A 72,089-nucleotide genomic window follows, 5' to 3' on the forward strand; every position below is an offset into this window, starting at 1 on the left:
AAAACTTCATCTTCTTCGGACCCCCACATCATGTCAGCTTGATGAAATGATTGGTGGAAATGTGGTACTGGTTGTTCTAGAGGGTAATAAGGACCACACATGGTGGCGACCAATTCTGACACTCTTGCCAGGTGTATTCATACCCGAGCCCAAAAGTTGTGCCATGATGCTTTAGTTGTACCGGTTTGGTGATCCCCTGAAGATTCTTGCCGGGTTCATACCCTGTCCATGACAGTATGCTTTCTATCTTGCTGCTCCACCATTTGTCTTTCTCAATTGCGTTGACGCGCTCAACGCGATGGTATGTTTCTCCACCCAACTTTCTTCTATTCTCGACGACTGAAACAGTCTGATTGGTATAAATGGGATTACTTCCATCTCCATAGATGATCACCTCCTAATGGTTCCACTCAAACTTCACGGCCTGATGTAGAGTAGAAGCTACGACCCCAACAACATGTATCCAAGGTCATCCCAACAATAGGTTGTAGGTAGCAGATATGTCCAACACTTGAAACTCAACATCAAAACCAGGTTGGGTCCATCTGTAAGCTGAGGTTGGTCTCCCCAATTGTGGCCCTTTGAAACCCATCAAATGCTTTCACATTCATACTTCCTGCTCGTATCTCGTACATGACTTTACCCAATCTCTTCAGAGTAGTTAGTGGACATATGTTGAGACTCGAACCCCCATCTATCATGACTCTGCAATGAATTTGTCCTCAAACTGCACTATGATATGCAGTGCCCTGTTGTGACTTAGTCCTTTTGGTGGCAGCTTGTCTTCATGAAAAGTGATCTTATGGCTCTCCAACACTTTCCCTACCATGTTGGCCATTTCTCCACTGGTGATGCTATTGGGTACATAGGATTCATTCAACACCTTCATCAGGGCATTCCTATATGCCTCGGAGTTTTGCAGCAGTGATAAAATGGATATTTGAGCAGGGATTTTGTTCATATGATCAACCACAAAATATTCTCTTTCTTGCACCTTTCTGCAAAGGTCATCCGGGCCAGTCCCAATGACATGCGGTTTAGATGCAGCTTCTTTGCTCGTTCCTCCCAAATGCTCGGGTGTATAGACCCTACCGGTTCTGGTCATACCTTGCGCTGTACCTATTTCTTCTATTTTGCTTTTCCTTTCCTTCTCGCTTTCGCCACATAATCCCATGGTATAACATTAGACTTGTAAGACGGCGTAGGTGCTACTATCACGGTGAAGGGTGTTGTTACTTCAACCTCAAACGAAGTTGGTGCAGCTACCTCAACTTAAATTGGTGCCTGAGTTTGTACCACAATAGGTGTGAGAATGACTGGAGATGTTTTAGGATTATCCCCTTCTCGAATGAGTCCAATTGACCCTTCCGAGTCCTATTCTTCATCGGTCTCTATCACGTTTACTCCTTCACCCCTGTGATCCGGGAAAGGATTGTTATGGACATTGGGTGCAGCCTCCTTTGCCTGTATGACTTTGGTGTCAATTAATGTCTGAATCTTATCCTTCAAAGTACGACACTCATCAATAGTATGACCCTTCATGCCTGAGTGATAGGCACATGTCTTATTTGAGTTAATCCACTGGGAGGAGTTTTCCACATCAACAATGGGAATGGGAGTGACATAACTGACAGCCTTTAGCCTCTCATATAGTTGGTCCATGGGTTCAACAATTGGAGTGTATTGTCTGGGCGGTTTGCGGTCAAAATTTGGTCTTGGTTTTTGGTAATTTTGGCGGGCTGGTGGTGAGTGGTAGTATGCTGGTTGGGTGTTATAAGTGTGGTAGGTGGCAGCAGGTTGTTGGTATCTGGGAGGTGAAGGCTGATATGTGGGTGGAGGTGTTAGGTATGTGAGAGGAGACATTGGACCTTGGGCTACCATTATTGCACCCACTTCTTTCTTCTTGGAGATACCTCCTGACTGTAAAGCTTTATTTGTGGCTTGGAGTGCTTCAAAGTTTGTCACCATTCCGCTTTTGATCCCTTCTTCTATTCTTTCTCCTAACTTGATGATGCCAGAAAATTTATGGTTTTCAATAACCATCAACCTTTCATAGTATTATGGGTCTTAAGCTCTGACGAAGAACTTATTCATCTGTTCTTCTTCAAGTGCCGGCCTTACTTTTGCGGCTTCAGACCTCCACCGAGTAGCATACTCGTGGAAGGTTTTCGTTGGCTTCTTCTTGAGATTTTGAATGTAGAAAACGTCGAGTAGCATACTCGTGGAAGGTTTTCATTGGCTTCTTCTTGAGATTTTGAATGTAGAAAACGTCTGGTGCGTTTTCTGTGTTGAACTTAAATCGATCCATGAAATCTGACGCCATGCTCACCCAATTAACCCACTTCTTTGGGTTCTGACTGATGTACCAAGACAATGCATCTCCGCTGAGGCTCCTCATGAATAGCTTCATACAGATTCATTCATCCTTGCCAACCCCTACAAGTTTGTCACAATACGTTCTCAAATGCACCTTCGGATCACTAATTCTGTCGAACATTATGAACTTAGGAGGTTTGTAACCCTCTGGCAGTTCTACATCTGGCTGAATACACAAATTCTCATAATTCAAACTCTCAATGCCTTTTCCACCCTCGACACTTTGAACTCTACCAGTAAGTTTCTTGAGTTCTTCCGCCATATTCTTGATGAGCAGGTCTTTCTCGACAGATTCAAGTATATATAGGGTCTGTTGTGGGGTATGGGGTAAAGTTCTCACATATATGGGATTGCTTTAATAGACTCCGGGAATATGGGCATAATGGTGGTCGTTGGTTGAGTTTTGGGGATCAGGGGTAGGTTGTGGTGCGTTCTGAGGAGTGTGATAAGTGGTGGTTTGTGGATATTGAGTCGGATGGTGATGATGTTGTGGAGGGGTAGGTACTGGTGGAGGGTTGTGGTTCTGAGGAGGTGTGGCATATTCATGTGGTGCGGGAAGATTTGGTGGTGGGTTTTGTGTGTTTTGGGGAGGTACCGGGTTTTGGGCGTTTGTATTTTGTTGGTTGATATCGGGGACGTTTAGGGTGAGGGAAAGGTTTGCCAAGTTCTGGACCTGCTCAAGCTCCCCTTGTAGCTCCAATATTTTATGTTCCAGATGTAGGACCAAATCATTCTGTGCTGGCATACTCCGGCCGTCCGAAGTTTCAACGTTCTCTGCATTGTCCTTTCTGATACCGCTTAAATCGTCCATTTTTGCTTTTCCTCTATTCTTGCCTTTAGGATCACTTGGTGGAGGAGGAGGTGGAGGACCTCTGGATCTAGTATGATATGCGGATGATGCTAGTATGTACGAACTAACCTTGAGGAATGGGAATAATCAAAAGAAAGAAAAACAAAAGGTAACCAAGTTAGTAAGGAATATTAAAAGAGTGTTTGCGATATTAAAACATGTTTTCACAAAGTCAGGCAATAATTCGCGTCCTAATTTGGGGACCTCATTGTGCCCGAGGTAGGCCTAAGCGACACATAGACTTGAAGAAAATTGATGCCAATAATTGCTTCATTTCATTAATGCGAAAATGAGTCAAATTCTTACTACAACGACAATAATAAGAAAGTTACTAATGGCATTTGCCTTATTACATTCGAAATCTAAAACTAAGCTAAAAAGCAGTAAAGAACATCATTTCCTAATCTACTTGGTCCCAGAAGGACCTTCCCCGTGCTTGGCTTTCTTGACTCCATCAATCAGATTCCCATGTCGCGCATATCCAACAACAGGTAAGCCTTTGCTAGATGCCCCCTTCACTGCCATCCGTTTTCTGACAATCTGAAATCCTCTTTCTCATCTTTCCCTCAAGCTCCATCAACCCTTGCTCCAAACATTCTAATCGTTCTGTTGATTTAGTGGCGGTTTCCCTCCATTTGTTGATTGCTTCCATATCCACTTTGTGTTGTTCCAAATGCCTAGCTTCAAACTCGAAAACCCTCTTGCGTAGCATCCTATACTTGACTTGTGCTTCAGCAGCGTCATCTATAACCCTATTTTCAGATTAATTCCTGGCTTGACATCTCCCGCTATATCATCTACCAACCATGATGGGTAGAAGTACACATGGCCGGCATGATACCTGTCTGGCTTGATGGTATCTTTCTCCACAATGACCTTTTGATTCCACATATATTGTGCCTCGAACTTGAACGGAATGATGTTCCCTTTAAAATCTGCTTTGTATTGTACTATGTTGGAAACTCGAGGTATAACCTGTTTTCTTCCCGCTTGCCTCATACCCTTATAGGAGCATAAGGATAGATCCCTCTTAACCTGATCAGCACTAGATGAGCAGTCTCTCTTGATCTGATGATGAACTCACTGCTAGAGAACCATTCAAATATCCAATGAACCTTTTCGTCAGTCAGATTACTGAAGAAGCGCACCCATATCACAACACTTCCAGGTTGCGCAAACCTATCTGGGATAAATGTCATTCTCTTTGGATGATGGTAAGCTATGTAGTCATTCAATGGTCATCGCAGAAGCTCTACTCATCATTTTTCTTGAAACCCAGCATTTTCAGAAAACCGCGAGGGGTGCGATTCTCTGGCACTAATAACCCTGGACTATCCCATGGTAGCTTAGCGAAACCTTCTATTTCCTCTAAGAGGGGAGTCATTTCTATGTTACCGAAGCGGAAAATATCTCTTCTCTCATCCCAAAAGATAATGGCAGCCTCAATCAATGCCCTATTTGGCCGAATGTCCAATAAGGAAGGTAAATTACTAAGGACCCTTTTCACATGATTCTTGTCACTAGGTGAGAGGTTCTTCCACCAATTAAGCAGTAAAGGTGGGATGTTTTGAACCATGCCGAACCTGGGGACTTCGTACTTCATTTTCTGCAAACAAATAGAGTTAGCCCTTTCCCCCTCCGGATCTGACTATTTACACATTAATGATCAACATATTGGCCTATTTTCTCCAAGTAATGCACATAACGTGACAGTGTCCATTTGGATTGTGGAAATCCCGTCGGACTTTGGACAAGGCTTATCTTAGCGGGCTATCATGTTAGCAACGTTCTAACCCATACTAGGTTTAACATGATATATGTACATTCAATGTTGGAGTGAGGCTTCTAGAATGGCCTAGACTGGTACTCCCAAGTGGATAACTTGAAAGGGAAAGGAACGAGACCGTCGACTGCACCGCTAATCGACTAGTCTACCGCAAATAAGCCTTTTCGATTTAAAAGGGTAATTTTGGAAGAGTGCGGACACTCATCAAGCGCCACTATGTTGATAATTGGTGCGAGTGGAGTATGACGTGGAGCATGCTTTATGCAGAGATAATAACACATTGCCAAGTATTTGCATGATAAATATGTAAAAAGCGGTAAATACAATATTAAGGTAAAACATGAAAAACATAAAAGAAAGACAAAGGAAAAAGTTAGTCCGTGGAATATATACGAGAATGTAATAAAGCAAACAAGGGAGTAGGGACGGGAAAGACATGATGTAGCAATCTTTAAACAAATGAAGAGCAGTTTAGAGCAAATAAAGGTGAATAGGAAAGGGATATACATGTTATAAGCAATTTAAGCGAAGGAAGGTGGAGAAGGGAAGGGGCGTGCATATTACAACGAATTTAAACAAATAAAAAGAAAATGGGAGAGGGATGTGCGAATCTTATTACAAAGAGATTTTGAATATGGAGGTGCAACTATTTTTGCATTTTTAATAGAAAAGAAAGAAAAAGGGGGGGGGGGGGGTCCTAAGTTTTTTAGACTAAAGGATCACTCCGTGCAACATAAATAATATTTCGTAACTCCTTTGAGATAGAGTGTTACTCATATTATCCAACGGGAACATACTATCATCTCCTGCTACTCGATTACTATGTTAAAGTTATTTACTTAAAAGCGCTCTAATTCAATTCTAAATCGTACCCTGCGCGTGCAATACCCGTCCCATACCTATGGTCCAGGAGGCTTTGGACCTCTATTTGGATAGTTCTAGACCTTATCTAGGTTGCTCAGAAATGCAAAAGCTAGGCGACAATCAAAACATCCAAAGACTTTATATAGATACAATTAAAGGCTCACATTGACCTCCACACTTAAGCAGCAAGTGCATGCAAACACATATATAAATTAGGAATTGGCAGAGTCCAGAATCTTAAACCTATGGACATGCTTTCTAGGCGATCAAAGTATGCAGGTAAATTTCAGATGCAGGATATTGCTTATAGGCAGAATGATGTAGGATTATGAGCTAATTATTAACAGTTTCAAGTTACCAATCCCATATGTGATGCCTAGGTGATCTACGCAATTAGGTATAAAACAGAATATGCCAGGAAGAGTCCCAGAATTATCCAGATTTTTTAACAGTGACGCTCAGAAACAGTGTTTGAGTAGTCTAATGTTAGCCAATTAACAAGCAATTATTTACCTATAGGCAAGATCTCTAACAGTTGATAATTAGAACTCGCTTTATTTATAATTAGTCCTATAAAAAATTTTTCTAGTGATCAATGTGATACAATAGCGAATGAAGTGATCAAATCCTATAGGCATGATTTCTAGTGAATAACCGAAGTGAATTGAAAGAAAGTTCGTTGCCATTTGTTCCTATAGGAAAGTTTCTAATGCATTTGAAAGTACTCATACAGAGTGCTCACTTCCTATAGACATGTTGTCTATAAACACGTAGCAGTAGACATAGCATCTGAACTTATGATTAATGGTAAACAAGTAGTGTGTGTGTGTGTGTGTGCTTCTCTTAATGTCATGATTTCTATAGTGCTCATGTAATCGAACAAAACATATAGCAAGCACATTGTCAAGTCCTATAGGCATGTTATCTACCCATTGTGCATGTAGATATCAAATTCTACCCATTCCCCCTTTTTTACTAACACCCTAATTATTTATACAAAAGGTTATTACATGCCCAATAATGAGTAAAAATACAAATGTTACATAATAGTGAGAATAGACCTACAACATGCCTAAATAAAAATACCTAGCATTGCCTGGGCCTTCAATAACTTTTACACAGCATACCCAGGCCTTCAACAAAGAGTCACATTCAATACACGAGTCAGGGATCCGTAGAAGAGTACAGAACCAATTTACTCAACCATGGCACCAAGTGTTGCACCATTTAAATCAGCCAATTCAAGTACACACCACATAACAGGGGAGGTAGAGTGAATATGGACATTTTGAGATTGAAGGAGTGACTAAGGACCAAGCCCTAGTGTGTCAGAGTTCATAAGGGTCTCAATTGGACCCCGAGCAGTGCTTGCACTAGGGAGGCCAACAACAGAACCTAGGTAGCCTTGGCTTTCAGCCGGCTAAGAATGAAGAGTTCAAATTAGCATAAGTTGCAAGTAAGGAGAGTGTACAGAAGTTAGGGGTAGACATAGCCAAGTTGAGCATACAGAATAGCCAATCAAGAAGGTCCTAGGACTTGGTCAGGAGAACTTCAACATTTAGCAAAATAGCACATAACAAATACATATTGAGAGAGAGAGTTAGAGGAGGAACAAGTTTGCCAGGTTTGACAGAAGTTAACATTAACAGGTTGAGACCTAAGAAGTCCAATTTATTCTAAGTACATCTTAGTATCATAAGACAAACATGTTAACTCTCATCAGGAGACAAGACTATATTGAAACATGATAGGAACACACATTATGACATGCCAAGTAATTACTGAAGTAATAGGGGATTAAAACACACTGGGTGGCATATTAGCAGGGAAGCAAGATCACAGTTGAGGGAAAAGGTCTTATAACATTAAACACATTATGTATGCAAGATAAGCATCACAGAGATTCAGAACAGAGTGAGAGCAAGTTCATACCAAATAGCACATGTAGGGATTCTGGGATTGACACAATAGACTAATTAACTAATGAAGATCTAAGTTATGCCATAAAATAAAATGGTTCAAACAGGGCAAGGAAAACAAGGTGAGGTAACTGTTAAGATCTCAGTCAATTACTACTGGGGTATGGGGATCATGCTGAGTGATACAATAGCAGGGGAACATGTCCTAATTAACACAGGAAGTTCTAACACAAGTGTGAAGCATTCATTATAGCGATTAAGGGCAAAGCAAATAAGCACGTTTTAGGGAACATTCAGGTACCAATACACTGGCTAAACGAACTTAAGAGGTCAGATTATCCAAGTTAGACTTAGGCAATCTGAGAACTAGCAACATTAGGAGGAAGTTAAATGCTAAAGAGACTTAGAACAAAGTAGACTTAACAGAATCGTGCACAAAAGTAATCCAGAAAACATATTAAGCCATGGATTTCAGAGGTGAGAACACATGTAAATCAAATACACATAGGGATGAAATTGCAAAAGTCAAGTGGCTTACCAGTTAAACGGATAACAATAAAGAACAAAAGATCCACAAGAACCCAGAAACCTCGATGCGTCAAAGCTCCCAAGAGCTTCGAAAGAACCCCGGACAATGCTCGCACCAAGAAAGTTCGAACAATAGATTCTCAGTGGCCTTGGATTTTAGCCGGCCAACACAAACACATAACAAGATAATGAAGGAATTAACAGAGCAAAACTTCAAATTTTAATGAGATTGTATCGATTTCGTCCGTCCCCAAAAGGGAAAATGAGGGAGTATATATAGTAGTCAAGAATCGAGCAAACATATAAGGAAACAGAATAAATTAAGCACCAAACAAGGAAAAGAAACATGCAAATCAATTTGAAATCAATTTAAGAGAGAAAATCTGGTAAACCCTAGTTTTTTAGGGAAAGTGCAAATCAGCAAAGTCCAAACAAAATCAGACTCACACAGTGTATAATCAGACGCGTGTAGATAAAATACGGTCTAGATTCAAGAAATAGGACTCACTCGGACAGAATCGGAGAGGTAGTACTCGCCATGTTTAGGCAAGTACTAGGTGATACCATGAAGAATCAACCAGTAGCGAAAACACACAAATATGGTAAGTAAATAAGAAGAAAATTCCATTGTAGCCGGGATTAGGAGAAAATTTGGAGAAGGTGGCGATTAGGGTTTTTGGTGGGGGAGGAACGTTTGAGGGCGGCTGGACAGAGACAATGGTCTCTAGGGTTTAGGGATTGGGTTATAAGAGAAGAGGGGATGGGGGTTGTGAGCCGTTGATCATTTTTGATCAACGGTTGTGGTTTAAGGGGGTCTGGGTCAGTTTTGGACTGGGCAGGGTTGCCTGGGATTGGGCTTGAGGTTTTGGGCCAGGGATTTGGGTTTGTCTGGTCCGAAAATAACTCAAAATTGGGCCAGCTCTTTTAAATAGAAATTAAAAGGGAAATAATTAAATAAAATAGCTAAAAAAGTTCTACTTATGCAAATTAATACTTTAAACAATGATAGAATGTAAAATTTTATTTTGACTCTAACTGAAATATCAATTGCAATAAGAATGCAAAATATAGGCTACTATTGCAAATTTAAATAAATAGCTTAAAATGTAAACATAATTATATGAAATGAAATGAAAAATATTATGAAACATGTATGAGGATGCAAAAATAGTAATTTGGATGATTAAGTCATCATAAAATAATTTAAAGGGATAATTACTGAATATTTATATAATTTAAATGCAAGAAAATTAATTTAAGAGTTCTAAAAATATGGAAAATTATAGGAAATGCTTGTATAGATTTGTAAACTAAATAATGATGCATAAAATTCTATTTTGAAGGCATGTATATATTTTGAAAAAATTTGAAGGCAAAATTGAGTATCAACAGAAGCAATAAAATGTTCCATAGCTCCTATGGTTGGGGCTCCTCCAACAACATAGAGGATTAAGGCTTGCTTCCATTTCTGTGTCTCCTCTTCCACTTCTTCCTTGCATAATTCAACAATTACTTCACCATTTTTTATGGTTGGTGCAGTGAAACTTAGATCCATTCCTTTCACTGCCAATTTGTTCCCCACAAACAGAGTTGCCTACTTCTTTTGGTCTTGCTCTGTATTCTCAGCTAGCAATTTGTCTTAGCTTTTATCATCCTCTTTCTTGTCCCCAATTTCCCCCAAAATTACCGGTAATTACTTCTGAACTGCTCGCATGCACATTAGTTTTCCTTGAGCTAGGGTTAATGTCCTTTAACTGATTACCAGTAGTTATCTTTGCACTATCAATTATCGGTAAAGGACTCATAGCAGGGGGTGTTTTCATACCTTCCTTTGTGGTTGATAATGGTGGCCACTGTTCCATTGGAGTTTTCTTCGCATCGGCGATCTCAGCACTCTGCGCTCTAATGATTTGAGTGTTGTTGCCAGTCCCCGTATAATCCACAAGTTGAATCGTAGTTGCATTTCTCTTCGGCCTACCCCTCCCCATTGTTGATTAGCGTATGTTAGCAGTAGCACGCTATCATGCGCTGAGAGAGAATAACTTTTTTTTTTTACGGAGAGTTGAATCAATGTATAGTGAAGGATAAATTTTCTATACCTATTATAGATGATCTATTGGATGAATTGGCATGTGCAACTATTTTCTGTAAGGTTGACCTCAGATTAGGTTATCATCAAATTAGGATGGTGATTGAGGACATTCCCAAGACAGCTTTCCAATTCATTTAGGCCTTTATGAGTACTTGGTAATGCCTCTTGGCTTAACCAATGCTCCTTCTACATTGTAATGCCTTAAAAACCGTTTGTACCAATAGTTTCTAAGAAAAATTGTTTTGGTCTTTATTGATGACACTTGATATATAGTGTCACCTTTCAAGATTATTCTTATGCAAGCTAGTCATTCTATTGCTTTCATTAGTAAGGGATTGGCTCTTACATATGTTATTTTGTCTGTCTATGAAAGGGAGCTTTTAGCATTGGTTTTTATTGTGACTAAATGGTCCCACTATCTCTTAGGCCAAAACTCCATTGTGAAGACCGACAAAAAATCTTGAAGTACCTTTTGGAACAGAAGTTGCATATATATTTTCAAATTAGATGGTTGGCCAAGTTGTTACCCTTAAATTTTGAAATAAAGTATAAAAAGGGTAAGAAAAATATCGATGATGATTCTCTTTCTAGGGTCCAAGGTGCTGAATTTATGGCTTTAATAGTCTCTTATATCCATGCTAATCTATAGAATGAAATTCAAGCCAGTTGAAAGTCAGATTTTGAGTTGCAGACTCTTATCAACTCCTTACAGCAAGGTCCTCAAAAGTAGTATACTGGATGATGGTCAACTTAGAAGGAAGGGCAAGTTGGTGATATGTAATGATGCTGGTTTGAGGACTAAGATTTTAAATCTATGGTATTCTACTCGTACATGAGGTCACTCTAGTGCTGATATTACAACTAGAAAGTTGTTGGCCTATTTCTATTGGAAGGGCATCAGAACTGATATCATTGATTTCATTCATAAGTGTTCTATTTGTTAGAGAAATAAATATGATATTAGTGCCTCTTCGGGTCTCTTACAACCCTTGTCTATCCCTACACTACCTTGGACTGGCATCAACATGCATTCCTTTAAATGATTGCCAAAGTCTAAAAGTAAATATGGTATTTGAGTTATTATGGACAAACTAACCAAGTATGTTCATTTTGTTGCACTAACTCATCCTTACATTGCTCAGTCCCTTGTCCTTATGTTCTTGGATCATATCTTTAAACTTCATGGTTTTCTTGTGACAAAAATCCTATAAAGAATTCTTGTCTTTTCATGGTGTAACTATGCTAATTCTACAACATATCACCCTCAAATAGATAGCCAAACTGAGGTGCTCAATAGGTGTCTTGAAACTTTCTTAATTTGCTTTTGTATTGACTGGTGTTCCTTCCTTCCTTTGGCTGAATGGTGAAACAATTCTAACCATCATTCTGCTATTCAAACCTTACCCTTTGAACTCTTGGATAGCTATCCACCTGTTCAAAGCTCAGCAAAGGATGCAAGCTCAAGCCAATTCTCATTTATCTGATAAGCAGTTCCAAGAGGGAGATTGGACTTCTGTCAAACTCCAACTTTATAGACAGTCTACACTCTCTGTTTCTCCCTACTATAAGCTGAGTTTTCGATAGTTTGGTCCCTATCCTACTGTGGAAAGGATAGGTGTTGTGGCTTAATCGAATGGAAGGACTTAGACTCTTATGCTACATTGGAGTTAGCTTCAACACTAAGGTCCAGATTTCCTTCTTTCACCCTTTCGGACAACGATATTGCTCATTCGGAGGATATTGATACACATATTAGAGCTACAGAGGACGTGGAGACCAACACTGAAGTTGACTAGGATATTGTACACATATAAGATTTTTAATAAATGCAATCTTCTATATTGCTTTGCCCAGATCATTCACCAACTTCATGAGATAAAACACTAGGACCAATATACAGCAAGAGCAGTTTCAATTCTCAATACTTTACGTCGCGTATTCTTAGGGCGTTTCCGTGCTTTATCTTCTATTAAGAAGAAATTTTAGTCTGGGTAAGATCTATAAAAGATAAATGTTTAAAGTATGTGAAATAAGTATAAACCGGTTACATAGATCTCAAAAGAACATAATGTACTACTCTGTTCATCACAATTTTTGCCTAGATTTAAGAGGTCAAACTGGTTTTTGTAAAGGGTAATTGGAAGTTTATAATACAGGGGATCCTACTAAGAATTAAAAAATTATTTTTCAAAATTATGCAATTCCGCAACAATGAATAATCCGTTCAAGTTGAGTTGGACCAATAAAAAGCATACATTTGAACCACATGAGGGTGGCATGAATTAAAATAAAAAAACGAAAAACCTATATGAAGTTCTTCATTTGGTCAAATAAAATACAGTATATCCAATCCGTACCAAGGGTCTAGGGTCTTTTTGCAGACAGGTAAGCAAGAAGAATAGCCACTACGATGAAAAAGATAATAATCTGCACAAAGTATTCAAGGAATTAGAATTTTCCAATTACAGAAATATGTGTTAGCAGAAAACTTACCAAAGTTGGTATGTAATTAGGTTTGTTCCTGATAAGATAAAGTTTTTCTAGTGGTTAGATAGATGAAGCTGACCAAATTTCCAAGAAAAAAAAACCAATAATAATATAATTGGAAAACCTTTTAGACAAGGTTCCAGAGTAGTCTCTGCAAGTTTTCATGATTGATTCAATCCGCTTCAAAGTATTTGTCGCATTTGGATCGTTATTGTCAACCTGAAAAAAACAATCACCTCACATCTCAGAAAGACATTAGGCAAATATTTCCATGCAATACGGGGTCTGCTTTTACATGAGCGACCCTACCCCTATCCTGTGGGGATAGAGAGGCTGTTTCCAATAGACCCTCGGCTCGGAAAGCATAAACACCACATTAAGGGACAGTACCATACTTGCAGAAAGATGTATACATACACAGAATCTGAGGAACTGAATGCGAAAAGCTAAGGCATCCTTAACAATAGTTATTGATCTTTTAGAATGATCAAGTTAAATGTAGGAATCAAAGCTAGCTCAGAGAATAAATATAAGCATCATACCTTGGATTTCAGTATAGAAGAAAAATGGAAAAAAGCACCATATACATCTTCCATTGTCCTGGTTTGGTCAAAAACCTTGGCACTGAGACCTGCATTGAAGAAACCACATGATAACTTGATGGTGTTGAGAGAATTCTGAATATTTTATGGACAAAACTTTATAGGAAGATCGAACACGTCAGAAATTGGTCAAATTTTCTAGGGGCTAGATAAGTCATCAGAACAGTACATGTGAGCAATTTGGCATGAAAAATCTATCGGCAAGTTACATGTTGAGGGATCATATCTCGTACCTCGTCTCATTTTTACAGCACCTCTGAAGACTTCAGCGTTGTTGTAGCACATTGTCAATGTTCCGACAGCCATGATCTGTAAAGGATAAGAAACTAACACTAGCCAGAGCATATTTTAAGATGAAAATACCAGAAGTATTTCGTGTTCTATGGAAGGTAAGAAGTTACAAAAATACAACAACAAGAAGGAGAAATGCTAACAGATAGTAAGAAGGAGAGGATAAATATAAACAGTACAATGGAATATACAAGCATAAAAAGTCAGGAAAGACCTTCAGTACGTACCTGTGGAATAGCACAGGATCGAAGGATAGCTGGATCGCGTAATGTGGATAGGCAAACTAGACAATCTTCCACGTGTGATAAAGCATTAGTGATCATGTCATTGAGACATTGTACTGCCTTGACCGAGTTCTCTTCGAACTTCAAGTCCTGAGACACATTGAGAAAGATGCCAGTTGCAAAACAGTGAACCTCAAAATGACACAAATGTTTGTCTGCTTAACTGAATAGGTCATGAGACTACAGTGACAGGCAAAATGAAAGGATGAGAAATTGTAAGATGATCAAGCTAGCACAGGAAGAAGACAGAACCTCAAGTTTGTTAACATATTTACTCCAAATTTGACGAGGCCAAAACATACGACACTTGGGTACTTCATTTATGTCCTCCAAATAATCTCTAATGATATTTGTTTTCTGAAAAAAATACGTTACTGTTACTTCCCTAAAACAACAACATTGCGAGGATTGCCACGCTGGCTCCTAGTCCTGCTAAGGTTAAGGTCAATACCTGAAGAAATAAGCCCACAGCATTGGGGAGAGAATCTGGAGCTAAATCTTCTTTACCAGAGGCATGGAAAAGTTTTGACAAGCCTAATCCTGCAAGCCCAGCTACATAATGACAATACTCCTCGTAATCATCAATTGTTTCAATCTGCAGGACGAGATCAATTGTAATTAAAAAAAAAAAAATGAAGGAGACTGAGGGATCAACGAAACATCTAGAGAAGATGTACAACGTTGGAAAAGAGTATCTTGCATTTCACACATTCTAGATATCGATCACTAGAGGTTTGAAATCAGCAACGTCCGAAGCCTAATACTGGTTTTATGTGAGTTTTGCCAGCCTTGATACATAGAAGATGACTTGTATAAAATAACAATGTTAGCATCTGAGTAGGCCAACAGTTATTATTGACAATCAATTTCTTTCAGAAATGTTACTGCAAGTGAGTTCACTCAGTTCCGACAAAAGTTTTGATTATCTTGGTTGTAATATATATGACGTACCTCCTTGTTTATGAATTTAGCCATTCCTCCACCCATCCTCATAGTAATATCCTCAATCACCTCCTGATAGCTATAAAAATTACATGAATATAATGTTTGATTCACAAAGTATTCACATAGCTATAAGAACCTGATTCTCAAAGCATGTAAAATGAGAAAACTAGCATGATGAGGCTCTTCTAAAACTAGCACTACCACAAGAAAAGAACTCACTTTTTCCCAAGTTCCAGAAAAGCAGTCGAAACATGATGGAAATGGTCCATGAGATCCTTGTAGGCATTTGTACCACCTAACAAACAAAAACTGGGATTGAGCACATGAAATATAAATTAACAAATATGCAGCTTGGAGTAGAAAAACAGAAACAAAATAAAGAAATATAAATTTAGACTACTCACATGAAAAATGCCATTCATGATCATATATGTGTCGATGAAAAGCTATCAGAATAGGTACTTTAACCTCTGTGGCTATGCTGGTATCATCCTCTGTCCAAAAGAACAACAAATAACATATGAATAACAAAAGTGAGGTAATTCTAATTGAAATGTTCAAAAAACAAAAAAATAAAAATATTGCAAGCAGTGGTTTTACACACCAACAGTGTCAAGTGCGCGAAGAACCAAATAGAATACACATACCTGAAAAGTGAACATTACAAGGCAATTACAAGAAGTGAAATATTATTTAGAAGAAAACTTAGCTTATAAATATAAGGATGGGGATTCACAAACACAAGCTAAACTGGGAACGATCGAAGAATTGCTTTAGTAAATACCAGCAGAGCAATACTACGGGAAATTAAGCTATCTACACGTCCAATCCCAATTTAACTAACTCCCGCATAATGTCTAACTAGTCTAGCCAGGATCCCAAATTAATATAGTCATTGAGTCTTCTAGAAGGGTGTCTTCATCGTGTAATCCACCTTAGACTCTCAGCTGGATTGCCCACCTTCAGCGTGGCAGGTTTCATATCAAAGATAGAACCTTGTCATGAAGGTTCGGATCAAAGGAATCTGTCAACCGTAGTGGAGTAATTTGTTGGCTGTCCAGGGTTACCGAATCACTTGTTAAACATAGAAATGTGAAATACTGGATGAGTGCCCGCCCGCTTCAGGAAAATCTTATTTATTGGCAACCTGTTCAATTCATTTCAATACTCGAAAAGGCTCAATATATTGTAGCACCGGCATGCTTGTGATGAAATGAGACCTGCCTGTGTGGCTTAAGCTTTACGTAAGCCCAGTCACCTATGTCAAACTGCACATCCCAGAGTTTCTTATCTGTTGTTTCCTTCATATGTTTCTGGGGATAAGTATATTTTTTTCTCCAAGACAGCTTGAACCTCGTCACTTCGAAGTATGTGTTGTTCAACCATATCATTAGAGTTGCTACCAAGAAGATATCTCATCATGTTAGGAGGTTCACGATCATATAAGGCTTGAAAAGGTGTCATTCCTATAGCTGATTTGATAAGCTATCTAAACAAGGCAAGAGAACTGAAGATACTCATCGAAAATTGCTGAAGATTTGATAAGCAAGAACTGAAGATGAGCAATGGCTAGTAGAAGAACCAAGAATGAAGACCCAACTAATACAAGAAGAAGAAAGGAAGACAGAAGAATCAACTAAATTACTCTCAAACTGCTCAAACTCTAAAACATTATGCGCGAAGAAATGAAACTTCGGCCTAACTCAACCCAAAAACTAACTCATAATGGGAGGACCGCCAACACCATATAAAGAGATTATTATCCATTCTCTCAACCAATGTGGGACTTGGCACTCCCCAACACGCCCAATACTAGACAACTGGAGCGTGGATAACGTAAGGGGGCTCAACATTGAGAAACAAAACAACATGAACCATAGATATATCTCTGATACCATGTGAAGGAATTTCTAACTCGACCCTAAAACATAACTCATGAGGGAATGATTTGTGGGGCCCATATTGAAGAAAACAAAAGGAAAAGAAGAAATAATGGGATGGCAAGTGCCTAACTTTGTGGACATTATATGCAAATTGCATATGCAAAAAATGTTGATTGGTTGGATTTGCGGCTGGGCGGTGGAAGAATTTGCAAGATATGTAAATTGTCAAATTGGTTGAAATTGTCAGATACTAATCAATTTTGATTGGTTAAACTATCAACTCTTCCTGCTATAAATAGAGGCCCTCGTTCCTCATTTCAAATATACCAAAAATAAGAGAGAAGTATTAGAGTTGTGAGAGTAATCCACAAACTATTTTATAGTCTGTGAGAAAATAGAATGAGAGTAATATTGTGGTGAGATACTTAAAATAAAGAGTGTTATTTCTTTTGAGTAGTAGTAGTCTTTTGACACTACAAAGTTGTAATATTATAGTGGTATTATATTTCTCCTCTCGTGTATTGTATTTTACCATGTTAAAAGATTTGGTGTCATTGTTACTCTCTTGTGTCATTATTATTTATCGTGAATATTATTCCTGGGCGGGATATTATTTTTTCCAACAACGTGGTATCAGAGCCATGACGAATAATGGTCCGCTGTCTTTTCAGTACCCCCGTCTCACAAAAGATAATGATGAGAAATGGTGTCTACGTATGAAAGTCATTCTTGGCTCTCAGCCCCAGGATGTGTGGAAAATCGTAGATAGAGGGTATGCAAAACCCGATAATGAGGAAGCTCTGCCTCAAAATGAAAAAGATGTCTTGGCAAAGACAAGGAAGAAGGATCAACAAGACCTCACGCTCATCCACCAATGTTTGGATGATGCTATGTTTGAGAAGGTGGCAGATGACCACCTCAAAGGAAGCTTGGGAGATTTTACAAAATTCTCTTCAAGGAGTTGATAAGGTGAGGAAGGTAAAACTTCAAACTCTAAGGGCTGATTTTAAAGTTTTAAAAATAAAAGAATCTGAATGCATTTCGGATTATTGTTCAAAAGTGAAAGCTGTTGTAAATCAATTGAGAAGATACGGGGAGGACATAGAAGATGTCCGTGTGGTAAAAAAGATCCTTCGCACTTTAACACCTAAATTTAATTTTGTAGTGTGTGCTATTGAGGAGTCTAAAGATTTAGACTCTATGATGGTAGAGCAATTGGAGGGTTCTTTACAGGCCCGTGAAGAAAAAATCAAGAGGAGACAAGAAGTGTCATTGGAGCAACTTCTTAAAACCCAGGCATCCTTTAAGGATTATGGAGGTGAAAAGAGCTATCGAGGGAATGGACAAGGACGAGGCCGTGGAGGTCATGGAAGACAACTTCAACAATGAAGTTAAAATCCACCAAACATTCAGAGGTCGTGGCCGTGGACAAAGAGAAAGAAGAGGACGTAGCTACTACCAAGAAAATAATGGACAAATGTATGACAAATCAAAAATTGAGTGTTATAATTGCCATAAAATTGGACATTCTCTTGGGAATGTCGTAGCAATGTTGAAGAAAAAGCTAACCTTGTTGACGACAAGAAAGAAGAAGATGAGTCAACGTTGTTGTTGGCACTCAAGGAAGAAGACGTGAATGATTGTAGCTCGTGGTATTTGGATAATGGAACAAGTAATTATATGTGTGGATGCAAAGAGAAGTTTGTGGAGATCAATAAAACGGTGAGAGGTAATATGTCCTTTGGAGATACCTCAAAGATTCAAATCGAAGGGATAGGTACGATTCTAATCTCCTGTAAAAATGGTGACCACATGTTAATTCAAGTTGCTTATTATGTCTCAAAATTAAAAAGTAATATTTTGAGTTTGGGCCAATTTCTTGAAAAGAAATATGACATCCACATGAAAAATATGCATCTTTGGCTAAAGAGATTCTGGTGGAATTCTAATTGCTAAAGTGCATATGGTAAAGAATAGATTATTTTCTCTGAATCTTAAAACAATTGATGCAAAGTGTTTGAAGGCTAATGTGCAAGATGAATCATGGTGTTGGCACATGCAATTTGGGCACTTGAATTTTGAAGCATTCAAATCAATGGGAGAAAAGAATATGGTGCATGAGATACCATCAATCAACCATCCCAATCAATTATGTGAAGCTTGTCTTCTTGGAAAACATGCAAGGAGGAGTTTTCCAAAGGAGTCCATGTCAAGATCAACCAAACCGGTTCAGCTTGTTCACACTGATGTGTGTGGACCAATCAATCCACCTTCCTTTGGTAAAAGTAAATACTTTCTGCTTTTTATTGATGACTTTAGTAGAAAGACTTGTGTTTATTTCTTGAACAAAAAATCTGAAGCTTTTGCTGCTTTTAAAAATTTTAAAATACTTGTGGAGAAAGAAAGTAACTATAAAATAAAAGCTTTAAGGTCCGATAGAGGAGGCAAATTCACTTCAAAAAAATTTAATGATTTATGTCAGTCTCATGGAATTAGTCGCCCTCTAACGGTACCTTATTCACCCCAACAAAATGAAAATGCAGAGAGAAAGAATCGAACGATTCTTAATATGGCTAGATGTATGTTAAAAGCTAAAAGTATGCCCAAGGAATTTTGGGCCGAAGCTGTTTCTTGTGCAGTTTATTTGAACAACAGGTCTCCAACAAGGAATGTTAGAGATCAAACCCCTCAAGAAGCATGGAGTGGAAGAAAGTCAAGTGTCAAGCAATTGATAATCTTTGGAAGCATAGCCTATGCTCATGTGCCACATCAAGGGAGAGCGAAGCTTGGCGATCGAAGTGTCAAGCATGTGTTTGTTGGCTATGATACGAGTTCAAAAGGCTACAAGCTATACAACCCAAGCAGCGGCAAAGTAGTGGTAAGTCGCGATGTTGAATTTGACGAAGAATTGGCATGGAATTAGGAATCTCAGGAAGAAACTTGATATGATTTTCTTCCATACTTTGGTGATGAAGAAAAACCAAAGACCGTGAAATCTGTGCAAGATACAACTCCACCTCCTTCACCAACCAATGTTGCATCTCCATCTTCTCAAGAAAGTTCAAATAAATAACTGCAAAGGACAGGGAATATTCAAGAGCTCTATGAGGACACAGAAGAAGTTACTAATTTTGATTTTTTATATTGTCTTTTTACTGACAGTGAACCAATGAACTTTGATGAAACTGTTACAGACAAAAAGTAAAGACAAGCCATGGAGGAGGATATCAAGTCAATAGAGAAGAACAACACTTGGGAGTTAACAACTCTTCCCAAGGGTTATCGCGCAATTGGAGTTAAATGAGAATACAAGACAAAGAAGAATGTTGATGGAGATGTGGAGAGATACAAGGCACGACTTGTGGCTAAAGGTTATAAGCAAAGGCAAGGCATTGACTATGAAGAAGTCTATGCACCTGTTGCCCGCATGGAGACGATTCGTTTGTTGATCTCTTTGGTGGTGCAAATAAAGTGGAAGATCCATCAACTAGACGTCAAGTCAGCCTTCTTGAATGTCTATTGATAATCGGCTTAACGTATGCATATTTTGATATATACTGCCTCACATTTTGCTCATGTCTCGACGATTTGAGGTGTTTAATATGATTGTTTGTGCTAAATTTTGGTATTTCTATGTGTAGGAATCATTCGGATGCAATTTGGGACGAAAGGGCACGAATTGGAGCGAAATCAGAACAAAATTGCAGAAATGGAAGTTGAGCGCCACTGCCAGCGTGGGGCGCTCGCTGTGGTGCACTTTACAGAAGCAAACAAGTTTGAGCGCCAGGTCCAGCGCCCCACGCTGGCCTGGACGCTCACAACGGGAATTCTCCTTTTTGACTAGGACTCGGTTATTTCGACCCCTAGACGCCCCCAACTCATATAAAAGCCAACCAAAACCTATTTTTAAAGGAGGGAGACGGATTAAAAGGAGAGGGGAGGCACAAAACACTGAAAAGCGAGGATTTGATCAATTCTTTCATCCCTTTCCTAGTATTCATCGATTTTATGTTTGAAAATACAATTTTTGATGATTGTATGAACATGAGTGGCTAAGAACCCTATTGTTCTAGGGTCATGGGTATACATGAATGTTGATGTTTGAAGTTTAAATTGACGAAGTTGATTTTATCATATTGGGTTGTTTATTTAATTCTGTTTTAAATTATTTTGCTGAGTAACTAACAGTGAAATACTATCTTCGAATCTATATACCCTATTGATTTTTATTCAAAACTATTTAAGTGTTGTGTTTGATTCTTAGCAATTCATTACTTGATAGCCTTTAGATAGTAATTTAGAAAATTATATATTTTTCAGAAATATTTTGAATCGATAAGCTATTCAAGTTTAAATTAGTCAAAAGTTAATCATAAGTCTTCGTGGGAACGATACTTTATTCAATACTTTATTATTTGACAACCATGTATACTTGCGTGAGTGTGTTTGGACCCGACAAGTTTTTGGCGCCGTTGCCGGGGACTTAGAAATTAGCTACTTGACTACGTTAAGCTTTTATTAGTTATTTGTTCAAGTTTTAATTTTCAGTTTGCCTTGTTTGTGTTAACGCAGGATCTTCTCTTGAATGCGGAGGAGTAGAAGTGCAAACAACCTCATTCCTCTTGATCCAGAAATCGAACGAACACTACATAGAGTGAGAAGGGAATTCGAAGCTAGAACGAGAGAAGAAAGAGAGTTGGACATCGTAGTTCAACCACAGCCAATAGAGATGGCAGGTAATGAAGAGCGTCCGGTGATTGAAGCCGCAAGGCCCAATCTTGCGAATATGACTCAGGCTATTGTGAAGCCTGATATCACTGGGCATTTTGAACTCAAACAGTACATGGTACAGCTGATTCAGTCCACAGGACAATATGTGGGTCTATCTCATGAGGACCCGCAGAGGCACATTCAGAACTTCTTGGAAATTACGGACACTTACAATTATCCGAACGTTTCCAAGGACTATGTCAGGCTGACACTATTTCCCTTTTCACTGTTGGGGGAAGCTAAGGAATGGTTGCAAAAGGAGCCTGCGAACTCAATCCACACTTGGGATGATCTAGCAAGGAAATTCTTAATCAAGTTTTTCCCAACTAAGAAGACAAAGTCCCTGAGGAGCCAAGTTCTTGGGTTCCAACAACGGGATGGCGAGACACTTCGTCAAGCTTGGGAAAGATACAAGAAGCTACTCAGAGACTGCCCGCATCATTGTCAGACTGATGAGGTATTAGGTCACACTTTTGTTGATGGGTTAGATGAAGCATCAAAAATGAATCTTGACTCAGCTTGTGGGGGTAGTTGCATGGCGAGGCCGTATAGTGAAATACAACTCTTGCTAAATAACTTCACTGCCAATGACCATAATTGGCAAGGAGAGGGGGATTCAAGAAGGGCAATTAAACAGAAGGCAGCCGGGTTGATTGAGCTTGATGATTTCTCCGCCATGAGAGCCGATATAGCAAAATTGGCAAATCAGATGAATAGAATGACAACGCAACAAACACAACAAATGCAACATGTACAGCAGATGTCTATTTGTTGCGAACTATGTGGTGACAGTCATATGAGTGACATGTGCCCCACGAATCCTGAGTCTATATACTATGTGGGACAACAGAGCAGGGGTCCAATGAATCAGCATGTGCAATATGGGAATACCTACAATCCAAATTGAAAGAATCATCCTAACTTCTCATGGGGAGGAAATCAACAGAATCAGAACCAGTATAGGAACCAAGGAAATTTTAATCAAACTCAGAGACCACCCCTACAAACAGAAGAGAGTACGAATGACTTGCTGAAGAAGTTGTTGCTCGATAATCAACAACTCAGGACCGATTTCAGAAATCTTGAGAGGCAAATGGGACAGTTAGCAGCAAATCAAAATACTAGACCTGCAGGCACGCTGCCCAGTGATACAGAGAAAAACCCTCAAGTTAATGCAGTTACACTCAGAAACGGGAGGGAACTAGAAGAAGTGCCAAAGAAGAGAAAGAACAGTCCTATACCTGAGAGGGAACTAATCCCTAAGGCAATACACGAGTCAAAGAAAAATGATGCAAGTTCAGAGCCAGTGGAGGCTGCAAGGCCACCACCACCTTTCCCTCAGAGATTGCAGAAAAAGAATGATGATCGCATGTTCAATAAATTTCTCTCTATGTTAAGCCAAGTTCAATTGAATATTCCGTTGGTGGATGTACTTCGTGAAATCCCAAAATATGCTAAGTACATAAAAGATATAGTGGCTCACAAGAGGAAATTGACTGAGTTCGAAACAGTTGCACTTACTGAGGAGTGCACTTCAAGGGTCCAAAACAAGCTTCCTCAAAAGCTTAAGGATCCTGGCAGCTTCACCATCCCTGTACAAATAGGTAATATTAACGTGGGTCGTGCCCTTTGTGATTTGGGGGTAAGCATAAATTTAATGCCCTTGTCATTATTTAAGCAATTGGGTCTGGGAGCTCCAAGACCAACCACTATGATGTTGCAATTAGCTGATAGGTCCATAGCCTACCCTGAAGGAGTAATTGAAGATGTATTGCTGCAAATTGGAAAATTTATCTTCCCAGCTGACTTCATTATTCTTGATTTTGAGGCTGATGAACAAGTTCCAATCATATTGGGACGACCTCTCTTGGCTACTGGTGATGCAATAATTAAAGTGCGAGAGGGAAAAATGATTATGAGGGAGGACAACGAGGAAGCAGTTTTTAATGTATACAAAGCGATCCAACTTCCCCGACACTATGAGGAGCTCTCTATGATATCTGTTGTGGAGGTGGATGAGAAACTTCTTGACACGATTGTATATCTAGACGATTCTCTAGAAAAAACAATCATGATATTTGATAGCTTGGAGATTGATGATGAGGTTGAGGAGATGATGCATATCCTAGATGCATCATGTGCTTACATGCAAGGAATAAACCCGTTTGAGCCCCTGAATAGGCCAAGTGGCCCCCCTCCAAAGCCGTCAATTGAAGAAGCTCCAAAATTGGAGCTTAAACCCCTACCCCCTCACCTTCAATATGCTTATTTGGGAAGTTCTGACACTTTACCTGTTATTGTTTCTTCTGACTTGTCTAAATTGCAGGAAGAAAAGTTGTTGAGAGTGCTACGTGAGCACAAGCGAGCAATTGGGTGGACGATGTCTGACATCAAAGGCATTAGTCCAGCTTTCTGCATGCATAAAATCCTCATGGAGGATGGACACAAGCAAAGTGTAGAGCAACAACGCCGCCTAAATCCAATCATGAAAGAGGTAGTAAGAAAAGAAGTTATTAAGTGGCTTGATGCAGGTATTGTATTCCCAATCTCTGATAGCAAATGGGTAAGCCCCGTTCAATGTGTGCCAAAGAAAGGGGGGATGACTGTAGTGGTTAATGAAAATAATAACTTAATTCCTACAAGAACTGTCACTGGGTGGAGAATTTGCATAGATTATAGAAAATTGAACAAAGCCACCCGAAAGGACCACTTCCCCCTCCCCTTTATTGACCAAATGCTTGATAGGTTAGCAGGACAGGAATACTACTGTTTCCTAGATGGTTATTCGGGGTATAATCAGATTGCTATAGCCCCAGAAGACCAAGAGAAAACCACATTTACATGTCCCTATGGCACGTATGCGTTCAAGAGAATGCCCTTTGGTCTCTGTAATGCACCTGCGACTTTTCAAAGGTGTATGATGGCCATTTTTACTGACATGGTTGAAAGGTTTGTAGAGGTATTCATGGATGATATTTCTGTGTTTGGATGTTCGTTTGATAATTGTTTAATGAACCTGATAAAGTGCTAGCTAGGTGTGAAGAGACAAACCTGGTACTCAACTGGGAAAAGTGCCATTTCATGGTACGTGAAGGTATAGTTTTGGGGCACAAGGTGTCAAAAGATGGTTTACAGGTGGACAAAGCAAAGGTGGAGGCAATTGAAAAATTGCCCCCACCAACATCCGTCAAAGGCATTCGCACTTTCTTAGGCCATGCAGGTTTTTATCGTCGATTCATTAAAGATTTTTCAAAAATTTCTTCGCCATTATGCAGGCTTCTAGAGAAAGATGTCACCTTCAAGTTTGATGATGCATGTATGAAAGCATTTGAGGAGCTGAAGGAGAGGTTGGTGACTTCACCAATTATCATCGCCCCAGATTGGGGACTGCCATATGAGTTGATGTGCGATGCAAGTGACATAGCAATCGGAGCTGTTTTGGGGCAAAGAAGGGATAAAATATTTCACTCCATTTATTATGCGAGCAAAACTATGAATCCAGCTCAGATGAATTATACAGTTACTGAAAAAGAGTTGCTTGCAGTGGTATGGGCGTTTGACAAGTTCAGATCTTATCTAGTGGGAACCAAAGTTGTCGTCTACACAGATCATTCAGCTATCAGGTACTTGTTTGAAAAGAAAGATGCCAAGCCGAGGCTGATTCGTTGGGTCCTCCTCTTGCAAGAATTTGACTTAGAGATCCGAGATCAAAAAGGGATAGAAAATCAAGTGGCTGATCACTTGTCCAGATTAGAAAGTCGGAACCATATAGCTGAAGGAGAGTCAATCAAAGAAACATTTCCTGATGAGCAGCTATTAGCAGTCACCTCAGGTGAAGCCCCATGGTATGCGGATTATGTAAATTTTATTGCAAGTGGGGTGACACCATTAGAATTAACACCTGATAATAGAAGAAGATTCTTACATGATGTGAGGCTCTACATATGGGATGAGCCATTCTTATATAGGCAATGCGTAGATCAGTTGGTGCGAAGGTGTGTTCGTGAAGAAGAGATGAATGCAATATTGCATAGCTGTCATGCTTCGCCATATGGAGGTCATCACGATGGGGATAGAACCGCCCAAAAAGTGCTGCAATCAGGTTTCTATTGGCCAAAATTATTTAAGGATGCACATGCCTTTGTTAAAAATTGTGACAGATGCCAAAGAACCGGAACTATTACAAGGAAGCACGAGATGCCCTTGCAAAATATTCTGACAGTAGAGCTTTTTGATGTTTGGGGGATTGATTTCATGGGACCGTTCCCATACTCTAATGGTCACAGGTACATTTTGGTGGCGGTTGACTATGTTTCTAAGTAGGTGGAGGCCATTGCTCTGCCTACTAATGACGCAAAGGTAGTGGTAAGTTTTGTAAAGAAGCACATCTTCACGCGCTTTGGGACTCCAAGAGTGTTGATAAGCGACGGAGGAACTCACTTTTGTAACAAATTGCTGAATAATATTCTTGCAAAATATGGAGTTATGCACAAAGTCTCCACTGCCTATCACCCCCAAACGAGTGGTCAAGTAGAAGTTTCAAATAGAGAGGTAAAGCAGATTCTGGAGAAAACAGTAAGTGGAAATAGAAAAGACTGGGTAGGTAAGCTGGACGATGCATTATGGGCATATCGAACTGCATACAAAACTCCCATAGGTACTTCTCCGTACAGGTTAGTTTATGGGAAAGCATGTCACTTACCAGTCGAGCTTGAACATAAAGCTTATTGGGCGATCAAAAGGCTAAATATGGATATGGACTCAGCTGGTGAGAATAGGCTGCTGCAACTCAACGAGCTTGATGAGTTTCGATTGCATGCATATGAAAATGCCAAATTATATAAAGAAAAGACGAAGAGGTGGCATGACAAACACATTCAACATCGAGAGTTTGAGCCGGGTCAAGAAGTTCTTTTGTTCAATTCAAGGTTGAAGCTATTCCCTGGAAAGCTTAAGTCCCGTTGGGCAGGTCCTTTTGTTGTGGTAAGTGTGAGGCCTCACGGAGCGGTGGAACTACGTGATAAGAGCTCAAGTGGTACCTTCTTGGTAAATGGCCAGAGAATAAAACATTATTGGGGTGGTGACATTGCACGCCACAAGACCTCCGTGAACTTAGCTGATGCTTAAACATGTGTTGAGTCGTGCCGCAATGTTAAATTAGGCGCTCGTTGGGAGGCAACCCAATGTCTTTACCGCTTTCGTAGCATAGTTTTTTTTTTAAAAAAAAAAAAAATTTGCCGAAGTGAGCGCCCAGGCCAGCGCCCCACGCTGCCTGGGGCGCACTTTACAGTGTATTCAATACTCCAGCGCCAGCCCCAGCGTGGGGCGCTGGGCTGGCTGGCCAGGTAATTTTATTTTATTTTATTTTTTGTTTTCTTTATTTAATTAAAAAATACCCTACCCAATTACCCAATTACCCATATACACTAACATCCCAACCCATACCCAATTACCCAATAACCTAAACCCACTTCCCCACCTAAATACTCACAACCGAAAAACAAACCCCATTCTTCAACACTCACGCTTTCACCTTCTTCTTCCCCTTTTCTCTCAAATTTTCAATATTCTTCAATAAATCTTGCTCAATTCCATCTCAAGAATCTAAGGTATGTTCTTCTTCTTATCTCTTTTCTTGTATTTTGGAAGTTCTTAGAGTAGTGTAGTCTTATCTCTTTCCCCCTTTCTTACAACACCCTAGGTTCTTAAACATATTTGGATGGTATGGTAGGTGGATTGATTATACACGAAAAATTGGTGCAAAAACTTTGGTTGCGCATTTGTGATTGAAGTAGTAAACTATAATTCCCTCTACTTCATGTAAATTTGGGAGGCCCACCTTCTCCCACCAATGTTGAAATAGAAGAGCAAAATTAATGCCCACAAGGTGTTTGCTAAAAAGCTTAAGAGAGGAAATTTGAACACCGGTGAAGTCTAAGTAGCCGAGTATAGTTATATATGAGTTTGGGTGAAGTGTGGGGTGTTGTGGGGGTATTGTCTCTTGTTGTAAACTTTTGTAAGTGTAGTTAGTGTAGTAATGTAGATTTTAACCTTGTTATGTTTGCACTATAGTTAAGTTACGGCCATGATAGGCTAATTGAATTTTATGGCATAGGGAAGTCTAAGTACCTATAGCCTTGTGATGACACATTGGTGCACATTGGATCAATATTATGATTCGCTTATACATAACCTTCGGTTTTAAGTGTGGGGTCATCTTGCCTCTCACGATGACCTTAGGCAACGTCTCTTGATTCATTCTCATCTTTGTGTTTATCATGTGTAGGTTGCTATGGCTCGTGACGATGCCGCTAAAGGAAAAGGGGTGGGGAAATCCTCCACTACTGCTCCCCCTTAAAAGAAACGCAGGCAAGGCGAGAGCTCCTCCCGACAAGCCAAAGGAAAGCAACAAGCTAGTGGGTCTGAAAGGCCACCACGGCCTCGAGTGCAACTTGTTCGAGAGGATGCCATCAAATGGCATGATACTTTTGTACCATATGGGCGATATGTATCTGAAATGGGGATAAATGTGAAAGCTTTAGAATGGAACTACCCAGATATACTTGCTACATTGATTGCAAAGAAGATGGATAAGCTCCTCGAATGTCCGGGCCCGGCAAATCTCAGCATGGTAAGAGAGTTGTATGCTAACTGGAACGAGAAAAATGACATATCGTGGGTCAGAGGTCAGGAAATTCCAATGGATAGGGAAGCCTTATGTCAATTTTTGGGAGTGGATAGTCCTAATCCACGAAGGCTTCGAAAGTTCGTCAAAAGTCCAAACTACCAAGCAATACGTCACACTCTTTGTGGCGTTGATTCTAATGCAAGATGGACGCGAACGAAGGGCAATATTCACCTTGAAATGCTTCGTTTCGACTTCAACAAAACGGCCAAGGTTTGGCAAAATTTTGTGCAAGCTAGAGTAATGCCCGTTGAACATAATGCTGAGTGCACTCGAGCTCGAGTGTGTGTGATTTACTTTTTGATGACCGGGCACCCCATAAATGTGGGTGAGCTTATGCTTAGGGAAATGGCCCGCACCCGTTTTGGAGGAAGGATAAAAAGGTTTTTCTTCGGCAACACCTTAACACAATACATGCTCTCTCGTGGGGTGCCAGAGTACCCTGGCTATGATGAGGTAATGGAGCCGCCCACAGCATTGTTAGACATCACATCCATGCTAGAACCCACATCCAAGCTCACCCAAGCTGCTAGGAATGAGAGGGACGAAAATTTTAACAGGTATCTTTACAAATCCCTCAATGTTATTATGAGCAAGCTTGGGGTGTCAGATGGGGATCGCGCGCAGATGCGAGGTGATCTCTCCAGTTCTTCCAAGGAGATGCTGGGCATAGCACCAGGCAGTCCCGTTCATCCATCTGAGGATGAAAACACGGACGAAGAATCTGATAATGCGGATGATGATGACGATATGGGACCAATGGCTTTGGTACCCTTTGGGGATGATGATGCGCACATTGCCGCCGCTGGTTGGCATCATGATGAGCCAGAATCTGACTAACAGGGAGTTCTTTCGTTCCACCTTACTTTATTTTCGAATTTATTTAGCATTGAGGACTATGCTTTTCTTTAAGTGTGGGGTGGAAGATTCTCTATTCTTTCTATAGTATTATATTAGAGTATTGTTAGTTTCTTATTTTTTATAGTTAGCTAGCTTCTTATTTTTAATAGCATAGTTAGTAGAATTAATGGTGTAGATAGTAGTAGTAGTAGTAATTAAAAAAAAAAAAAATTTTGGACTTTTTCCCGACGATGGATCTGTTGGACAATTTTCTTGAGGGATTAAAGTCCGATTAAAAATAACAATAAAGATTTTTTTTATTTTTTTTTATTTTATAGTTAGGTAGTATCCCTTGGTATTTCTTTGGACGCCGGTTCTTTTCCAAGGGTGTAGCTCGAACCGGGTGTTTTGTTTTATTTCTTTTTAGAAGTAGGATAAGGGAGAAAACTGAGATTGATCTGAGGTACCTGTTGACATCTTTGGTGTTGGTAAATTAAGTTAGGGCATTCGCTCTGTCTTCCTGCGTATATGATTTGAATTATAATGCCCAAGTAAATTCAAGTAGCTTACTCTTTGACGCCGTTTTCTCAGTTGATTGACTTGTATACCACATAGTGCAGTGTTGCTTAAAGATCCTCAACTTGATAAGCTTGCTTGACTTGAGAGTCGAACAAAACCGTCTTGAGTGAGTCAAGTGCCATGTGTGTGTAAGGATTGTTAATATTCTGTGCTACCCTATGTAGTCTAGAACTTGCCCCGTATGTTAATCAACGCGAAATCATTAAGTTGTGCTAGTCTAGGAGATGACATAGGCGTTTCTTGCTTGACCATAAAAGTGCTTATCACTGACAGATAAAATTTTCCCATTGCTAGCCCCTTTGAGCCTATAGACCGTTTCCTTGGCAACCACATTACAAGCCGTAATCCTAATTATTCTTAAGGTGAGATTGTTGAACCTTAACCTCCTAAGGCACTTAGTCGCTAAAAGTAGTAAGGTGAGAAATTAGGAAGTGGCGTCCGAGTGGAACCATGAAAGGGTCCTTAAGGTGCACTAAAATTGTGAATAAAGGTCACCAGTTTATGAACTTCAATGTACGGAGTGTGTTATTTAAAAAAAAAAAAATGGTATTCAAATAATGAAGAAAGATACACACCTCCTAATCTCTCTCACTAGTGCTAGTGAATCTATAGAGATGCCTGAGGGAAAAAAGGCTATGTTATTTATGGTGTATGACAAGTGAATGGGTTGAGAAGATATGGCGCTTGAATTATGAGGATAGTGTATTAAAGTGCTTAGGAGGGTTAGTCACTACTCCCAAATGTATCCTACCCGTCCCTTAGCCTACATTACAACCTTAAAGTCCTAATTGATCCTAGAGTTAGCTAACTTAGATTAGTAGAGATGTACACTAAGGGCAAGCTTATGGTACGACCACGGGATGCACATGAATTCTTTGGGAGAGTGAGTGAATGTTGTTCAATTGTGTGATGTCCTTAATTTATGTTCAATGACATATTTAAATTTGTGGACTACTTTGATATTCACTATTTTGCTTGTGGTGAGGGCACTTGATCTCATGACGGATTGGTGATATTGTACACTTTCTTGTGTTGGGTGAGTACGTGAGTTGAGGATGCTTAGTGGTAACGATTCGTCTCCTGAGGTAAGGTGGTTGTGGAGAGGTTGCTTGAGTTGATTGAGTTGGTTGAAAAACATTGAGTATATTTGGGCTATTTAAAAACGGGAAGAATGTAAAAATTGTGTGTTCATGCCAAATTGCCGACATCGATCATAGTCAAAAGGTAGAGTGTTTAATTGAGTTAATTGTGAGGTCCTCTTTCATAGTGCTAAGTACGTTTTGGGGGTGCTAATATAGTTCCATTGCTCGAGGACGAGCAAGAGTTTAAGTATGGGGTGTTGATAATCGGCTTAACGTATGCATATTTTGATATATACTGCCTCACATTTTGCTCATGTCTCGACAATTTGAGGTGTTTAATATGACTGTTTGTGCTAAATTTTGGTATTTCTATGTGTAGGAATCATTCGGATGCAATTTGGGACGAAAGGGTGCTAATTGGAGCGAAATCGGAACAAAATTGCAGAAATGGAAGTTGAGCGCCACAGCCAGCGTGGGGCGCTCGCTGTGGTGCACTTTACAGAAGCAAACAAGTTTGAGCGCCAGGTCCAGCGCCCCACGCTGGCCTGGACGCTCACAACGAGAATTCTCCTTTTTTGACTAGGACTCGGTTATTTCGACTCCTAGACGCCCCCAACTCATATAAAAGCCAACCAAAACCTATTTTTAAAGGAGGGAGACGGATTAAAAGGAGAGGGGAGGCACAAAACACTGAAAAGCGAGGATTTGATCAATTCTTTCATCCCTTTCCTAGTATTCGTCGATTTTATGTTTGAAAATACAATTTTTGATGATTGTATGAACATGAGTGGCTAAGAACCCTATTGTTCTAGGGTCATGGGTATACATGAATGTTGATGTTTGAAGTTTAAATTGACGAAGTTGATTTTATCATATTGGGTTATTTATTTAATTCTGTTTTAAATTATTTTGCTGAGTAGCTAACAGTGAAATACTATCTACGAATCTATAGTTGAACTCGAAAGTGGGAATTATAGATTGCATATAGAATTAAATAGAGTAAATTCTTAAACCCGGGCATCGGGGAATGGATTCGCAATTAGGATAGACATATACCTAATTACCTTACTCGGTTGTAATTCAGGAATTGTAAATGCGTTCTTGTTACACTTAATTCCATAGACATATAGGTATTAAGTTAGCTTGAATAGGCGAGTAAGGACTCGACAGATGCTTACAAGCAATATCAACCCTGTGAGTCAACAATCCAGATAAATCAATTAGTTACTTTAACTTAAGAATGCAACATGATTGTTAGATAACCCGTGACCCTGGAATATTATACCCTATAGATTTTTATTCAAAACTATTTAAGTGTTGTGTTTGATTCTTAGCAATTCATTACTTGATAGCCTTTAGATAGTAATTTAGAAAATTATATATTTTGTCAGAAATATTTTGAATCGATAAGCTATTCGAGTTTAAATTAGTCAAAAGTTAATCATAAGTCTTCGTGGGAACGATACTTTATTCACTACTTTATTACTTGACGACCACGTATACTTGCGTGAGTGTGTTTGGACCCGATAATTTTTTGTCGCCGTTGCCGGGGACTTAGAAATTAGCTACGTGACTAAGTTAAGCTTTTATTAGATATTTGTTCAAGTTTTAATTTTCAGTTTGCCTTGTTTGTATCAATAAGTATTTTCAAGAAAATAGGTTTACTCGTTGTCTCCATGAATATGCTCTTTACCTTAAAATTAATATTAATGGAGATATCTTGCTTGTTTGTCTTTATGTTGATCTTATTTTTACGGGTAATAACCCAAGTTTGTTTGAAACTTTTAAGAAATATATGTCACGTGAGTTCGATATGACAGACGTATGGCTCATGTCATACTACTTGGGCCTAGAAGTGAAGCAGATCGAGGATGGAATTTTTATCTCTCAAGAAAAGAAAGCTATACAAAAGAGATATTGAAGAAGTTCAACATGCTCGATTGCAACCCCGTGAACACACCGATGGAAAGTGGGACAAGATTTGTTAAGTTTGATGAAGGAGAAAAAACGGATCCCAAATTTTTCACAAGTCTTGTGGAAAATTTGAGGTACTTGACTAGTACCAGGCCAGATATACTCTTTGCAGTTGGAGTAGTAAGCCGCTTCATGGAAGCTCCTACCTCCACTCATTTGAAAGTCACTAAAAGAATTATTTGTTACCTAAAAGGTACGACTGATTTTGGGTTATTTTATTCTTCTTCTAGTGATTTCAACCTTAAGGAATTTTGTGATAGTGATTATGCGGGAGATATTGATGATCGAAAAAGCACAGCTGGCTTTATATTTTTCTTGGGTGATTTTGTTATTTCTTGGAGTTTAAAGAAACAATCCATTGTTATTCTCCCGACTTGTGAAACTGAATATATAGCAACAACATCTTGTACATGTCATACTATTTGGTTGAGAGGATTGTTGAAAGAGTTCAACTTACCACAAATTGAAGCTACAGAGATTTGTATTGACAACAAATCCGCACAGGCACTTGCCAAGAATCCGATGTATCATGATCGAAGCAAGCATATAGATACAAGGTATCACTTCATCAGAGAATGCATTGCTAAGGAGGAAGTCGAACTCAAATATGTGAGGTCTCATGATCAGACTGTAGATATATTTATAAAGCCTCTTAAGTTTGAGGATTTTTAAAGATTGAGATCAAGTCTTGGAATGAAAAAAAAAATTAAAATTAAGGGAGAGATTTATGGGGCCCATATTGAAGAAAACAAAAAGAAAAGAAGAAATAATGGGATGGTAGGTGACTAACTTTGTTGACATTATATGCAAATTGCATATGCAAAAAATGTTGATTGGTTGGATTTGCGGCTAAGCGGTAGAAGAATTTGCAAGATATGCAAATTGTCAAATTGGTTGAAATTGTTCGATTACCAATCAATTTTGATTGGTTAAATTATCAACTCTTCCTGCTATAAATAGAGGCCCTCGTTCCTCATTTCAAATACACCAAAAATAAGAGAGAAGTATTAGAGCTGTGAGAGTAATCCACCGATTATTTTATAGTTTGTGAGAAAATAAAGTGGGAGTAATATTGTAGTAAAATATTTAAAATAAAGAGTGTTATTTCTTTTGAGTCGTAGTAGTCTTTTGACACTACAAAATTATAATATTATAGTGGTATTATATTTCTTCTCTCGGGTATTGTATTTTACTCCGTTAAAAAATTTGGTGTCATTGTTACTCTCTTGTGTCATTATTATTTATCGTGAATATTATTCCTGAACAAAATTTAGTATTTTTGTGCTCCAACCCAACACCAAATTTGGTGTAACACTATTCATCAATACCATTATTATTCATCAATATTTTATTATTATCTTTTAATTTAACATATTATAAATTTTGTAATTACTTATACTTTTTATGTAATATCTTTATAATATTAATTTTACATCTTAATTTTGGTGTATAATTTTTATAAATTAATTTTCGTATATATTATTTTTATATAAAATTGTAAGTTAATTTTATTATAAGTTATAATTGTATAAAAAAATATAACCATCACAAAAATAAAATATAACGTTGTTAATAAATAACAGAATGTTCATTAAATAATATAAAAATAAATATTTAATACAATAGCGGCTGACATAGATTTAATATTAAAAATACATTAAATAATATAATAGGATGATAAAATTACAACAATAATTTAGTACTCTGGTAGGTCGCTTCCAGATCCACCAATGTAATTAAAATAATGAGTGTATGTGCCGGAAGATAGTTGTGGTTGTGGCTGTTGAAATTGTTGATGCAATCAAAGCTCATGATGCGTTCTTCGAACAACACGCTGATGCGCTGGGTAGATTGGGATTATCTACTTTACAAAAAATTATATTTATTTTTAGAATGTTGGCAAACGGTTTGCCAGCGGATGCCAATGAAGAATATATAAAAATTAGAGAGTCAATTGCAATTGAAAACATGAAGAGATTTTGTCGAGCTATAGTAGAGGTTTTGGCGAGCAATATTTGAGATCACCAACAACTAACGATGTTGCAAGGCTTCTTCGTATTGGTGAGCAATGTGGTTTTCCAGGAATACTAGGTACTCTAGATTGCATGCATTGGAGATGAAAAATATTGTCCAACAGCATGGGCTGAACGATATGCAGGTCGTAGTAGATCCCCAACAATTATTCTTGAAGTTGTAGCTGATTATGACCTTTGGATATGGCATGCATATTTTGGTATGCCCGGCTCCAATAATGACATTAATGTTTTAGACTCATCACATTTATTTTTCAATCTTGCTAAAGATATTGCTCCTCCCGCCCATTATGTTATTCAAGGAAAAGAATATGATGTGGGTTATTATTTAGTTGACAGTATATATCAAAATGGTCTACTATTGTGTAAATTATTCGTGAGCCACATTCTAAAAAGAAGAACTATTTCGCAATGAAACAAGAATCATGTCGAAAAGATGTTGAACGTGCATCCGAAGTTTTGCAATTATTGCAGGCCCGTCACGTTTTTGGAGAAAAGAAGTGCTACATGATATATTAACTACATGTATTATACTGCACAACATGATAATCGAGGATGAGCGTGGTCTTAATGCACCAATTCAAGATGCTTGTGAAGGTCCAACTCCAACAGTAGTAATAGTAGTAGATGAAAATTACCGAGTTGAACAATTTTTAGCTCGACACAAAAAAAATAAGAACAAAAATGCTTATTTTGCACTTCGTAAATAAAAAAAAAAATTGTTTTATGAAATAAAAGAATAAATGTAAATAAAAGAAAATAATATAATTTAGAAGAAAGAGAAGAATATAAAAAGGATATTTTTTTGGTGTAAAAAATAATGTAATAGGTTGGAGTTAATTTGCACTATTTTAGTATGAAAAAATGGTGCAAGGTTTGGAGATGTCCTAAGGGTTAAAAAATCATTTTCATTCTCTTTATTGAGTTAAAGTCCTAATACTCAGTTTGTGGTGACCTTGTTGGAAACCACACTCGTTTGTTGAGATTGAAGAGTCAAAACCACGCGTTCGTGTAATAGTGGAACGATTAGAAAAGCTGGCAGAAAGACTAATACAAAAATGTTCCATCCTGAAGAATGAATCTAATCGCTTCAATTTTTGCTTAAAATATCGTAATTAATGAATATTGAATCAAAAGGCTGTATACCATGAAAAGACAATGACAAAAATGTACGTGTTCCTTCGGGAATATCTGATAAAGAAATCAATTATTATATATGTATGTCTTGTGATGTAGTTATAGGTAAAATAATAAGATACTTAAATCGAACACATTTGCTCTTCGTTAATACTTTAGCTCAAAAATGTCTTTAGCGTCACATAGTTAGTCCATATATACTCTTAGAGTCACACAGTTGGCATATATATGTCATCTTCGAAACGAAATCTACCCAAACTAATTAGATCTTTCGTTAATTGTATTAAAGTGTATTACAAATACTATTTCCTTTTTATTAATTTTTTTTTTTACCTTTCTCTTTTCTTTTCTTAGAGTCACACAGTTGGCAGATATCTAGTTAGGGCCCAATTGTATACCATTTTAACTTGAATTTTTTTTTTCACTTTTTTTTTAAATTTTACAATTCTTATGTCCAAACGCCCATTAAGTATATAAAAATAAAATACTATAGTTTAGGTATAAGCTAGCAGCCCATCACTTTAGACAAAGGACATACAGTTACGTATTAGACATGAGGAGAACATGTAGGCCACTTGCATTATACATGGCAGAGAAAGGAGTTAAGTCACCAGACACCATTGATACACGTTCAATTCCCTGGAAATACGCAATTATATAAAAAAAGAACAAAGTTGATTTACACGCAACATACTGAATTTAAGAGACAAAGAAAAACTTTTAGGATTAGTTGTTTTAAACATATCATAAGAGTTTTTTGTCTATAAAAGTACTCCTATATTATTAAGGACATAACAAATTTTTTAAAATTAAATTATTTTTAAAAATATAAATATTTTATTTTTGTTGGAACAAAGCTTCATTCTACAGCCATGGTTAAGACGTGGCTAAAGTCTCTCGAGATGGTAGCGTATATTACACTAAAAATTTAAAGTCAACAAAAAAGAAAGAAAAAAGAGAGAAAGTAAGTAAACTTACAGCGTCTCGAAGCTCAAGGGGAAGCTGTTGAATGACAAGAGAGAAGCTGCGAGAGATGTTGCGGAGCATGAGATAGCAAAAGCTCCAGTTTGGCTTTGAAGGAATTTGTTTTTCTGCTAATTTTGCTGTTACCATCATCATTAATAGAGGTTAAACAATAGGAAAATATCTCCTATTATGCCCATGATCGCTAGTGTTAGCACCCTGTGGAAGCTGAGGAATGGTGTCGGTTAACAGGAAAATTATTTTAATGGTGTTGAACAAGTGATGGTGTCGGTTAACAGGAAGATTATTTTAATGGTGTTGAACAAGTGAAAAAGAAGTTGATTTTTGAATACTTATAGTAATTTATTATGGCAGTGGGTGGAATGTTGGCTGATAAAGGCCCATTTGTTATGTTAGCAGATATCTAGTTAGGGCCCAATTGTATTTATTACTCAGTTGTACAACTTATCCCAAAGTTGTAACAGAGTAGTGTAGTCATTTTCTTTTGTACGGGTTTGAGTAGTAAATACCCGATCCAAAACTGACTTTGTATATAATAGAGGAGATCCGACTCTGGAAGGTTCGGATGCTCAGTTTTCATATTTTACACGAAAATATTTCACCTTTGTTCTTCCTTCCTCCTTGAGATTTCGATTTCTCTCTTCAGAATATTGGGATTACGATGAGTTTAACATGGTATCACATCGGTGTATCCGGGTGATTTGAGCAGTGTTCTTCAATTTCATGGGCATCTCGTTGTTCTTTGTTGTTGGCGAATGAATCACATTTTTCTGTTCGCCGTTTCGTCGGACTTCGGTTTCTCGCCAGTGATTTCTCTCATTTTCCTTTCGATTTGCATTGAATTCTGCTTTCTTGCATTCATTTCCCATAAATTTGTTTGTTTATGATCAGAGAGTTATACAGTAACGAAACCCTTAATTTGCAACAATACTGGATTCACCTCTTCCGTTATGGCTTTCTAGTTTCTGATAAGTCTCTTTGTACTTCGTCTGAGCACTCTGGTTGTGATAATTCACTCGATGACACAATTGATCATAACTATCCCCTTTACATTAATCCATCAAAGAATTTGGGGCTTTCACTAGTGGGCGTCATATTCGATGGGAATAAGTATCGCGATTGGTGTAGGAATATGCTTATTGCTCTCTCGGTTAAGAATAAGTTATATTTCATTCAATGTGACTGTGAGAGGCCACCTCCAAATTCACCTTTCTCTCGTCAGTGGGATATGTGTAATAACATAGTGATCTCGTGGATCCACAACCTTCTTTCTCCGGTAATTCGTAAGAGTGTCCTCTATTGTCAACTTGCCAAAGATGTCTAGATGGAATTGGAAGAGAGGTATGGTCAGCTAAGTGGAATTAGGGTTTATCGGGTAAAAAAGGAACGTGCCTCAATCTCTCAGGGCTCAATGAGGTTTCCTGAGTATTATGTAAGGATGAAAAGTGTTTGGGACGAACTCAGCACATTGACTGTTCATACGGATTCTCACTGGACTTGTGGGGGTAGTAGACTGGATATTCAAAAACGTGAGGAGAATCAAAGGTTCTACCAATTTCTGATGGGTTTGAATAATAGTTATTCCAATGCTAGGACTAATCTGCTTACGACGGGTCCCTTCTCTACTATTAACAAGGCCTACTCTCTTCTGGTGAATAATGAGCGACAACGAGAAATTCAACATCCTCTTTCCTACTTCAGCTTAGAATTTGCTTCATTCTCGGTGGGGGTCTCAAGATCTACTTTTCATCCTAAGACCACCTTTGATCCCAGGAGGCCTAATGTGGTATATAGCTACTGCAACAAACCTGGCATACAATGGAGAAATGTAATAAGAAACATGGATTTCCCCCAAACTTCAAGTTCACCAACAGTAATAAAAGGGTTGCTGCCATTGTCCATACTGAGCTAGATGTTTCTAAGCAATTTGCTCAGCTTGGGACTAGGCCTTTCACTAAGACACCAATTTCCACGTTCTAGCTATTCCGGGGTTGACACTTGAGCAATGCAGCCAACTGCTTTCTTTGTTACAACAATATTATGTGTCTGATCAGTCTTCTACCTCAGTCTCTAATCCTGCTGATTCTGTGAACTTTGTAGGTATCCTTAGTTTCTTTTCTAGCAATAAGCCTGAGTGTTCATTTAGTACTTTCTTGCTTTGTAAAGTTGATAAACACTCTTGGATTTTAGACTCTGGGGCCACTGATCACATGACCTCACATAGTAATCTTCTTTAAAATATTAAACCATTACCCATTCCTTACTTGGTCATCCTACCTAATGGTTATAAAGTCAAAGTAACATGTGTTGGAGATTTACCTTTAACCAATGGTACTATTCTGTCACATGTGCTCTTGGTTCCTAGTTGTCAGTACAACTTGATATCTTTACACAAGATGGTCTCCCAATTGAAGTGTTTGCTTATCTTCAGTTCCTTTGCCTGTTTTATACAAGACTTTTCCATGAGGAGGCCTCCGGTATTTGGTAAAACACAACATGGTCTTTACACCTTGCACCTGCCTCCCTCGACAACTCCTACTACCATCCAACCCTCTTTTTTACTTGTTCTAATATCTCTATTTTCCCTGCTTGTGATAAGAATGATGTTAAGTGTTCTGTTTCTTCTACTCCATTTGTAAATACTCCATATTTGAATAAAATGAACACTCTTTGGCATAGTAGATTGGGGCACATTCCATTTATTAATTTGAAATCTATTCCATATATTTCTCCTTTACTTTCTAGCAAACAAGATTTTATTTATAATATTTGTCCAATGGTAAGGCAAACTAGACTATCCTTCTCCGATAGCACAATTCATACCAATTCACATGTTCAATTAATTGATGTTGACATTTGGGGCCCCTATAATGTTCCTACACATGATGGCTGCAAATATTTTCTAACAATTGTTGATAATTTTACAAGAACTACTTGGACCCATTTACTGAAAGCAAAATCAAATGCTTTTCCTATTCTTAAAGCCTTCATTGCCATGGTCCACACACAGTTTAATTCTAAGATGTTGACTGTGAGATCTGATAATGCCTTGGAGTTAGGATCTAGCCTTTCTACTTCTTTCTTTTACAACGACCATATTCAAGGTTGAAGATCACTATGGTTCGACTAAACCATTCGACGATTGCCTGAGTCAACACAAGAGTCAAAAGGTCACTAACTAGAGCTATTTCTTTCCAAAAACCTTATTTTTAACCATAAGCACGTAGTTAAGTGTGTTGGTACCAAGTGAAGCACGTTTGACTCTTCGAGCATGACTTAATTAGGTGTTTTTATTCATTATTACTACTATTATTACCTAACTACCAAAAACGGACTCAATCCCTTAAGAAGGTTGTCACGCCATCCATCGTTGGGAAGAGTCACCCGGTTCACACAAAAACCACCTTTGGAAAGAACCGTGGCATTAAGAAAACCAAAGGCTTATTGTCCACTAAAACATAAAAAGAAGCAATTAAAGAAAAAAGAAGCTACTAAGTAAAAAATAAGACAAACATAGAGATAAAGAAGCTAATAAGCACCAACTATAGAAAACTAAATGAATATACATGGTGAAGGATAAAAGAGAATATATACATAACGAGAAATAAGGAGAAAATTGTACTAAGTTAATTATAGGCCAATTTGTCTCATAGTTATCAAAATACATCATCAAAACCATCCAAATATAAAATAACTCCACCCCCTCGAATAAAAGTAAGCATTGTCCCCAATGCTTAACAAAATAAGAGTAAAAGAAAGGGTAAGAGTAAAAAAGACTTCCTATGTCGCCTTGGGTATCTCTGTGTCCACAGCAGCGTCACCGTCCTCAGTCTCTTGTAATTGGATCTTATCATCCTCGACTGTGGGAGTAGCTGGGTTGGTGAACATCTAGCGTACCGCCTCAGCAGTGTCGGCAGCCAGGTCTGGCTCGTCAGACTAGCCAGCTGGTGCTACTGGAACTGATAGTGGTGGTGGTGGTGGTGGTGACGGTGCTGGATCTATCAGCATGTCAAATGGAAGATCTCCAGCTGCAACAATCTTGATCACCTCTTTCTGCAGTTTTTCAATTGATTTCTTGGACGCCTGAGATTTCCTCATTTTCTTTACTTGCTTTCCCAGCTCCTCAATCGCTAATCCATGCTGCACCAAGGTGTTCATTCTAGTGGTCTGGTTCTCCAGGAGATTCGTCAAAGTCTCTTCCACTGTCGGAGGTATCTGGGGTGCCGACATAGATGACTGCACTGCAACATGACCGGATAAGTCAGACAGCTTTGCAGTAGCTATCTGTATCTAGTTGTTGAGGCTCGCCAAAGTCTGGGAGAATCGCAGCGTAGATAGTGGAGCAGAAGGCATAAGCACCGACTTCAAAGCCGATGTGGAAGGCACTAATGCTGAAGGACCTGAAGAAGGAGGTGGAGACATAACTGCTGCACTATCATAAGGCTCTGCTAAAGTAGATGGCATGCCAAATGTCTCAACAACTACCCGTCGGGCTCATCAGACTGGCCTGTAGTAGTAGAGGGTTGACCCTTTTTCTTTGGGTTTCCACCACTCATCAAAGAATACCATGAGAAGGGCTTCTTCGCCCGCACCTTGGTATCAAAATCCTTCGGCTCCACCCCCGCATCCGTAAGGTACTCAGTGATAATGTTGGGATATGGGTAGGAGGTGTCACCTTGCCTGCGACCACAGACATGTTGGCCGATATCACGACACCCACATTGATTGGGTACCCAACCATGATAGAGGCGACTAGCACTGCCCACATAGTTGGAAGATTTGTTTCATTTCGACACGGGTCTAGTCTGCTACACACGAATGTTTAACATTCCTTTGCCTCAAATTTAGGGAACCGCTGAATAGGAACCCCTGTTGTGATCCAAGCTGGACGTGGCCCCGGAGTTGCAATAATCTCAGCTAGCCATGGTTGAACTGCATCTCCCAGTGCTAACTTTTCCAGGTATTGCACTGGCTCCACATCCTCAAACCCTAAATACATGTTCAGGGTGTTCTGATCGAATCTCACCTTTAAATTTCTCACTTTTGCTACCTTGGTCCCTTTCTTTATATGCACCACAATGGCGTAAAATTCCCGGACCAGGTATTCCTTAGCATCTACCATACTTTTGGTGTGCCACATCCACCCCTTCCGCTCCCAGAACTATCTTAACACTGCCGGGTTGTATTTGTCAAGGTCTTTAAACATGAATTGAGGTTCAAGAGTGAGCGATCTCACTGGCCACCAATCTAGAAAACTTGTGTAAGGAGCCAGACTAACAAACCTATCTTCCCACATATCTTTCTTCTTCGACCTCTCAAGGCCGGTAACTTTGGTATCACCCCCTCGACCATTATCCGGAATATCATCATCATCCACTGTATTAGCAGGTGCATCAGGGGCATGTGTGGATGAGGGCTCCAAAGCCTGACTATCACCTTCTGAACCCTCAGAAGTGCTCTCAGAGGAGGAAGGCTCGTTTCGGAGTTGATATCTTCCCTGAAGCTGTTGTGGCTGTGATTGAACAACAGGCTGCACTTGCACTGAGTCGCCCTCCAATGCTTCCCTAGATGGGGCATAAAAGCTTGATTCAGCGGGCCCTGCAGCTCTACCTCGGCCGGCTGTGGCTTTCTTACTGATTACCCTTTGAAGGGCGAGGGGTAAATTACTTTTGCCTCTGCCTCTGGAAGGTTCACCCCTCCCCTTTGATGTATCACCACAACCTCGTGATCTAACCATTTTCTATAACAAACAACAACAGGAGTCAGTTCTAGTTCAAGTGCAGATAAACATACATTCACAGAACAAAACATGTTTGCAGGGTGGGAAAGTGCGGTCCGCATAATTGCAAGTGCGGCCACAGCCTGGGTTGTGTGGACCACGCAATTTGAACTTGCAGCCGCAGAAATGAAAATGCGGTCCGAACAATTTTAAGTGCGACCGCACATCTGAAGTGCGGTCCACACAATTTTAAGTGTGACCATACATCTGAAGTGCAGTCCGTATAATTGTCAGTGCGACCGCACTATGAGTACCTAAAAATAGCAACTCTCTGAAGATAGAGATTGGCCTGATCTATGGCCGCACACACTTTTCTACTTCCGCGATGGGATTTCTATGGTCCGTACAATTTTAAGTGCGGTCCGCACAATTTTTGCCTCACCAACTGCCTTAGTCAACACTTCTATGGACCGCACAATTTCTTGTGCGGCCATAGATTTCAAAATCAGATCGGGCAAATTTCTTAAGGGTTTCGATTTATGCACAAATTGGACATGGTAATAGCAATTAAACATGATAATCAAGATACCCATTCCCCAAATAGCAATTAGGAGTTGACCTAATATAATTTACACCCCACATGGATATATAATTGACTTTTAATGACAAATGGTCTAAAATAACTAACAAATTGTAAATTAAACTAAGAATATTAAAGAATCCTAGAAGTGATTTGAACATACCAGTAATGAACCAGTGCTAAGGAATGATCACATATGCGTATCTAGGTGGTAGATGATTGAACAGATATGTGCAAAGTTTTAGTCCCCCTTTTTTTGAGTGCTCAAAGAATGAAAAATTTGTACAGTAGCCTTAGCATTACTATTTATACACAACAGATCTGGCTAAGGAACAACGAGGCAAGTGCGGCCGTAGAATTCCTTCTGCGGTTCGCACTCTGTTACCTGGAGGTCCAATTTCCTTTGATGATCTGTGGTCTGCAGATTTAGCTGTGCGGCCACAAATTTTGGTGCAGACCACAGAATTCGCTGTGCGGCCGCACTTTGGCTGTTTCTCTGACAAACAAACTTCAGAGAGTTTGCATTTTTCCATCTCAATTTGTGCGGTCCTCACAAGAATTGTGCGGCCGCACTTACCTTCTACTGTAGCATTCAAAATTGTACGGCCCACACTTTTCCCATACTTAGCCAATTTTTTCGAGCACAGTTCCTGTAAATCACACTCGTTTTTACAACATACTTCAAATCCAGTTAGCACACAATAAGATCTATCTAAAGAAGAAGAAAAGAAAAAGAAAAAGAAACATGGGTTGCCTTCCAAGAAGTGCTTGATTTAATGTCGTGATACGACGCAAATTACCATCACTTGAAATGAATTACTACCACGACATGGCCATCACCAACTTTTCCCAGATAATGCTTCACCCGGTGACCATTGACTCTAAATACCTCATCATTTTTATTCTTCAAGTCCAATGTACCAAAGGGTGTCACACCCACAACCTCAAACGGGCCACTCCATTTAGACTTTAACTTTCCGAGAAACATCTGTAACTGTGAATTGAACAATAATACAAGATCACCCTCTTTAAACTCTTTGTTCTAAATGTACTTGTCATGAAGATATTTCATCTTCTCTTTGTATAAGGATGAACTTGTGTATGCATGGTACTAGAACTCATCCAACTCATTCAAATGTACCACCCTTAAGTTGGTGGCGATATCCCACTCAAGATTCAACTTCTTTAAATCCCACATGGCTTTGTGCTCAAGTTCCACCGGAAGATGACAAACTTTTCCGAACACCAATCGACATGGAGACATTCCAATAGGTATTTTGTAAGCCGTCCTATAAGCCCATAAAGTATCATGATGTTTCTTGGACCAATCCGTCCGGTTAGCATTCACTGTTTTTTACAAAATACTCTTTATCTCCCGGTTTGAGACTTTCACTTGATCACTTGCTTATGGATGATAAGGAGTCGTGACTTTATGAGTGACACAATACTTGGTGGGTAAGGTGTCAAAATATTTGTTGCAAAAATGCGACCCACCATCACTTATGATAGCCCGTGGAGTTCCAAACCTTATGAAAATATTCTTCTGTAAAAACGCCACCACACTTCTCACTTCATTGTTGGGTAAAGAAACAGCCTCAACCCGTTTGGACACATAATCAACCGCGATCAAGATGTAGGTATTTCCATAAGAACTCACAAAAGGACCCATGAAATCAATACCCCACACATAAAAAATATCAATCTCTAAAATGGTGGTGAGGGGCATCTCATTTTCTTTGAGATTCCACTGGTCCTTTGACATTCATCACAACGCTTGATTAGATCACTTGCATCTTTGTAAAGAATGGGCCAATAGAAACCGCAACTTAGCACTTTGGCCGCCGTTCTTGCTCCACCATGGTGGTCACCATACGACAAAGAATGACAAGCTTCAAGGATTTCCCATTGTTCCTCCTCCAGTACACATCTTCTAATCACTCTATCCGTACAAATCCGGAAAAGGTATGGTTCATCCTAATAATAGCCTTGACAATCCCGTTTGAGCTTCTTCCTTTGGTTTGAAGAGAACTCATCTGGGATGCTACCACTTACAAGAAAATTTACTAGATCCGCGAACCATGACACCTCTTTCATTGAAATAGCCAATAGTTACTCATCGGGGAAGGAGTCATTGATTTCAAGGCCATCATGTGGCCTCCCCTCCTCCTCCAAACGAGACAAGTGGTCCGCCACTTGGTTTTCACTTCCTTTTCTATCTTGGATGTCTATATCAAACTATTGCAACAAAAGCACCCATCTCATCAATGGGGCTTTGGAATCTTTCTTGCTCATAAGATAACGAAGTGCCGCATGATCCATGTGGACAATTACTTTTGCACCCATCAAGTACGGGCGGGACTTCTCAATAGCAAACACAATGGCAATGAGCTCTTTCTCCGTAACGGTGTATTTGACATGGGCACTATTCATGGTCTTACTAGAATAGTAGACAGGATAAAATATCTTATTGATGCGTTGCCCCAAAATAGCCCCTACCACTACATCGCTTGCATCACACATGAGCTCAAAAGGGACACTCCAATTTGGAGCGGTGATAATAGGAGTAGTAGTCAACTTGAACTTTAGCAATTTAAAGGCTCTCATGCAATCATCATTGAAGTGGAACTTAGCATCTTTCTCCAAAAGCTTGCACAACGGGTTCACCACTTTAGAGAAATCCTTTATGAAACGCCGGTAAAATCCCACGTGGCCTAAGAAACTCCACACGCCTTTCACCGAAGTTGGAGGTGGAAGTTTAGAAATCACCTTAATATTTGCCTTGTAAACTTCAATGCCATTCTTTGAGATCTCATGGCCAAGGACAATGCCTTCCTCGACCATGAAATGATATTTCTCCCAATTGAGCACCAAGTTTGTTTCTTCACATCTTGCCAATACTTTATCCAAGTTTGTGAGACAATCATTAAAAGAATTTCCAACCACCAAAAAGTCATCCATGAAGACTTCCAGGTAACCCTCCACCATGTCCGTAAAGATCGCCATTATACACCTTTGAAAAGTCGCCGGTGCATGGCACAACCCAAATGGCATCCGCTTAAAGGTGAAAGTACCATAAGGACATGTAAATGTAGTTTTCTATTAATCCTCCCAAGTAATAAGAATTTGGTTATAGCCGGAATACCCATCAAGGAAACAATAGAAAACACGGCCGTCCAATCTATCAAGCATTTTTGTCAAGGAAGGAAAGTGAAAAATAGTCTTTCCTTGTGACTTTGTTGAGCTTACGATAGTCCATACGCACTCTCCACCCGGTCACCGTTCTTGTAGGAATCAACTCATTCTTATCATTGGTGACCACCGTCATGCCCCCTTTCTTCGGGACACATTGAACCGGAGAAGTCCATGAACTATCGAAAATGGGGTAGATAACCCCGCCATCCAACCACTTGATGATCTCTTTTTTGACAACCCCTTGCATGGCTTCATTGAGTCTCCTTTGATATTCAATAGATGGTTTGCAACCTTCCTCCAAGTTAATCTTGTGCATGCAAAATATGGGGCTTATCCCCCGAATATCTGCCAATGTCTATCCAATAGCCTTCTTCCTCTTTTGTAGCACCGCCAATGTAGAGTCTACCTACACGTTAGTCAAACAATTGAAAACAATAACCGGTAAAGTAGAAGAAGTGCCAAGAAATTCATACCAAAGACGTGGAGGTAATGGCTTCAACTCTAAGATAAGAGGCTCTTTAACTGAATGTTTTGTAGGAGGATTTGTGCTATTTTCAAGATCCAAGGACAATTTGCGGGGTTCATAAGTGTACGACCCCATTCCTTGCAAAGAGTTCATACATTCCATGAATCCATCCATCTCGTCATCATAAAAGTTGAGCAAGACGACCTCCAATGTATCTACAATCACATTGGTCACCAAGTCCTCGAAAGAACACACCTCTTTGCTATTGGGTTGCCTCATGAACTTACACACATGGAAAACCACTTTTTCATCATCAACCCGGAAGGTAAGTTCTCTGGCTTCAACATCAACTAGAGCCTTCCCCGTAGCAAGAAAAGGTCTACCAAGAATAATCAATACCTCATAATCAACCTCACAATCAAGAATGACAAAATCTGCTGGAAGAATGAATTTATCAACATGAACCAATACATTTTCAATCACTCCCAATGGTCTCTTTATGGTACGATCGACCATTTGTAATCTCATAGATATGGGTCTTGGTTGCTTTATTCCCAAAGTCTTAAAAATCGAATAGGGCATCAAATTAATACTTGCCCCAAGATCACTAAGAACTTTTGCAAACTCGGCACTTCCAATTGTACAAGGAATCGTGAAAGCGTCGGGATCCTCCAACTTGGAAGCGATTGAATGCACAATTTCACTCATTTGATGAGTCAGTTTTATAGTTTCAAAATTCATCGACCGCTTCTTTGTCACTAAATCCTTCATAAACTTTGCATAACCGGGAATTTTCTCCAAGGCCTCAACCAATGTCACATTGATTGATAGACTCTTCATCATGTTAATGAACGTTTTGAATTGATTCTCGCCATTTTGCTTGGCAAGACTTTGAGGATATGGAGGAGGAGGCCTAGGCATTGGTGCCTTAGCCTTTTGCACTACCGGTTCAGGTATGTCAACAATGTGATCCCTAGACGGGTTCACTTCCTCTCGAGCTTCTTCCACATTGTCATCGATATCAATCCGCACTTCATCATTTGCTTGCACCACATTATTCGGGGTCTCATCTTCTTGAACCACTTGCTCATCATCCACAAGTTTTCTTTGACTTGAGGTGGGTGCATCCCCACCTTTTCCACTCCTTGTAGTAACGACCATGTTATGTCCCGTGTTGTTCCCACCCTTTGGGTTTACTACCGTGTCACTTGGTAGTGCCCCCTTAGGATGGATATTTAGGGCTTGAGAAAGTTGCCCCATTTGAACTTCCAAGTTACAGATAGATGTATTGTGAGAGGCAAGTTAGGCATCAGAGTCGACATTCTTCTCCATCATTTGCTTGAACATATTCTCGATTCGTCACATCTTATTGTTGGAAGAACTTGGACCATGGGAAGGATAAGGAGGCGGGTTGCTCGATTGTTGATACATCGGGGGCCTTTGAAAACCTGATCCCTGATTGCCTTGATTATTATTCCATCCCCCTTGGTTGTTTCCTCCCTAATATCCTTGGTTGTTACCACTCCAATTGCCTTGGTTATTTCCACTACTCCAATTTCCTTGATTGTTGTTATTATTCCAATTCCCTTGATTACTGCCACCATTCCAATTACCTTGGTTGTTAGAATTTCAATTACCTTGAGGTTGCCATTGTTGTTGATTTGGGCCTTGAGAGTTGTTTCTTTGCCCTTGAAAGTTATTCACGCATTGCACTTCCTCCTCTTGTTCATTGTAAGATTCATCTTGATCAAACTTATTGCCTTCTTGCACATAATTCTCCACACGATTTTGCACTTGTGGGCCCTTGGGCCTTATTTTGTTCACCATAATACTAACTCCATCCATGGCATTGACTTGCTTAGAACTTTGCACTTGTTGAAGTTGAGCCTTGGCAAATCGATTCATTGTGGTGGTCAACTCAGCAATGGCTTGCCCATGATCATGCAATTATTTATGTAGGTGAATCACGTTCGGATCACCTTGAGGAACATTTTCCATACTTTTACATACCGATGAAGTGTCCGCCATTTCATCTAAAATCTCACAAGCTTTCGCATACAGCGTTGTCATGAAATTTTCACCTGCAAGTTGATTTACCATATATTGATTGGTCGTATTGATCCCTCGGTAGAATGTTTGTTGAATCATAGCCTCCGTCATGTCATTATTGGGGCACTCTTTAACTATAGTTCAGCACCTTTCCCATATTTCGTGCAACGGCTCATTGGGCTCTTGTTTGAATGCTAGAATCTCGTCTCTAAGAGTAGCCATATGCCTAGGAGAAAAGAACATGGAAGTAAATTTCTCCGCCAACTCAACCCATGTATGGATGGAATGGTTTGCCAATTTCTCTAACCAATCTAAGGCTTTCTTCCATAGAGAGAAAGGAAATAGCCTCAACCTTAAAGCATCCTCGGAGACGTTTGTCTATTTACTCCCCCAACAAATGTCCACAAACCCCTTCAAGTGTTTATATGCATTTTGACTTGGAGCTCCGGTGAAGAATCCCCGTTGCTCTAACAATGTGAGCATTACATTCGTGATTTGAAAGTTGCCCTCCCTAATGTGGGACGGGACTATGGCACTTGCATACCCTTCATTCGGCAACATCCGGTGTGGAGATGCTCTTGGTAGAGGCGGGGGTGGAACTGGGACGTTGTCTTGAGGCAGCCGAACTCGTCTATTTGCTTGAGGTTCAATAGGAACCTCTTAAACTTGGTCATCTTCAGCGTCCACATCCCCCAAAGGCATATTTCCGAGTTGATAATTGTTGAGGGCCATTGTTACACCTACAATTAATTCACAAAATCAGTAACACGGAAGAAAAAGAAGATAAATCACACACAAAACCAAATACATAGCTAAATCCATTTTTATGATCCCCAGCAATGACGCCAAAAATTGATCTCGTCCAAGTCACACCTCTATTTAAGGTTATGAAACGGTCGATGCAATAGTAATACCCAACAAGGAGTCAGGGTCGATTTTGTTCAGGGAGCTATGAATGGGACTTAGGGGCATATATTATAGTGTATGAGCTTGAATTATCTCAAATTGCACTTCCACAAACTTGGGTTATTTTCAGGTCTAATTTAAACTAAGATTACAAACTAAGAATTGAAACTAGGAAAGTGCTTTTGTTGTTGTTTTTCAAATGATGTAAAAGGCCTAGGGCTATGACCTTCACCTAGGTGTTTGCCTAACGGGTTGTAAATTTTAAAGCTTGTTTTATTGGTCGGGGTGTATTATAGCTATCAACACTCGAGTACCCACTCAATACCTCTCGGTCAGAGAGTGATTTTACCCAATTTGGCTTTCTCAAGTTCAAATGGGTATTGAACAAAATGATTGATACAAAGCTCAAGTCAGGTTTTACTATCTCTAGGTTCAACTCTTTAATTGGGACTATCAACCTCTCGATTTACCTAATTTCTTATTTGCCAAGTTTTTTTAGACTAAGTCTCTCTTTCTCAAGTAGAGACCAAGTCAAATAGTCATGAACTAATATTTTCAACCATAAACAAGAAATAAATCAAACACCCATTAAGATTACACTCTAGGGTTGGGTCACAACCCTAGTGAAAATCTAGCTACTCATGCTTAAGATAGAAGAAATAGAAGAAGATATGATAATTAAACCCATATTGATAATTAAAATGATGAAATCAATATTCAAAAAGTTCAAAATAGCAAAAACTACCAAAAAGAGTAAAAGAAACCATCTACTATAGCAGATAATGTCAAAACTTAACCTAAAAAAGTGAAATTCTTCTATTTATACAGGGCTGAAATTTTCAGACAAGAATGGCCTTTTAGAGGTTCTGCGGCCGCACAATTCCATGTGCGGTCCGCACTTTGCCTCAGCCTGACAGGATTGGAAAACCTGCGGCCGCACTTCTCTCTTTCTGCGGTCTGCACAAATGTGTCTGCGGCCACACCTTGCTCTTCTGCGGTCCTCACAAATGTGGCTACTGTTGTACCTTGCTCTTCTACGGTCCGCATAATAGTTGTGCGGTCCGCACTTTTGTTGAACTTTGGATGTAGGTTCTCTGAACTTTTGCTCTTACCTAGTTTCTGCAGCCGCACAATTTCATGTGCGGTCCGCATCTTGCAACCTTCTCTGATGGAATTACTTCATGACCTGCGGCCGCAGATGGTATTCTGCGGTCTGCATTTTGAGCTTTTGTGCTGTTTTTGTCCTTAAGTTCAGATTACTCCTTCTTGAAGTGGATTTCATCTTGGGAGCTCATCTTCCAATATTTCTATAATTAAGCATATTTTATTAGCTTTTGGGAATATAATTAAGCGCTTTTGAACTAAAACGAAAGCTAAAAGGCGCTAATAAGTAATCAAAATCCCCACTTTTCACTTTCCTCCTTCAACTTACGGTGGGTTGTTGCCTGATAAAGGACCATTTGTTATGTTAGCGGATATCTAGTTAGGACCCAATTGTATGTGTTACTTAGTTGTATAGCTTAGCCCAAGATTGTAATAGTGTAGTGTAGTTTTCTTCTTTTGTACTGGTTTGAGTTGTAAATACCCGATCCAAAACTGACTTTGTATATAATAGAGGAGATCCGACTCTGAAAGGTTCGGATGCTAAGTTTTCATATTTTACACAAAAATATCTCACCTCTTTTCTTCCTTCCTCCTTAAGATTTTGATTTCTCTCTTGAGAACATTGGGATTACGATGAGTTTAACATGGGAGGAGGAAATTGACTTTCAATCAACTCGTTAAACGCATGTTTATAAAAATGATTTATGAAGGCTTTGTCTATCGGGTTAGCTCGATGGTCATTAATATTTACCTTATTGCATGAATTTTACTAAATAATTTTTTTATAACGAATTACTATTTAACTTTACCTAAATATCACAAAAATCACCAGATTATTTTTTGTAATAAAGAAGATATTCAATTTTGCCTAATTAATATCACAAAACATCATTAGAGGAAAATAATGCGACATTTTATATGATACTTAAACAAAGTTGAATAACTCTGAAAATACAAAGAAAACTTGAATTTTGAACTTTAAAGTTATTGAAGTTGAGCATAGTCAATATTATTGGTAAAAAATCTCGGATCGGTCTTTTGACAATTTTGGTATGTTTGTATGATGATTTTGAACTTGTACGCATATTTGGCTGGGGTCCAGATGATCCGAGACCTTTTTGGCGCGTATAGTTAAAAGTTGGAAAAATGAGTTTAAGAACATTAAAAACTTTGAGTTTTGATGGTTAATTCTTGATGTTATTTTGATATTTTGAGCTTACGAGTGAGTTTGTATGAGGTTTATATACTTGTATGGATGTTTAGAATGAGACCCGAGGGGCTTGGGTGAGTTTTAGGGTAGGTTTGGACCATTTGTGTACACGTTGCTAGTGCATAGTACATCGTGAATATGGAGTTTGTCTAGCGTTCACGAATGGTTAATTGGGGATGGGGTGGTTTTACTATACACGAACATGAAGGGATGCTCACGAACGCGATGTCTTGGTGATTTGGCCTTAGTGAATGCGTTTTTCTAAATGCGAACACGTAGGCTTGGGGGCTGTAGGTCCTTTCCTCATCTGGAACGCTACAACAGAGTAGCGAACACGGAGGCTTGGGGGCGAGAGCCTTCGCAGATGCGGGGAGGCTTTCACGAATGCGATGATCAGTTTACCATTGACCTTCGCGAACACGACAGGTACTTCGCGAACGTGAAGAACACCTGACGCACATGTATATAAAGAGATGAAAAACGGGATTTAGCCATTCTTTTCACCATTTTTGAGACCTAGATCATGGATTGAGGAGTTTTTTGTGAGAATTTTCATTCCAATTTCTAAGGTTAGTAATTTTTACCTAATTTTGATTTTCATGAATTCTCATAGATTTCTATCCCTAAATCTAGTATTTTAAAGTGTAGGTCTCCACCGGGTCATCAAGTGATTAGCCAGTCAATCCATTGGAATTTGGGAAAAAATTTATGAGGGATAGTTTTGGAGATTTGAACCTCGTTTTGATGTCCAATCTTGATAAAAATTACATAATTGAACTCGGGAAAGAATGGGTAAACGAAAATTGGTCTTAATTTCAAACTTTGACCATGTGAACCCGAGTTGACTTTTTATTGATATTTCAAATATGATAAAGATCGAATATTTTTTATACTAGGGTAATTTCTAAAGTTTTTTTTGAATTATTTGGGTATTATTTGACTAGTTTCGAGTGGTTTGGAGGCTTGTTCTAGAAGGAAAGTTGTGTTGGATTATTGACTTGGTCTCGCAAAGAGGTAAATATCGTAGTTAACCTTGATTTGAGGGAATTATGATGTGATTGGTCTATTTTCTACGTGTTCTATGTGTTAGGGACGGTATATATACAAGGTGATGAGTGCATATGCATTTTCATGTCTTAAAGCATGCCGGTGGGACTAGTTTATTCACGACTTTACTTATTTCATGCTTTTACTTGTTAAATGTCGTTACTTATTTTATGCTTTTACTTGTTCCTTTATTTTTTCATGCTTTTACTTACTAAATGTCTTTACTGGTTTCATGCTTTCACTTGTTAAACACATTTTACTTGATACATGCTTTTACTTGCTATATGCCTTTACTCGCTACATGTCTTTACTTGTTACATACCCTATTTATCACATGTCTTTACTCGTTTCATACCTTGTTCTTCTATGCTATATTGGATTGTGTGGATACTTGATCGTTCACCTGAAATTGACCTTGTTTGAGTCATCGTCGAGATATATGTGTGAGACTAACTTTTTGATATTGGATTGCTTATTATTGCTTGTTAGTATTCATCTTTTCCTTAATGAAATAGGTTTATCTATTTTTTTTTTTGATATTTTATTATGAACATCGATATATGTTATTGGATGATTCAATATAAATTGATATGTTGGATCGGGTTGCCACCACAATAATATTATGATAGGAATTGGGTTGCTTGCCGCAATAATAGTATGGCCATGGGATCGAGTTGCCACCGCAACAATATTTTGTGTTGGATCGGATTGTGCGCCATAACGTATATATTATGTATTTTGGTGTGGTTTGTGATGTAGTCCTCTTTGTGGGTTTTAATTATGTTATTCACAGATATTGTTCTTCCCCATCGTTTTGAGGTACTAATAAGGGGTTTGGTTGTGTTATTCGAGAAACGTGGTTATTATTTTTTATTTTGGATCTTTTTACTATTTGTTTGCCTTTATTCCTGTTATTATTACTAATATCTCTATTGCTATTTTTATTGCTTATAAACTGTACAGGTTTAAATGGTAAGTGTCTTGCCATAGCTTCGTCAGTACCTCGTTGAAGTTAGGCTCGATAATGACGGAGTACATTTGGTCGGTTGTACTCATACTATACTTATGCACTTCTTGTGTAGATTTTGGCATCGGACCTAGTGGTGTGCAGAGGGCTGACTAGCTTGCTTGGTTGAGGAGACTCGAAGTAGTACTGCACTCTCATTAGCAGGCCTTAAAGTTATCCATCTATAAGACTCTCTACTGTTTATTCGTACCAAATAGGATATTTATCATTTTAGATGTTGTATTTAGTAATTCTGTAGAAACTCATATACTCAGTGACATCAGTTTTGGGAGGTGTTAAATGGATATTTGATTTTAGTCTTGTTAAATATTTTTGAGTTTTACCTTATTAAATGATATTATGCTGCTTTATGTTTAGTTTTGTTCATTATTTATGTTAGGTATTGGCTTGTCTAACAAGCAGTGTTAGGCATCATCATGACCCCTTGGTTGGGAATTTGAGTTGTGACACTAGGCTCATTATTTCAGAAGAATGAAATGATAGATGAAGATGTTACTAAAAAGATTAAAACTGGATGGTTGAAATGGAGAAGTGTTACTTGGGTGTTATGTGATAGAAAGATGTCTACCAAGGTGAAAAGTAAGTTCTAAAAAACAGCTATAAGACCTACTATGTTTTATGCTGATAACTGTTGGGCTGCTCAAGTTCAACATATTCATAAGATGAGTGTTGCAGAAATATGAATATTAAGATTGATATTCGATCACACAAGATTAGATAAGATTAAAAATGACCACATTTACCAGAAGGTGCAAGTAGCAGACATCGAGGATAAAATAAAAAAAGGCCGCTTGAGATGGTTCAGTCATGTTCTACATCAACCTCCAGATGCATCATTCCATAGGTTGTGAAGCTATAGTGGGAAAATGTGTTAAAAGGGGACGAGATAGAATTAAAATCACATAAAAGAAAGTTGTCTCGAAAGACCGACTAATACTTGAAATTAATGCAGACTTAACTAAAGATAGGGAACAATGGAAGAGAAAAACTCAAATAGGTAATACCTACAAGTTGTGAGCAAGTTTTAGACGTGGTAGAAGAGTTTTACTATTATATATACTAGTCTTAGGGTACGCGCGATGCGCGTGTACCCTGTCATGAGTAAAATCAGTTTGAAAACCACATAAATATTATATAATATGAAATAAAAAATTAGGGAAATAGTTAAGTCCCTAAAATATGAATGTGACTTTATTTAATTAATTCAATAACGAAAGAAACATTTGCCTGCATAAGTCCTCATGTGTCTTATTGAAAATAATTTAATTCCTTCTTGAAAATATACTTTCTCTTTTATTTAACTTAGATTAGATTTTATGAATTGAAGACAATTTGATTTCTTATTATAAATATTTTACATTTATTTATAGTAGGATATATTTTTTTAAAAGATAAAAGAAAACTGGGTGCACAAAGCATCTGGCACTCATGCATGGTTCTTGAATGACCGCACTCCAAGGGGGTGTGATGTATACAATCTACCTTATAGTAGGAACTTTAGAAATGTATACTTTTATCTTTTCTTTAATTTATATTGGAAATTTTAGCAATATTCTATGTTACTTTTTATCATGTAGATCGACTTTTTATCCATCATAAATACATTTCATATTAGACCAAATTAAAATTACACTCAATATTTATTTTGTATAGTTAAATTAGGATTGCAAAATACTTTGAAGATAATTTTGTTCCTTTTTGAAAAGATAAATTTCTTGTTGATTTGATTGTTAGAAAGTAAGGTGAAAGTGTTAAAGGTTCTTTGTTTTTTATTTTTTATTTTTGGTTTGATGAGCAGCAAAGTTTTAGGAATAAATTTCTCACGGCAAAAGTTGGTACAATTTCGTTCTTACGCATTTTTTGAAGGAATTATAGTTGAATCCAAATTCTTAAATATTAGTTTTGTTCTAAATGTTGGAGCGCGTTTTATTTAGGTAAAAAAGATCTAGAAAAGTCGAAGTGGTATATTTATAGTAAATTTTGAAAGTTTGTTGAATATAAAGAGTTTCTACATATTCAAATAAGAAAAAAAATCTTATAACAAAAATTTTAGTTGATTTCAAAATTCTAAATATTAGGAGAATAATAAAATTATAATTATATCCAATATAAAATCTATTTTCAAAGGGTAAAAACGGTGAACGACATTTCGTAAGCTCAACTCAACTCATATCATCATCATACATACTTGCACTTTTATTTTATTTTGGTAATGATGATGATATGAGTTGAGCTAAATAAAACGAACGAGCAATCATATCGTTGACCCTAACTTATTTCGGATTGATGCATAGTTGTTGTTGTTGTACTTAAACAAAGTTGAAGGACCATTTGATTACAACAAAAGTTGCTAAAGTGTCCTTATAATACTTTAGGCAAACTTGAGTGCTATATTTGTTACAAAAAATAGTTTAATGACATTTTGTGATATTAAATAATTTTTTGTTATAAAACAATTTGATACATTTAGTGTACTAAAACCGACTGCTTAATAATACGAGCAAGCGATCTGTGACGATCCAAAATCCAACTAGTCGTGATAACATCTAACCCAACCCACTAGGTAAGCCGATTAACGATAATCCAATTCAATGAGATTTAATGAGTATCTAAAAATATCATACGAACTCGTTATCATGATGAAAACACAAAAATAATATCTAGAACTATGAATCGGACATCAAAACACATGAATTTCGAAGAAACATTCAGGAACTTCTAGAATTGCGACCAAGCGTCCGAATCCTATCAAATCAACTCTAAATGACACCAAATTTTGCAGACAAGTTCTAAATTGTATAAAGGACATATTCCAAGTCACAACACCAAATTCTAAATGATAGCCAAAAATAAACCTACGATCAAACATGTAAACCTCAAATTGTTAATTTTTGGCAAAACAATACAAATCACCCTACGAACTTCCAAATTCGATTCCAGACATATGCCCAAATCCAAAATCACGACACGAAGCTATCGAATCCATTAAAATACCGTTCCGGGGTCGTTTTCATAAAATTCAAACATTGGTCAACATAATCAACCTCGGCTTCCAAACCAAGAACCATAGGGTCTAAATCAACCCAAAATCTTCCAGAACAAAACTAGCCGGCCCTGCAAGTCAAAAAACCACAATTACACATGACTAAAGCATCAAAAGGAGAAACATGGTGCAATTACACAAAATGAGCGGTCGGGTCGTTACATTCTTCCCCTCTTAAAACAGGCGTTCGTCCTCGAACGTGCATAGGGATATACTTGAAGTGATGAAAAGATGAGGATTACGACTCTGCATGTTGTGCTCGGTCTCCAGGTTACCTCATCGACTGGATGACCCCTCCATTGAACCTTCACTAAAGCAATACTCTTTGACCTTAACTTTCGGACCTGCCTATCCAATATGGTCACCAACTCCTCAACATAAGTCAAATCCTTGTCCAATTGGACTGAATTGAAATCTAATACAGGGGACAAATCACCATAATAATTTTAGAGCATAGAAACATGGAACACTAAATGAACGGCCGATAAGCTGGGTGGCAATGCAAGCTTGTAGGCCACCTCACCAACTCTCTCAAGGATCTCAAAAGAACTAATATACCTAGGGCTCAACTTGCCCTTCTTCCCGAACCTTATCATACCCTTCATGGGCGAAACCTAGAGCAAAACCCTCTCTCTAACAATAAATGCTACATCACGAGCCCTTTGATCAGCATAACTCTTCTATCTAGATTATGTTGTACAAAGTCGATCCTTAATCAACTTGACTTTCTCCAAGGCATCTCGAACCAAGTCACTGCCCAACAACCTAGCCTCACCCGGCTCAAACTAACCAACTAGAGAACGGAACCGTCTCCCATATAAGGCCTCATAAGGAATCTGAATACTCAACTGGTAGCTGTTATTGTTGGCGAACTCTGCAAGGGGCAAGAACTGATCCCAAGAACCCTCGAAATCCATAACATATGCACGGAGCATATCTTCTAATATCTGAATGGTGCGCTCGGACTGTTCATCCATCTGGGGGTTAAATGTTGCACTCAAATAAACCCTTATGCCTAACTCACGCTGCAAAACCCTCCAGAAATGCGATGTGAACTGTGTGCCTCGATCGGAGAAAATAGACACCGGAATGTCGTGGAGACGAACAATCTCACGGATATAGACCTGAGCCAGCTGCTCTGAAGAATAGGTAGTCATTACCAGGATGAAATGATCCGACTTGGTCAATATGTCTACAATAACCCATACTAAGTCAAATTTCTTCAAAGTCTATGGGAGCCCAACAACTAAGTCCATGGTAACCCTCGCCCATTTCCACTTGGGAATCTCAAGTCTCTCAAGCAAACCGCCAGGTCTCTGATGCTCGTACTTCACCTGCTGGCAGTTTAGGCACTGAGCCACATACTCCACTATATCATTCTTCATTCTCCTCCACCAATAGTGCTGCCACAAATTCTGATACATCTTAGTGTCACCCGAATGAATGGAGTACCGCGACATGTGGGCCTCCTCAAGAATCAACTCACGCAATCTATCCACATTGGGCATGCATAATAGACCTTGCATCCGCAAAACCCCATCACCTCTAATAGAAACCTCCTTGGCATCGCTATGCTATACCGTATCCTTAAGGACAAAAAAATGGGGCTCATCATATTAACACTCTCTGATGCGCTCATATAAAGAAGACCAAGAAACTACGCAAGCAAGAACTTGACTGGGCTCCGAAATATCAGTCTAATAAAGTGATTTGCCAAGGCCTGAACATCCATGGCTAGTGGCCTCTCTACTGCCGGTAGATATGCCAAACTGCCCATACTCTCCGTCTTTCTACTCAAGGCATTGGCCACCGCGTTGGGCTTCCCGGGCTGATATAGAATAGTGATATCATAGTCTTTAAGCAACTCTAACCACCTCCGCTACTGCAAATTGAGATCTTTCTTCTTGAACAGATGCTGGAGACTCCGATGGTTGGTATAGACCTCACATAAAACACCATACAAATAGTGCCTCCAAATCCTCAATGTATGAACAATAGCTACCAATTCCATGTCGTGCATCATATAATTCTTCTCATGAACATTCAGTTGCCGAGACATGTAGGCAATCACCCTACCGTCTTGCATCAACACCGCGCCAAGCCCAATACACGACGCATCACAATACACAGTTTAAGACCTCGAACTCGTATGTAACACCAACATTGGAGCTGTAGTCAAAGCAGTTTTGAGATTTTGGAAGCTTGCCTAAAACTCCTCGGACCATCTGAAAGGAGCACCCTTCTACGTCAATCTAGCCAAATGTGCAGCAATGGATGAGAAACCCTCTACTAAACGATGATAATACCCAACCAAACTAAGAAAACTCTGAATTTCAGTAGCTGAAGACAGTCTGGGCCAATGCTGAACTACTTCAATCTTCTTCGGATCTACCTTGATCCCCTCACTCAATACCATATGACCCAAAAATGCAACTGAATCAAGCGGGAATTCACAATTTGATAATTTTGCATATAACTTCTTCTCTCTCAAGGTCTGGAGCACGACTCTCAGATATTGCACATGATCCTCCCGACTATGGGAGTATACCAAGATGTCGTCAATAAACACAATAATAAATGAATCAAGATATGGCTGGAATTCACTATTCATTAGTGCATATGTACTGTTGGGGTGTTGGTCAGCCCAAATGACATCACAAGGAACTCATTGTGACCATATCGAGTCCTGAAAGTAGTCTTCGGAATATTCGAATCCGGAATCTTTAGCTGATGATACCCTAACCGCAAATCAATCTTCGAGAATACTCTGGCACCCTGAAGCTGGTCAAATAAGTCATCAATGCATGGTAATAGGTACTTATTCTTCATTGTAACCTTGTTCAACTGCCTATAATTAATACACATCCACATAGAACCATCCTTATTTTTCGCAAACAAAACTGGAGCATCCCTAAATGATAGACTAGGCTGGATGAAACCCTTATCAAGCAACTCTTGCAGCTGTTCCTTTAACTCATTTAACTCTGGTGGTGCCATACGATATGGTGAAATAGAAATGGGCTGAGTGCCTGGCAACAAATCAATACCAAAATTGATATCACTATTGGGGGCATGCCCGGTAGGTCTGCTGCAAACACATCAGGGAATCTCTCACTATCGGAACTGACTCAACGGTAGGAATATCATCACTCACATCCCTCACAAAGTTTAAATATGCCTCACACCCCTTCTCAACCATATGATGTGCCTTAAGGAAGGACACAACCCTGCTATAAATATAATCCAATGTACCTCCACTACAATCGCAGCAAACTTGGCATAGCCAGTATCATAGTCTTAGTGTGACAATCCAGAATAACGTGATAGGGCAACAACCAGTCCATGCCCAAGATCACATCAAAGTCTACCATATTGAGTAACAACAGATCAACTTCGGTCTCAAATCCAAAATTAAAACCTAAACACGATCGATACAGACGGTCCACAATAATAGAATCTCTCACAGGCGTGGACACACATACAGGAGAACTCCAAGAATCACGAGATATATCCAAATACAGAGCAAAGTAAGATGACACATATGAATAAGTAGATCCGAAATCAATTAAAACTGAGGCATCCTTGTGAATAACCAGAACCATGCCTGTGATGACAGCATTCGATGCAATTGCCATTGTCCTACCCGAAAAAGCATAGAATCTGGCTTGGCCTCTCCCTCTAGAGTGACCTCTACCCGCCTGACCTCTACCCCTAGCCGGTGGGACAAGTGGAGCGGCAACTAGAATAGCAACCATGGCCTGTGAATTCTGTGGACCCTGCAGAATCCGGGAAGCTTAAGTAGTATATAAAGGTGCAACCCTCCTGAGTGTAGGCCAGTCCCTCACCATATGTCTAGTATCACCACACTCAAAATAATCTCTCGACGGGTGTGGCTGCTAAAACTAACCCTCACCTGGCCGGATAGACTGACGACTGAAGGCACCCATTGACAAGCTCTCGGTGACAGGCACTACTGGATCTGACGATCAGAAACCCGCACCCCTTGCTAGAGTCGTGCAAGGCCGGGGTAGATCTAATCGTCAGATCCATCTTTCCTTATATCACCGCGTGACCCTTACATTTAGTTTTGAAAATTATTTTTCCAAATAGCTACACTTTTTAGCCCACCTTATCTCACCGCATGGCTTCAAGTAATTCTCTTACTAGTAACACGCCTATCAAGCCCACCTTATCTCACCGCATGCGTGTCAACCCCTATCCTTATACCACCACATGTGTATCAATATCACAATACAATAATCAACTCGCACAACAAGTGCTCATATGCCACAACTTGCCAAATGAACAATACCAATATTTCTAAAATAATTAGTTCACAACTGAATCACAATGTGTACAAGAATCTCAATAATGATAAAATGAGTGAGAAATGCTCAACAAGGAAAGATATCTCAGAATCAACAATTTCAAGTTCAATGTGATAATAGCTTTCACAACTTCAACGTCAATACTCCAACAAGAAGATATTCCCATGAAATAATAACTTCAAATAAGAGTAATGCAACAATAAGAAGGTAACAAGACAATAAGGGAGGTAGCAACTTCAACTAAAGCTTATGAGAGGAAATAGAACAAGTAAGAGATAGAACAAGTATTAACAACATCAAATAAAGCATGTAAGAGTACATTAACACATGTAAAAGTAGATTCACAATGAAAGATATAACATGTTATGACAATTCAGTTAAAGGCATGAAAGAGTCTAAATAACCTAAACCGGTCAAATACCATATATAGCCTGTGTACGCACTCGTCACCTCGCGTACACGTCTTCCACTAACACAAATAGCACAATCAACCCAAATCCTAAGGGGTAGTTCTCTCACATAAAGTTAGGCAAGATATGTAACTCAACTAAGCTAACTCAACCCTCAAAAATTACTTTTCCCCTAAAATTTACCTCCACACGGCTCAAATCTAAACAAAAATGACTTATTATCATCAAACAATGCAAGAGAAATCAATTACAAACGATAAAACTTTGATCTTTACAAAATTTCCAAAAAGTCAGCAAAAGTGAACAAAAGTCAACCCCGGGCTTGCCTGATCAAAACTCGGGTTCAAGGGTAGATTCCGAGTACCCATAATCCCACGAGTCCATATATGTATTTTATTTTCAAAGCCGAGTTCAAATCGACTCTCAAAACTAAATTCTTCATTTTTCAAAAACTTGACAAAATTTCCCAGTTTTTCCTCATTGATTTTCATAAATTTGATGTTATATCTAAGATATAATCATGAAATATAATTGAAAGTTGATTAGAATCACTTATCCAATATTTATAGATGAAACTTCCCTCTTCAAATAGCCTTATACCGAGTCTAGGATTCTAAAATGAGAGAATATGATGAACAATTCTGACTCCCAGCCCTTTTGTTCAGCTGCAGATGTTATAATTACGAAGAAGTACTCGCAAATGCGGCACTGAAAGTCTATATGGGAAGTCGCAATTACGACATGGGCTTTACAATTGTGAAACCTGCTTCCCTTGCAAAAGCGACAAAAATATTGCAGATGCGAAACTACCCCACCCCAGGTCAACTTCGCAATTACGACCCAGACATCAAATTTGCGATACCTATGATCCCCATGCTAAGGTCGCAATTGCGATGCTGGTGTTCGAAATTGCGACACCAGAGGCATCAACACACCAGCAGTTCAAATTCAGTCCAAAACCATTTCGCGACACGTCTGAAACTCATCCGAGCCCTCGGGGCTCTAAACCAAACATTCACACAAGTCTAAAAATATCATACGAACTTGCTCGCATGATCAAAACATAAAAATAACATCGAGAACTATGAATCGAACATCAAAACGCATGAATTTCGAATAAAGTTCAAGAACTCCTTGAATTGCATCCAAGCATCCGAATCATATCAAACCAACTCCAAATGACACCAAATTTTGCATACAAGATTTAAATAGCATAACAAACCTATTCCAAGTCTTAACATCAAATTCTGAACCCGATAGCCAAAAGTCAACCTACGGTCAAACTTCTAAACTTCAAATTGCCAATTTTCGGCAAAACAATACAAATCACCCTATGGACTTCTGAATTCAATTTCGGGCATACGCCAAACTCCAAAATCACTATACGAATCTATCAGAGCCATCAAAATATCATTCCAGGATCATTTTCACAAAAGTCAAACAATGATCAACATAATCAACCTAGGCTTCCAAGTCAAGAACCAAAGGGACCAAATCTACCCAAAACCTTCCCGAAATGAAACTAGCCGACCCCATAAGTCAGAAAACCAAAATTACCCATAAGTGAAGCATCAAAAGGGGAAACACAATGTAATTATATAAAACGACCGATCGGGTTATTACATTATTAATCATGTTAATATTATTGAATACGTTTTATGAGGTAAATGGTACACAGTACATTTTACCTAGTAAAAGAATATAAATATAATTTGACAAAAGAAAATATTTATCGAATAAATATTATTAACTTGCACAGAGTTATTAAACAAAGAAAGACTTTGCAAGAGCTAGTAAGTTGAATTATCATTTGAGAAATTCTAAAGTTTAATTGGTTACATAGCAATTTTTCTGGCACCGAACAAATGATTACCTAGCTGAAATGACTTTATAGGAAAGTTTGATTAAGTTGGATGATTTTATTATTTCAAAAAATTCAAGAGTGACTTTTTTTTTTGTCGAACAAACCACATCTTATTAAAGAACAACAAAACAATTACAACTTTCTGGGTCCACGCCTAAGAGATTACACTCCACTATATTATTCCTGCCTTAACTATACATCTCCTCTCTTTAGAATATCTTACGGTCATGATCTATCTTTGAAATTTTGCTTCTTATACATATAATCTAGGATCCTATGTTTACTTTCCTCCTTGATTTGGTTGCTACTCACTTGTAGTTTGGTTAATTTCTGATTCCCAAGAGCTTCATTCCTAGCTCTCCATATATGATATATCAATGCTGATACCACTGCCCATAAGAAAGCTTTGCCCATTCTTCCTTTTGCCCTTCTTGCCATTTTATTTCATACTCCTTGAATTAACACATTTTGCATTTGTAGCTGTAGCGAGTGTAGTATTTCCTTTAGACAAGCCTGGGAGAACATACACTCAAAAACAGATGATTTAGGGACTCAAATGCATTGCTACATAAAAGACATGTATCATCTTGATATATGCCTATTTTAGCTGATTTGTCTCTTGTTAGCAACCTACTATGCATTGCCGACCAACTAATAAAACTATGCTTAGTTTTGTTCCACACACCCTCAAGTTTGGCCATTGTGCTCCTGCATCCTTCCTCCAATCGTAACCACTCTTGATAATGTATCTTCCTTAGCTAGTCAGCCACCTATTCTACACATATCTAGCCTTAAATTTATCTCTGATACCACAGTTTTTTCCCATAGGAAAACTTTAATTGTTTTAGTATTTATGTATATGGCCCTTATATATATATATATATATATATATATATATATATATATATATATATGATGCACCTACTTCACCCATAGGTTGTTAGTTTTTTTGGCAATGTTCCATATATTTTCCACAACAGCTTCATTTCACACAATACAATCTATAATACCAATCCCCCTTCCTTCTTTGGTCTAAACACAAAGTCCCAAGCTATCAGATGAGATTTGTTAGTATTTACTTGTTCACTCCATAAGAAGTTTCTGCATATAGTAATTATTTGCTTTATAACTTTCCTTCGCAGAATAAACATGGATATCCAGTATGAGTGAATGTGTAGCAATACTGAGTTAATTAGCTGGACTCTCCCAGCATATGATAGATGCTTAGAACACGAAGCTTTCACTCTGCATATCATTCTGTCCACTAGCATCTCACACTCTACTGAAGATAGCTTTTTTGATGATATAGGTACTCCCAGGTATCTGAATGATAGTTTCCCTCTTGTATACCTTGTCATCTCACATAGATCATCTATCACATGACCTTCCATATTAGCAATGAAAATATTTGACTTTGCATTGTTAATGTGCAAGCTTGAAAAATCTAAAAAAGTCTTGAGACCTGATGTTTGGCTAAAAATCAATATTTGTGCATGTAATTTTCCTTTCATTATTCCCCGATCTTGTTAACTTTAGTATGAATATCTGTGACTCGAGCTTAATAATGGTATTTATATGTGTAAAAGTCAATTGGAAGTGATTTGAAAAATTTGCATGCAAAGTAAAATAAAAACGGAAGAATTTGGAGGAAGTATAAGTTTGGTGCCAAGGTTCGCGTCAGGCACCAACCAGAACACCGATGATATCAGAATAAAATTTTAACTGTCCAGGTTTGCGCCAGGCGCAAAGCGTGACGCCCAAGGGCGGATTTTGTCCTAATTCGGCTGAGACTTAGTGATTTCATCCATACACGTCCCTAACATGTATAAAAGGGGTTCTAAACCTAATTTGGAGGGGAGTGAACATACTTTGTAGCAAGGGAGAATACGGAGCCGCTGTGGAGGCCGGAATTCATTAGATTCCATCTTTCTTCCATCAAACTTAGTAATCTTTATGTTTTTTTTGATGAATTATTATTTTGCTGCCATGTCTAGGTGGAGCTAAACTTCGCGTTCTAGGGTTGTGGTTGTCATGAATATTGAAGTTTGTTAATTACATTACTATTAATTCGAGTTATCATCTTTGGTTGTTTCTCTAATTCTGTGCATAATTGCTTAATTATTTGGCCAGCAGTTGAGTTCTATTTACTATCTATGGTATACTTGGGAAATTCGTATTTAGATTAGAGTAGAATTAGAGAGGGCTTGTTTCTGAACCCGTGGCTCGGGGAAAGATTTCGCGGTTAGGATAGGAATATACCTAACATTCTTGCTTAGTTGAATGCCGTATTTTCTTCGTTCTTGATAGATTCAAGACCATAGGAATATAGTGTTAATATATTGTGGATAGACAGATAGTAATGTGGGAACATGCTATTTATACAAACTATCCGATCAACTATCAATCATAGATAATTTGGATTAACATGTGGAAGTACGAACTCAATAGGATTGACAAACCGACCACAACCTTGGAATTTTCATCTCCTTTGATTAAAATCCAACCACAATCGCTTGCTCCTAATTAATTTAGCTAATTACTTGTTTAATTTCCGCAACAGTAGTTTAATAGAAAAATAACACTTTTGATTACCTTGGATAGTAAATCTATTTTAGTTAGCTTAGTTAATGATTAATCTAAGTTTTTGTGGATTCGACATCCGACTTTTGAGTCATTTTATTACTTGACGGCCACGTATACTTTCGTGTACTTGGGGAACCAACATGTTTTTGGCACCATTGCTAGGGACTTAGTTGTTTATTGTTTATCTAAGTTAAGCCTTAAATTGATTTCTGTTCAAGTTTTCAATTTTCTTATTTAGTTAGTATTTCTTTTTCTTAGTTTCACAAGGCATCTTGGAATGAAAATTATTTGAATGATGGTTATTCTTACTTTGATAATCCTTGTCCATATTGTGGAGGACCCCACTGGTGGCAAAAATTATCAGAATATTTTTGAGAGCGAGTTGTGTGTACAATATCAAACCTATAAGTGGAATATTTGTAACAAGTATGGTGGTCAAGGTGGCCATTGGGATGGTTGTCCTAATTCGTTTTATCCTTCTTTGAACCCTTATTGTGATGTTTCTAATAACTTTTGTGAGTTTGATAGAACAACAAAGTGGAGGTTGTGGAATATGATGCTCAATTTATGGACATGTTGAGTCAATTAGTGGAGCAAAGAGAAGAATACCAAAAGGTCAGGGAAGATCTCAAGGCCACAATGAAGAGAATAAAGGCCAACATAGAAAAGATGGTTGAAACATTCGATGATCAACAAGATACAGACTTAGTAGATATTCAAGAATAGACTCAAATTTAATAAGAGAGCGAATTCCAGCAAGAGAAAATTTTTGAAGAAGAGGAGATTTTGAGCCAAGCTTGGTTAATGGAACAAGGTGAAAGATTAGAAATATATGAGACTCAACATTTCATGTCCTGAACTCGTGGAGCGCGACCGACGCTCAGCCGAGTGAACCCGGCCGAGCAAGCCTGTTAGATTTTCTTCTACCCAAACTCAACCATAAATAAAGAGGAGATGCACTCCTTTAATCAAACATTGAAAATATTTCATTAACAGCTCTCATTTCATTTCCATTAGCATCTTCATTCATAATTTCCAAAATATTACGAGTTTATATAATGAAAATATGTTTGTCAAATACCAACACTTCCAGTTTAATTCCCAACATCAAACACCACCCACAATATGTCTACGGAGCCTCTAAGTATAACCGAAGAATAATATAGAAATGCCGGCAACATGGCCCCGGCTATACCTCAAAGTACAAAGTACAACATCAAATGACATCAGGCCCGGAATAGAGTAGGGCTCACCAAAACCTGCTGAATAGGAGTAACGACTAACGAGGACCAAAGATTCCCGCTGATGAACCACCTACACCCATTGAAAAAGAGACGTTAGTACATATGGAATAGTACTAGCATGTAAAGCTAACTGTCCACATTCAAAATAGAATGCCAATATAAGAAAGGAAAAACCATAGAAATAGGAAGTCACAATCAACGATATCCAAATGCCCAGTTAAAAGATAATAATTTCCAAAATACAGAAATAATATATATATATTTTTGGTTGGGAGATCTTTAGCACCGATATACCACTGTTCACAATACCAATACCACCGTACTTTTAGCACGGAGTTCGATCACGACCCGATCGGCTAGACCGTCTCATCCGAGGCATCAACCACAATCACAATTTCAATTACAATTTTAATTATAATTTCCAGCACAATCACCACCATGTGTGTGGCATGGTGTCCGATCACGACCTGATCGGCTAGGCCATCTCACTCACCACAACGCCGTGTGGATCGACATCATCCTTTTTGTATCAATCATCTCATCCCAAATAAGGGTAATAATATCATCACATCAATCTCATCCCAATTAAGGGTAATAATTTCATCATATCAATACAGGGATTTTTTCCTCAATCACTCCTACACCGGAACACATAGTTTCGGGGTTAGGTTGTTACCTACCCTTTCTCGGTAGCTAGAGATACTCCCAAAAACATTATTGATTTGCATACAAAGGAATAAATAATACAATGCATTTACCTCATCACTTTTCCATACCGTATATAGCCTCGTTGGTACTTTCAACCACTTACAACATCATTATTTCATTGGCTCTCTTGGCCATATATATGATTCTTTTTTATGGCACAATGGCCGTATTTCATATTCCACACTTTTATTTCTTTCCTTTCATGGATCATCATCATAAATATCAACATATATAATATTCAGAAAATCACAACTTTAGGTTTATTAGTAATGAAGAATTTAAGCACAATAGATTCTTTCCAAGAAATGGAGTAAAATGATTGGCAATCGATGTGCAAGTTAAAATTATAAACAAGTAACACACCATTTATTCTTGAAATACTTTTTTCCAAAAAGGGCAATACATAATTTCCACTCACGAATATGTAAGAACACAAAACACATTGAAAATACTCACAAAATATAACATTAGTTAAAACAGCCACATTGTGGCATGACTAGAGGACATAAGCTTTTAGGCAAATCTACTTTTGAAGTAATTTTGGAATAGTTGAATCAAGGCTCATTTCATAATCTTTCTCACATCATCTCATTTTATTGGCACCTCTAGCCACAAGTATAACTTCATTCTTGGCACGATGGCCACACTTTATATCTTCAACTCACTTCTTTCACTTTCGAACATTATTATAGATTATCAACAAGAAGGCCTTTCCAATCAAGACTTTAGGTGCACATATGAGCAATTAAGAGTCTTAAGTATATCGAGTTTTTCTCACACAATTTGGCTTACTAGCTTTCATTTGGAACACGACTCAAAGCCATAACATTTTAGTACACAACCCGTACTTTGAACTTATATCTTTCGACATAACGCTCATTTGGAATAGTCAAGTTTATAAGGAATAACTCGAAACATAAGAATTAGGAACTTGAGCCAACCATGCTTGAAACTTACGGGAACATCATAGAATTCAATTCTAAGAGAGTAGTTTAGCTAACATACTTGGAATTCACCCCTTAATAATACTACGATGTTCCACCACACTAAACAACTTCAATCTACAACAATGCAACACAATTGCACCAATATTAGCAAGATTTTATTTACTTTAAGTTATTTAGACTTTTTATCAAACATCTGGTGTGCATATCTTTCTACAACCTCCTCCAATGAAATTTCTTCACCTAACAACCACCTTCCATACCAATTATTCACCTCGCAATCGTCTCTAGTCCATCCATAACTTCCATTAGCACATGCATGCCCAACAATTCACTCCCAACCCATAAATCTTATTAATTAATTCATTTTACAATCTCTACAATACCACCACAATCTAGGTTAGGCATTTGTGGCTTCGAATTACCATCCCATAAGTCCTAACACATATTTCATACATAAATAATCACCATGAATTAGTTAGAGGTAGTAGACATACATATTATAAACCAAATCTTGAAAGAAAACTTTTTAGATGTTCTTGAGAGTTTGAAGAAATCCTATGAAATCCAATCAAAACCTTATTGTAACTAGTGATTGAGACGTGAAATCAATATAAAAACACACTTAAAAACTCACCTTAGGTATGTATTGGAAGCCTTGGTCGGATGGATGATGGAGAGAAAGCCCTAGTCTTGAAGAAATGACTTAGCCACTCTCTCTCCCCGACCTTGGGGGTAGTTTTAGGGCTCCTACGTGCGCAGTCGCAAACCTGAGCAAGTGACTGTGCATCTGGTCGTGCACTTGATGCAGAATATCCTCTAATACGCGCGGCCGCACATCTGGGTGTGCATATGGCATAGGTCAGGCAAAATGGCCATAACTTTCTGTAGAAATATCCAAATGGAGAACGGTTTGATGTATTGGAAACTAGACTCAAATGGATTTATTATGATAGGTAGATCACCTCCTAAGTATTTATAGTTTGGTTGAAGCATGCATTTGAAGCAGGATTTTCCAACACACCTTAAACATATATTTTCATTTCGAAATGATGTGGTTCTATCCCATAGGTCTCCTTTAATACTCGAATAAGTTATCCTCAAATACCGTTCGTGCACTATAGAATCTTAAATCATTAGGAAATTTTTAACGGGGCCTTACATAACGTGAGAAAATTACAGATGGGATGAAAGACTTAATAGAAGGAAAAGTTGAACTGTCACGACCTAAAATCCGCTGAAGGTCGTGATGGCGCCTAACACCGCAGTCAGGCAAGCCAACAGTGATTTACCAATTTAATTACTCATTTTAGAAGTTTGAAATCCTGGTTTTCATTAATTGAACAACATCAAATAGAATTTACGAACAACCCGTAGAAACCCCCAAAGCCCGGTGTCACAAGTGCATGAGCATTTTCTAAGGAATATAATAATAATACAACATCTGTCCTGAATGTAATAAGACAGAATAAAATAAATAGTACAATGGAGACTCTGTAGACTGCGATGTGTAGCCTGGAATGCAGGTCACATAAAGTCTCCTAAATTGGTGCGCCTACGCGCCAAGGTGATCATCAATGAACCTGTCAGATCCTACATTTAGCGCAGAAGTGCATCATGAGTACGTAAATCAACGTGTACCTAGTAAGTATATAACATAACCCCAGAGAAGTAGTGACGAGAGGTCGACATCGACACTTACTAGAGGTCCAAATAATATAATGTAATATTCCATAACAGATAGGAAGTGTACATCTATAGTGAAGTAAATCTGCAATCTCATAATTTTTCAATTTATTTCCTTTAAAGCATAAATTTCTCAATCTTGTGTTCTTCCTTAACATCTCACAGCATACCAAGTCTCAATACCAAATAAATAAGAAATATCATAAAATGTCGGGCATCAGTGGAAAGTTTAGCTCGTGAATATTCAGGCAACTAGCGATATAACACACGATTCTGCCGAGGTCGTTCGGTTCGAGCCAGAATAATGTGTACACTACCGAGGTTCGAGCGGCACGAACCATAGATGCATCTATATACTGCCAAGGCGTTCGGCACGCTCCACAAGAAAAGGAAGAAAATTCCTGAATTACGAAACACGCGTTTACAATACAACACATGAGCATCAATTAAATATAATTTTCACCTTTTCTCAAATAACTCGCCCACAACTCAAAGTGTTAAGGCTGAGCCAAGTGTACATATATTTACTTCTAAATCAATTTCAATTATAACTTCAATTATTTAAGCCAGCAGAATGAGTTCAAGTAATTCAAACATTTCATGATGAGATCCTAAGTCTACCCAGACATAAACATGATTTAGCTACATACAGACTCTCGTCACCTCGTGCGTACGTAGCACTCACAACTAGTAGCACATAACAATAAATATCACCTAGGGGTAGTTTCCACCTTACAAGGTTAGATATGAGACTTACTTCACTCTGAAGTTCCATAACCGGCTCCAAAACCTCTCTAACACCTCAAACCAAATGCCCGTCTATCCAAAACTATTCAAACAAATGTGCAAACCAATCAAAATATACTCTAATATCCAAAATTAATCTTTTTATACAATTCCCCACTCCGCTCGAAAAGTCGACAAAATTAACCCACGGACCCACGTGTCCGGATTCAAAAATATTTTGAAAATAAGCCTTACCCATAAC

General features: G+C 38.5%; 2 protein-coding genes across 2 annotated transcripts; one reads left to right on the plus strand and one right to left on the minus strand.

Moving 5' to 3' along the window:
* Window positions 1–12,570: 12,570 nt before the first annotated feature.
* LOC107760995 (squalene synthase-like) lies at window positions 12,571–37,250 on the minus strand. The gene is made up of 13 exons (XM_075252453.1): window positions 36,986–37,250; window positions 15,629–15,671; window positions 15,429–15,518; window positions 15,244–15,319; window positions 15,031–15,100; window positions 14,531–14,674; window positions 14,332–14,436; window positions 14,023–14,169; window positions 13,738–13,813; window positions 13,445–13,533; window positions 13,027–13,121; window positions 12,909–12,936; window positions 12,571–12,842 (listed from the first exon to the last, which is right to left on the minus strand). The coding sequence occupies exons 1-13, from the start codon at window positions 37,124–37,126 to the stop codon at window positions 12,780–12,782; spliced, it is 1,167 nt and encodes a 388-aa protein (XP_075108554.1). The 5' UTR covers window positions 37,127–37,250; the 3' UTR covers window positions 12,571–12,779.
* A 1,065-nt stretch (window positions 37,251–38,315) lies between these two features.
* LOC142180129 (uncharacterized) lies at window positions 38,316–38,903 on the plus strand. Its single transcript, XM_075251057.1, has one exon. It carries the CDS (start codon window positions 38,316–38,318, stop codon window positions 38,901–38,903), a length of 588 nt encoding a protein of 195 aa, XP_075107158.1.
* The last annotated feature ends 33,186 nt before the right edge of the window (window positions 38,904–72,089 follow it).

The sequence above is a fragment of the Nicotiana tabacum genome, chromosome 4 (assembly GCF_000715075.1).
Source record: "Nicotiana tabacum cultivar K326 chromosome 4, ASM71507v2, whole genome shotgun sequence".
Taxonomy (NCBI): domain Eukaryota; kingdom Viridiplantae; phylum Streptophyta; class Magnoliopsida; order Solanales; family Solanaceae; genus Nicotiana; species Nicotiana tabacum.

Coding starts and splice junctions, on each gene's coding strand:
- LOC142180129 (XM_075251057.1), top strand. CDS start 38,316: ATGGAATTGGAAGAGAGGTATGGTCAGCTAAGTGGAATTAGGGTTTAT.
- LOC107760995 (XM_075252453.1), bottom strand. CDS start 37,126: ATGATGATGGTAACAGCAAAATTAGCAGAAAAACAAATTCCTTCAAAG. Junction 15,519..15,628: donor TCGCGCACTTGACACTGTTG/GTGTGTAAAACC, acceptor TCTTTTGGACAG/AGGATGATACCAGCATAGCC. Junction 14,170..14,331: donor AATATGTTAACAAACTTGAG/GTTCTGTCTTCT, acceptor AATGTGTCTCAG/GACTTGAAGTTCGAAGAGAA.